Source organism: Cryptomeria japonica, chromosome 1 (genome assembly GCF_030272615.1).
Source record: "Cryptomeria japonica chromosome 1, Sugi_1.0, whole genome shotgun sequence".
Taxonomy (NCBI): Eukaryota; Viridiplantae; Streptophyta; class Pinopsida; order Cupressales; family Cupressaceae; genus Cryptomeria; species Cryptomeria japonica.
The window spans coordinates 327,907,703-327,979,791 of record NC_081405.1 but is presented as its reverse complement, the minus strand read 5'-3'; the positions used below and the strand labels follow the sequence as shown (position 1 = coordinate 327,979,791).

Here is a 72,089-nt window from a genome sequence, read left to right as displayed (position 1 = left end):
AAATTTTGACTCCGGGTACACATCTGCATTCTTGTTTTGTCCTTGTGTTTACAGCTGTTCATTGTTTAATCTCAATTCTGTAATCTTGTTGTTAGTTCATACATGCATTTTGGGATTAGGACTTGAACTTGCATCATTTTATCTTTCAATTTCAACAAAGGAATAGAAATCCTAATAGGTAGCCCATGGCTCTCTCTTTCACAAAAAGAAGTAGCCAATTGTGTGATACCTCTAGGCTCTTTCGTATTCCGTAATGTGTGTCAAAAGGTAGGATTAGGGCATGTTAACCTAGTCTCACTTTTTCCCCTACACAAAATCAAATATAGAAATTGGATGAAGAATAAGAGAATCCTCATTGATAAAAAGGAAATTTAAAAGTAAGACAAAGGAAAAAATAAAGGAAAAATCAAGAAATATGTGTCATGTAATAACTTAAGAAAAAAGAGGAAAATAACTTTAGTAATTACTTGGGTTGGATTAATAGAAACATATCTTAGAAGAATCTTATGAAAGTGAAGATGAAAAAATAATATTTGGTTAAAGGAGAACATGATTCGGTGATAAGGAATTCCAAAGAGACAATTAAAAAAAAGGTCTATATACTAAAAAGAATTGGTGAAATTGGTATAATAAGAAGAGGTTGGGGTTCAATGGTTGGATATGATGAAGTTGGATAAGGTTATTCAAAGAAACTCATGAAATATGGAACTAGGTATTTTTATGACAAAGAGGAGTAATGAAAATTCAATTAGTTTAGTCAATTCTAGGGTTGTATTGAGGAGAAAACTATAAGCTATTAATGTTCTTTGTAGAATTATGGGTTTCTTAAGAAGATAACATTGTCAAAAAATAGAAGCATCAAGGTAAAAAGAAAATCCCTTAAAGTGATCTATCGCCTATGATACAAGGTGGTACAAAGTGTTATAAAAGTTGGATATTTATGCAAGATATTTTGATTATCATACAAAGATTTGGAAAATATTCTTAATAAATACCCTCTTGATATTACAATAAAAAAGAAGATAGGAGATCTATGAAAGAGGGAATCGGTAATAGAAGATAAAATCCATATTATTCTCATTTATGCCTTCATTATAGTGCATCATTGATAAAATTTATCTACAATCCTATATTGACTTGAATGTGTTCCATGAAAAGATAAGTGAGATAAAGAAAGAAACCCATATAATAGGTAGCTAAAGAGTAGAAACATTTTTAGGTGTTTTCATGAATGAAGTGAGAAAAGGATTAGCTATAAATTGATAATCAAAGTAATAATTATTGCACATTGATCTATAAAGGATTGAATGTGCATGTTAGGATCTTTTGTATAATTAAATACATACATACGTCAATATTTAGTATGATGAAATACAACTCTTGTGGATGATTCGTTATAGCCAAATACATTATTTTGTGGAGGAGGTTTAAGGTTCCATCCCCCAAGGTATAAGACATTGGGATAATATAATTAGCATTTTAAAATTATTAGCATTTCTTGAACTAGGTGGTAAATGATATATATAGGGGCTAGGTTGGGAATATGAGGGTAAGAGACATTAATTTTTTTGTTAAATGATAAAAGTTTGGCAAGGGTTGTGAGGTTAATGGTAGGATAGGATAGAGGGTAACAATAGTGGTAAGAGAGGATCTCAAGCATGACAAGTTAAGGGTAAGGGTTAAGAGGATGGCACATAAGGGTAGGAGATAAAGTGGTTTCCTGAAAGGACATGCTCATATTTAAATGGAGAGAGAGAGAGAGAGAGAGAGAGAGAGAGAGAGAGAGAGAGAGAGAGAGAGAGAGAGAGAGAGAGAGAGAGAGAGAGAGAGAGAGAGAGAGAGTAGGCTGGATGAGTAGACATGAAAATTTAGGTGAAGGAATATTGAGTGACAAAAAAAAAAAAAGAGGTTGGGTATAAGAGAGGGATGAAGATATGAGAACTAGATTGTAAATGGAATTGAGTGTGGATTTAATATATGATATATCTTAGTGATGAGGATATTTGTCAAGGAGTGTGCAAGTAGTCTAGTTTTGATATAATGATGTTAGCACACCTATAGATTGTAACCATGCCTTTATTCATAGGGGCTTCACTTAGTGAACCTAGGTTATAGCATGTGAATTCATGGCATACTAAAGAATCCTCCTATTTTCAAAAAATATTGCCCTAAAATTTGATATAATGATGTTAGCACACATGTAGATTGTAACCATGCCTTTATTCACAAGGGATTCACCTAGTGAACCTAGGTTATAGCACGTGCATTCATGGAATACTAAAGAATCCTCCTATTTTCAAAAAATATTGCCCTAAAATCCTTTTTTGTCACCCCCTCCCAATACACTGCTTGAGTTAACTGCCCCCCTCCCAAATTTTCATGAGATATTGCATTTTTTCATGGCTCGAATTAAAAACCTCCCAATTTTCACTAGAAAGGCAATATATCAAGCTTTTTGGGGGGGAATATTAAACCCCCCAATATGAATGCATGTGATATAATATTGCCTAGGCAGTGAAGGCTTCGTGCCTTTATTACATGCATTATTTGTTCGGGTGTGTGCAAGTAGTCTAGTTATGATATAAGGAGGTTGACACACCTATAGATTGCAACCATGCCATTATTATAGACATTATTTTAGAAAAAGGTAGAATGGATAATAACAATCAAAAGAATGCTAAAAATTCAAAAGAAATAAAGGATAGAATAAGGATGGAGAATTCCTTGTAAATGAGTAAGAAAAAATATTAAAATGTAGCAAAAATAATCTTTTTCAAAAAAAAGTGTTAAAACATATAGAAAAAGAAATTAATAAGTCTACAAAAAGAGTATTAAAATATAAAGAAAAAATATTAATGGGTTTAGAAAAAGTAAACTATGGAAGAGAAGACACACAATAAAAAAGAAACTAAAGAGGGGCAACGAAAAATAACAAGGAGAATAATTTAGGCATGCGAAACAAAAGATTAGACCTAATCACATCACAGATGGGTGGAATGCTTTTATGGGTCTCCACAACATGAATTCCTCTTAGTTTTCTATGTTTTATATTGGCTTCTAGTTTTTTAATTTGATGTTTTCTTGATCCATCTATAACTGCATATATGTAGCACATTTTAATTTTTGTTGAACTTCTATATTATGTTGTTTTAAACTTATGGGTGTGGGACCCTCTTCCCACATTATCTAATGATCTGAATTATTTTGTCAATTCAGAGGACAATACCCAAAGAAGAATTTGTGGTATTGTAAACACATAACAAATCATATAAAATTTCATTTCATTAAAAATTTGTAAGAACCATACAATTCTTGACAAACTCTGTGAAAGAGAGTTGTGTGCCCTTGAATTTATCCCATTTGGGCAAACTCTGTAAAAGAGTTGTATGCCTGGAATGCATCCAATTTGGGCAAACTTTGTAAAAGAGAGGTGTGTACCTGAGCCTATACAATTTAGGCAATCTTGTGAAGGAGCGTATGCCTATAACTCTGTAACTCCATAACTCTCCAACTCCTTGCAATTGGATTCAAATTGGGCTTATTTATAAGCTTTCAAAGAAGTTGAACAACCACTACATTTATGTTTACATCGAAAGTCAAAAAGACAATCCAGTATTGAAAGGTTATTACATTTATATGAGAACAAAAATTAATTAAAGATTAAAATATTTAATTCTCTGACTTATTTATGATCATCACTCCCTTCTTGAAAGGCAATGGGCTCCATTGCTTGATCATCTTCCAAATAAAATTCTACCATGTAGCTTCCTTGTTTCGTTCTGCTGAAGACAAAGACAAGGAAGAGTTTGGCATAGTATAGGCAGTGGCTCATTGGCTGTAGATGCACATGTAGTGATAAAAAATGGCTCTGATACCACTAATTTGAATTATTTTATCAATTCAAAGGACAATACCCAAAGTAGAATTTGTGGTATTGTAAACACATTACAAATCATATAAAATTCCATTTCATTGAAAATATGTAAGAACCATACAATTTTTTTTTTGGCAAACTCTGTGAAAGAGAGTTGTGTGCCCTTGAATCTTCCCATTTGGGCAAACTCTCTAAAAGAGAGTTGTATGCCTGGAATGTATCCAATTTGGGAAAACTCTGTAAAAGAGAGTTGTATGCCTGAGCCTGTACAATTTAGGCAATCTTGTGAAGGAGTGTATGCCTATAAATTTGTAACTCCATAACTCTCCAACTTCTTGCAATTGGATTCAAATTGGGCTTCTTTATAAGCTTTCAAAGAAGCTGAACAGCCACCACATTTATGTCTTCATCGAAAGTCGAAAAGACATACTAGTATTGAAAGGTTATTACATTTATATGAGGACAAAAAATTAATTAAAGATTAAAATATTCAATACTCTGACTTATTTCTGATCATTACTCCCTTCTTGAAAGGCAATGGGCCCCATTGCTCAATCATCTTCCAAATAAAATTCTACCATGTAACTTGAAAGTGCTAGTGAGACTCTCGAGAGAATAATCGCTTCTTCTTGATTTGCTGTAGCAGCAGGAGCCTGGTTAGCTTGAGGTGTAGCAGCTATTGGTTCCTTGGTAGATGTTGTAGTAGCTCCCTCATTTCCTTCTATTGAAGATGAAGACAAGGAAGAGTTTGGCATAGTATGGGCAGCGGCTTATTGGCTATAGATGCACCTGCAGCGATCGAAAATGGCTCTGATACCATTGATATGAATTATTTTGTCAATTCAGAGGACAATACCCAAAATAGAATTTGTGGTATTTTAAACACATAACAAATCATATAAATTCCATTTCATTGAAAATATATCAGAACCATACAATTTTTTTTTGGCAAACTTTGTGAAAGAGAGTTGTGTGCCCTTGAAACTTCCCATTTGGGAAAACTCTCTAAAAGAGAGTTGTATGCCTGGAATGTATCCAATTTGGGAAAACTCTGTAAAAGAGAGTTGTATTCCTGAGCTTGTACAATTTAGGCAATCTTGTGAAGGAGCATATGCCTATAACTTTGTAACTCCATAACTCTCCAACTCCTTGCAATTAGATTTGAATTGGGCTTATTTCTAAGCTTTCAAAGAAGCTGAACAACCACCACATTTATGTCTTCATCGAAAGTTGAAAAGACAATCCATTATTGAAAGGTTATTACATTTATATGAGGACAAAAAATTAATTAAAGATTAAAATATTTAATTCTCTAACTTATTTCTGATCATCTAATCAAAAGAAATTCAAAATAATAATCAATAAATAGAAAATGAAATAAAATACAGCTCAGTATAATTGATGTTTTCCTATCACGTCATTGCTAAGTGTGTTCCTTTTTAAAAATAAGAATTAAAATAAAAATAAATCATGAGAATTTAAACACATAGATGAAAGGAAAAAAATAATTAGAATGAATAACATAGATAAATCTCAAATCTTTTACCAACCATTGAATAAGAAGTGGAGAATATTAAAAATGATGAAGCCCCTATATTAGAAATAATTAAGAATTACTAGCTAAAAAAAGAACCTAGGTGGTAGAGATATTATAGGAATATAAATATATTCTCCTTAAGAACTTTATATATAAAATCTATCAAAGAGATAAAATTAAAGAATCCCCCACATATATTATTGATTGATTGATTGTATTACAATGCTTGATATGTCTTCCATGGAGAAATTTGCTACCATATCTCAACCATTATGTGTTCATGTACTTGGAGCCATATTGAAGGAATATATCATTTCTAGTGTTCTATGTATTTACATGGGTGTACTTGGCCATTAGGGCTACACTCCCATTTTCATATTGCTTGTTCTCCCAAGGAAAATTTTATGTACCTTCATGACTATTCCGAAGCCGATAAGGTATACATACCTTACCCCCTTGTAGGATTTGAACTTGTGACCTCTCTTTCAAGAGCACAAGTTCTCCACCATTAGACCAACTCAGGTTGTACTATTTTACAAATCATTTTACTCTATTGTAAGTATATGTAAATCAAATAATTTGGAATATTTTTAAAGTAAAAAAAATTTAAAAGTAAAAAAATAGAAAAAGAATATTTTTTAAAACTATATGTAAAATATAGTTTTTAACTATATATTGAAAGAATTGTATTAGTAAACTTATTGTACTCTACATTTTTTGTTTTCAATAAAAGTGGATTATTCCACTAAACTTTTTTATTAATATTTTTTATTTTTTACACAGGATTCAAAGAGCATACCAGAGGAAAGAACCCTGGGAAGAAAACCTCTGGTCATAACTCATAAAATAAACCTATAGTATCTAACAAATCAATTTATACATCCCACCCAAAACCACATACAAAATACGGTCACAACACATATAATATCAGTTTTACATAGAGCCCATATGGCAATTTGCAAACCCATCGGATAATTTTCAAATGTAGACTCCACAACTGCTATCAATGAAAGAAGACAAAATTTTCCAAAGCCCTATACCAAATCGCATGAGCCAAAAACCTTCCTGCTAAAAAAGAAAGTATCAAAAAACCTTTGGAAAAACACTATTGTATCAAATACCATGAGATCGAACTCTCCTCCAGACTACAGACATGAATACTTGAAATGAAAGGGGAAAGCGGGAATAATTATCATCATAAATTTTACATCAACATTACTCAAGAGAATCACATAACTATTTCTGCAAACCTTCCCATACCCTAGAAGGAATTTCCTCAAAACCCACCTCTCACTGATTAGCATTTCTATCAATGGCTAAATTTGCCAAATAATCCGCAATCTTATTAACTTCTTTGTAACAATGGGATAACAATACAGATTCAAATAGTTCTAATTTTTGTAAAATGAGATCAAGTATATATTGCAAATTCCAACAATTCGATTTCTTTTTCATAACACATTGAATAATCACCATAGAATCACCTTCAATTATTAAGTCCTTAATTCCCAAAGAGATTGCCATATCCAATCCAAAAGACAAAGCATGAAATTTTGCATAATTGTTAGTTTTAAAACCAATAGCATGATACTTAGCTCGAATAAAATTTGCATTGTGATCATAAATTACCATGCCTACCTCAGCCGGCCTAGGGTTACCATGAGAGGCCTCATCAAAATTTAGTTTAAAGTGCCCCTGCGGAGGAGGTTTCCATCTAGCAGAGCATCTCTTACCAATTGCATCATTATTTTTTAAAATTGAACCATGAGAGGGTAAAACTGACAGCATCTTACAAACTCTAGTAACTCTACTATCCCAGTGTGAAAAAGAAGTAAGATTTTCCAAATTCTTATAAATAAACAACAAAACAACCTCAAAGATTGAAGACTCGATTTTTAATAGAACATCAGACACTAGACAACTTGGTTTTTTAAATATCCCATTGTTTCACTCTAGCCAAACATTCCAAATCACAATAGATGGCGATATGATCCAAAGGCATGCATAAAAAGATGAGGCAAACATAAAGGGCCAAGATCTAAAATAGGAAATGAGATCCTTACCAATAACAAAGGATATATTTAACTTCTCAAACAACCACTTCCAACATTCATAAGCACAATCACAATGTAGGAACAGGCGTGAAGAAGATTCCAGATTTTTTTTACAAAGGACACAAGGGAAAACAACAGTAATACCAAGCCTATCCAGTCTCATACCTGTAAGGACTCTATCCTGAACTGCCAACCAAGCAAAGGCTCTAGCTTTAGAAAGACAAGATGAATGCCAAAACAACTTATAAGGCCATGAGGATAAATCTTTAGCAACCATAAGAGAGTTGTAATGATCTTTAACATTGTACATACCAGAAATATTCTTTGTCCAAATAAGTTCATCCTTAGAATCAGAAAGAAATACAATTCTATCCCCTAAAATATTCTCAAAATCTAATTTCATACTTTGATCAACATCTAAGAAATCAATCGACTTCCATCTAGCTAACTTAAGGGGTCCACTAGTCACAATTTCAAAATAATCTGCTACAAAAACACCTCAAAGGGAGGAAAGAATAGTGATCAGAGGAGCCCAATCCCTAATATTCACCAGAGGTGTGTGTCCATTCCATACTTCATCCCAGAATCTAACCTTTCTACCATTATGAACGATCCATGAGAGATGAGGCAAAATAACTAATCTACATTTACAAAGGAAATTCCAAATAGCAGAACCCGAAGGCGAATTTGAGACTTTAAAAATGTACTCTCTCGGTCCATTATTTAAATATTTGGCAAACATAATCTGTGCCCATAAGGATCTAGGCTTGTCATATAATTTCCAAACCAACTTAGCACCTAAGGCTAAATTCTGATTCTCCATACTCTAAAATCTTGTTCCCCCAAGTTCCTTAGGCAAACATACCTTATCCCATGCAATTAAAGGGAGTTTCTTCTTGCCATCTTTATTATTGTTCCAAAGGAAATCTCTAAGAGTATCTTGTAAACTAACAATAACTGCTTTTGTAGACTTCAAAATAGACATGAGATATATGGGAAGGACATTCAAAACAGACTTGATGAGAACAATTTTACCCGCCCAAGTTAATAGCCATCTATGATTCCATGAGATAATTCTTTTAGAAATGACCAAAATAATCTTATCCCAAAAACCAATCTTATCCTGTTTAACAAAGAAAGGAATCCCAAGGTAAGTACATGGAAGATTTCCAGTCTCAAATCCCCAAAAGGATTGCAACCTATGCTGAACCAGTTGTGATGTATTAAGGAAGAAAATCTTTGATTTATCACCATTCACTCTTTGACCAGAAAATGATGCATAATTTTGTATTATTCCTTTAATCACTTTTGCCTCGACTGACGAAGCATGTCCAAATAACAAAGTATCATCTGCAAAGAGACAATGAGAAATACTTTGGGGAATATTTTGAATCCTTATACCTTTTCAAAGCCCCCCCACTTTAGCAGCCCTAATATCCCAACTAAAGGTTTCAGCTAGGAGAATAAACAAAAAGGGAGAAAGGGGATCTCCTTGTCTCAAACCCCTGGAGGAAGTGAAAAACCCACAGGGAGAACCATTAATTAAAACTGAGAATCTTATAGAAGAAATACATGCATGAATCCATTTGACCCAGGCTTTGGAAAAACCTAACTTCTCAAGAATAGTACATAAAGCCCCCCACTCTACTTTATCATAAGCCTTCATCATGTCTAGTTTAAGTATCATGGTCGGGGTTCTTTGGGTGGAAATAGAATGCAGCACCTCATGTGCTACAATTGCAACCTCTGTCGTCTCCCTTCCAGGAACAAAACCACCTTGCTCCAATGAAATGATCCTAGGTAGAATTTTTGCCAACCTAAGGGAAATTGCCTTCGTAAACATCTTATACAAAGTGTCACATAAAGCAATGGGACGTAAGTCAACAAAAGTCTTAGTATCCTCTTTTTTAGGAATAATTGCAATCATTATAGTATTAAGTTCTTTTAAAATAGAACTATTTCTCCTAGCTTCCTCAAGAGCCAATTAAACATTATTTCCCATAAAATCCCAACATTTTTGAAAAAATAAAGGAGTAAAACCATCTGGTCTCGGAGCTTTATCCAAATTCATGGCAAAAAAAGAACTCTTAACTTATTCTAAGGAAAAGGGAGACATCAACATCTTATTGTCTTCCAAAGCTACTAAAGGAGGAATATTAGATATAATATCATTGTTGAGATTTCCATTTTCCAAAGATAATAATGACTTAAAAAACCTAATTACCTCTAAAGCAATGTCCTCCGACTCTGTCAATAAATTCCCATTCTGACACTGAATACAAGATATCCAATTCTTACATCTTTTAATCTTAGTTGAAGAATGAAAATTTTTTGTGTTCTTGTCACCATCTGGAAGCCATAACTCTCTAGATTTCTGTCTCCAATAGATTTCCTCTCTAGCTAACACCTCCTCAAGCTATAATTTTAGTGACTTCAATTCAACAAAAACTTGTGGCACCATACCATGTTGAAGCACATGAGAATTAAGATACTCAGTCATATCTTGAATCCTTTGTTTCTCCTGAAAAATGTTCTTAAAATGTGAGATATTCTATTCCCTAATATTCAATTTCAAATAACTTAACTTCTTAGCAATCTGAAACATACGGGACCTAGAACAAAAAAGAACAAAATTCCACCATTTCATAAGGAGAGGCAAAAATGAAGAATCCCTAAACCACATGGGTTCAAATTTAAATAGAGACTTAAAAGAAGCCCTATCCTCAATAACTAAAAGGGAAATTGGAAAATGATCAGAACTCGAGACCAGTAGAATAGAGGAAAAGAATTCAAAATCTGAATCAATCCAATTCTCAGATAACAAAAACTGATCTAATCACTTAGCAATCTGAGAAAAATCCCTTCTCATGTTTGTCCATGTGAAAATCCCATTCTGAAACTTACAATAAAAAAGGCTCAAATCAAAAATGAAATCCCCGAAGTCATCCATAATCCTTTTATTAGGGACAACACCTCCTCTTTTCTCATCTAAATTAGTGATAGCATTAAAATCACCCCCGAAGATAATAAAGGAACCGTGTCTTAAGGGAGAAGAAATCCTCTTTAATTCACCCCATAACTTACTCTTTCCTTGAATTCCTGACGGAGCATAAATGTTAAAAAGCCAGAATTTAACCTTTGAAATCTTGCTTATAACTAAAGTCAACATCCAATTTGTAGTAGATGCCACTAACTATACCTCAATATTATAATTATTCCAAAGCAGTGCCAAACCTCCTGAAGCACCACAAGCAGGAGAATAAAGAAAATTCCACCTTCTCCAAGATGAAAAAACCAAATCAGCAAACTCCTTTGACAACTTTGTTTCTTGCAACATAAAAATATCACACTTAAGTAAGTCCATTTGGGACTTAATTAAGCATCTCTTGTTAGCGGCTTTTAAGCCCCTAACATTTCAAGAAATAATTCTCATTGTCCTCGAGGGGAGGCCAAAGTTCCCCTCTTCCCATTAGTCAGAGAATTTTTGCTTTCCCCAAAGAAACCTTGCAAATTATGTTTCACAGCCCCTGATCTTGTCATAGGAGGACTAGTCACAGATCTTTTACTCCTCTTTCTTTGTACACTTACATAAGTTAGGTATGTTTTCTTAGGCCTACCAAGAGAGATCAAACACCTCCCTTGCCCACCAATAGGAGAAAGGGACAAAGTCTTTTGAATTCCAACATCAATTTCCATTTGAGTCTTAAGATTATTTGGGGGCCTACCTCTCCTAGGAGAAATAACCAATGGTGAAAAAACTAGAGTTGTTTGGACAATTGGTAAACTCTTGCATGACTTTGGAGAAGCCAGGGTAATTGGATTATCTTCAAAACCCAACTCTGTTGTAGCCAAAACCGCAAAAGGATTAGCAGATGCAGAAATTGGAAGGGTCGAGTTTATACCCCCCAAATCATTCTCAATTGAACAAACAACTCTATTAGTAATACCCTCATCCGTCTAATGTGCATGATTGTTAAAAATATCATTTACTTGTTGTACCAGATTCTCATCTGGCATAATAACAAGGACAACCTCTCACAGATTACTATTCTCTAAGGAAGATTCATTAGCCATATTAATTTCAACATTCAGAGGGGAATTATTAGACACTAAATTCTTAATTTCCTGAACTAAAGAAGCATCATTAGGAAAACCTATGGCAGGTACCTGTTTAATAGTTTCCATATCAACCACTGCATTTTTATCTAGATTCACATTCTTTGAAAAATCCAAAACCTCCTTATGAGTGCATGAAGACAAATTGTCATCCTTACCCTTTATGTGATTATTTGGCATCTTAGGGCAATCTATAGTCAATGGATGATCTACTCCATTTATCGGGGGATTACCATCCATCACTATACCCCCGTTATTAGAAAATGTCTTCAGTAAAGACGAAAGTGAGACCAAACCTGAAGTCTGATCATTTGGTTTCCCAAAACTATGACACAATGGATTATTTTCAAGATTAATGTGGCCTGTTTCTACCAATTTATGTGAAGAGACATTTCCACATCCTTCAACCGAAGATCCCACCAGCAAACTATCTTTATTAAGGGATTTAGGGACAGAACCAACAACCTGCTAGTTTTTCTTAAAATCCACAAGTAACGGAGCATCCAAAAGTAAAGGAGACATAAGAAGCTCTATATCTAATCTCTCAATTGACTGGTGCCAAATACCATCATGAGACTTGATATTACAAGTACGTGGGGCAAACATTGTTAGTGTTAATAAGAACACAAATTTTTACCATAATCTCCCCCTCCACAAAGTCCATTTTAGATGTTAAAAAAGTTCCAGTAGTATTTCCAATTTTCTCAAGAACATCCGGATCCATAAATTCAAAAGGAATTTTAGGTAAACCAAACCAAGAAGGAATAAGTTTCAAACTAGATGAAGCAGGAATAAAAAAAGGTTTCCAAACCGCAATTGAAATTAAATGTTTTCCAAACCAATGATGCAAAGTTCTTAATACCTCATCTCTGAAAGAAGGAGAATCAAAGACAATAATAAAAGCATTCGTAGACAATAATTGAAAATAATGCATATCCCCCCATCTTTTCTGCAATTTATGATAAAGCTTTAACAAACTAATTTGATCACCCCAAATTTCCCAGGAAATAGCATTTGTATGCAAACAATTTGCTTTCTTATCGACAAAGGAACCCAGAAGATCGATACAAGGGATAAGAGCCTAAACCTATGATGAAGAAACCCCCGATAGAATAGGATCAGTAGGTATCTTACTTACCTTTTCCGAACTAGCTTCCTTGAGGTTCGCATTTACCTTATTTCCCACCTGCTCTGAAGAAACAAAAACCCTAGCCGTAGTCTCCTTATTTGCCAAGCCAACAACCCTAGCAAACATTCGCTGATTGCCCAGATCCAAAGACCATTCCTCGAAAAGCCCTTCAATTGGTTCTCAGAATTCCCTTGATTCGCACCATTATTAAAATGCCCTCGAGTGAATCTCCTTCCATTGTTATTCTACCTCCATGCCACACTACATCTGTTCCAAAAGAAGCCCTGAAAGTAATTTGAAACTGGCTGAAAAACCTTGTTATTTCCGACTAGGTTTACCTGTATTGTCACGTCCTTCCATCTGTCATTTGTGTAAACCCACTGCAGAACATGAGGTGGGTCTTCCTAGCCCACATCGCCCATGAACCCAAATGCCTTCTATCGACCATTTCCGATCGCACAGAGTTATTCATCATTATAATATTACCTTAAATGGAGATTATTTATTTGCAGGCTCAGATCCATTTACCCTCGCAAGCCACTCCAATCTCATTATGATGAATTCAGTTATGTTCTAAATTTTGATGAAGGCTCTTGGCAAGAATCAGAAGATCTTTACCACTGTAGTTCAGCCAGATTCGCTTTGCCACAACAAAAGGCTAGGGTTTTTTGAATCCAGATCTTTATTCAGGTATGGTTGTTGGCATTGTTGCTTTTGGTCGCTACGTATCCTTCCGTACAATTACAATTATCCAGACTATAGATCGCTTCAAGTTTGCAGGCAGAATTAATTATAGGGTTTGTAAAACTGTGATTCTGATATGCTTCCAGATAATTGCTAAGTTGGACGGAATGCTAAAACTCACGTGACATGCACCCTCATGAGCTCACTGCAAGGTTGGCTCCTTCTCACTTTACAACTAAAGCCATAGCTGGAGAAATTTCTTGAAGCGTTTCGGTGATCCGTGATCTCCAACTCTTACTCCGGCTATGGCAAGGTAAATTAACTCCTTAGCTACAACTTCTTGTGTTCTTCGCAACAGAGTAGCGATTGTACTATATTTTTATTGAGCTTTATATTATCTATTTTATAATAAACTTTGTGTTGTTTATAACAAATTTTATTATAAATAGATAATATAAAGCTCAATATTTTACGTCAAAGTTGTATTATTTATTTATTTTTTTTTTATTTTAAATTTTATGTTCTTAAATAATTATCCATTTTAAAAGTTAATTTTTGAAAAATAATTCTCCCTTTTATATCTGACATTAAATCTTAAATTTTATATTTTGCATTATATGATATATTTTACATTTTTACATTTTACAAAATATTATGTTAAATATTTTAAATTTAATTCTACATTTTAAATTGAGTTAAATATTTATTATGTTATATTATATTACATATTTAGAATCAAAATTTATATTTTATGTATCATATTTTATTAACAAATAAAAAAATTAAAATGAATAATATTAAATAATAATTTTAAATTTATTTTTAATATAAAATTTTTTATATTAATAATTTTTATATAAATTAATGAAAAATTGATACTATCGTAAAATATTGCAACTTTTTGACGAATATAATTTTTAAAATAAAATTCAACATTGTCACCAATTTTAAAATATTATAATATTTATAAAAATAATAAAACATGAATAATAAACATTTGCTTGTTGCTCAAATTTGTTATTAGCGATTATGTGGAAGGGCATGACTATTCAACGAGGCAATTTGGAACTGGGCCCACACATAAAACATCACACAGTGGTCAAAGCTTAGTGTGTGTTGTTTAAGGCTGCCCTTTTTCATTCTTCATCTCATTGTCACATTCCACTAAATAGCTATTGAGCTGATCTAAAAACTTAAAACATTCACATTTCATCAAATAGTTGGTATTATAAAGTTTGGTCTCATCATTTGATTGCATAATAATTTTGTGCAATTAACTTATCAACTAAACGACCAATCAAAATTTGTTGCATATCCTGCCAAGAATATATAAGTGCATCAAAAAGAAAGTTGTCATACATAGGCACCTCTTGCAACTAAATTCTATCACATTGGTAATGGAATTATTTGAACATTTTAACTCAGCATGTATCATTATATTCTTTAGTGTCTTCCAAGTAAAACTCATCTACATAATCAACATTTGTGTAATTAAGAGAAATGTGATTGTCATGTAAGGCTTCAATTTCATCAACTTCCCATACATGCATAAATGCATCCATTTATATTTTAATTATAAATTCATATTCATTTCAAGCCATCACTCATCTCCACATGGACAACTTCAAAATAAGGTTCAAACAATTTAGAAAATACCCCATCATGAAGATCTTTGAAAAAAAAAATCGAAACATGACCATTTCTGCAAAAGAAAACTTCATAGTCCACATTGCTTTCCATTATGTCAATATGAGGTTATGAATCTTCATGAGCATCAAATATTTTAAATCCAATATTATCATTAATGTGACTTTTAGATGAGTTTGCAACTCCATATGCACTACTACTTAATGGGCAAGTTGACCCATAAGTCAAAGACTCACCAACACACTTTACTTGCCTATCCATAAATGTTCTTGCATCCAATTATCTTCCATGGCAATAGAATCCTCATTTAAAATAGACTTATCCATTTCCATTTCATGAGCATAATTAATATAAAAGAATAAGTAATCATAATTACTATCATTTCTTATTTCATCATCTGATTGCTCTCCATATAAATCTGAAATTTTTGTCATATCAGTACATTGTGAAACTACATGGTCTATGAAAATTTCAAACTCTTTTACACTTTCAACTGATAATGGTGTTGATTCCTGATCTATACGATCATCATAATCCATAGTTGGATCAATTAAGGATGAACATATTTGTATCATTCTCATATGTTACAAATACTTTTATCTCTACTTCATGTAAACTACTCTGAACAATAGAGCAACAATCAGCTTGATCATAGGATTTCAAAACAAATTAACACATATTGACTCCTCATGTTTGAAACCATTAGGGATTTCAAATAAGCATTCACCTTTCTGATTCCTTCTATCAAACAAAACTTCAACATAAATCATAGGATCCACACTGCTTAAAATTTGCTCATAATTTCCCCAGGACTTAATGTTATTTGCATAATGAAATGACACACAAACTGGAATAGTAGAACTATATTTATTTTGAACACCATTTATGTTGTTTGATTTACATTGTTAACTTACATATGATGCTTTATGATAGCCAATACCCTCAGAAATATAACCCTTTATTATCCATTGTAGCCTCATATGCCTGATGTAATGTTGTAGGATCTTTTCTTCTTAAAAAGTAACTCATCTTCACGTCAATTGTACCCATGTAAAAAACCACAGTCATTGAATCATTTGACCTTATAGCTTCAAGGATATCTCTTAATGTCTTCACAAACCTTGAATTAAAACTAAACCAATTCACCTTTTTCTTTTCGGACTCTCATAAAATTATTTATCACTAAGGTCACATCAATCCTTTCACCAAACTGGTCAGTGAATACAACTTTGAACTCATGACATGAATTGATTGAATCTATTGACAAATCTGAAAAACAAATCTTTGGCATCATCCTTCATAGATTGAGAAAACAATTTTCATAACACTCCTAACATCTATTTCATAATATCTTATTATATCAATGAAGTCGTACATATGTTTGTTTGCTAACTCATGCCATGAATTGATTGAATCTATTGACAAATGTAAAAACCAATCTCTAGCATCATCCTTCATAGATTGAGAAAACAATTTCATAACAACACCCTTGGCATCTATTTCATAATATCTTATTAAATCAATGAAGTCTTGCATATGTTTTCTTGCTAACTTATAATTGTTTCCACTGAATTTTGATGTGTTTTCGAATATCTTGAGGAATGTAATTTGTGAAATAGTGAATATGATTGAAGTTTAATGCTCCATACCTTTCAACACAAGATTTTCTTTTCTTTGGGCATAACTGGGACTCTACCTTTTGCATTGTTACATCAGGAATTACATAGGGATGCACATAATTTTGACATGCTTTTACAAACATCTCTTCATATTTCCAACTAAATTACATAGGGATGCACATATCGAAGATAAATTTTGATATGCTTTGTAAACATCTCATCATCTTCACAACTGATCATTCACATCTCTATCTTCTTTTTACAATAAGATATCTAAGCTTTTACAATATATAACCTTATTTCTACTCTTCCTAAGATCTATCCAATGAGCTTCTTCATAAAATATGCATACTTTGTCACAATATATTGGCAGAGGTATAGAAACATACTTGTATTATTTACCTCTCTCTTAGTGCTAATATCCACCCAATAAGGGAACTGGTTTATTGCTAATACCTTTCATTGGTGGACTTCATACATAATTTTATCCCTCTTAAATATAGGAACAAATAAAATACTTGTAGGTGTATTACAACTACATTGTCAAGTTATTTCCCTCGCTGGAAGCTTTGCAAGATTAAATTTTTTTTCAACTTTTAAAGTTCCATTCGCATGAAGTCACCACCTCTCTTTATAAAGGACTAGACTTTAAATTTGTTGGAATCTCCTTAAAAATTACTTCATGTAGCATCATAAATTATCACCGATCCATTTTACACCTCATATTGTCGTGTAGTACCCCTCCTCGATCAGCCTCTTTTGTATATTTTGATTTACTCTATGACTGTTCAGTGGAACATTATTGTATATTGATTCAGTTGTTATGCGATGTTATTTCATGCTTTATTTGGACTTATGGTGTATGATTTTATGCAGTATCTCAGTGCTTATGATTAATGTTATTTTATGAATCATTATCATGGACTGACACTTTTACCTTAAATTGTGATGCGTTATTTATATGTTGTGTGTTTGCAAGTGTATTGGGATGCGAGGCGATGATTTTCCTTTACTCACTCCGGTGAGGCAAGGAACGTCACGATTCTCCTTCATCGGTGTGCATGTTGTGTCTGTATATGTATATATTGGTCTATATGCATGCGTGGTTCTTTGGTGCAGGACATTGCAAGTACTAGTACCAGGTAGGTGTGGGGTATCACCTCCACTTGGTTTCATAGGTCTAAGCATGCCTTATATGTCCAATGGGAGTGGAGAAGATAGTTGTTATACCCTAGTTTGACCTGCAGTTACACTCATGTGACTGTTGTCAATTGTTTGTCTTTCCCATCTGGCTATTATGCGAGTCATGGTGCCTTGGTTTGGTCATTTGAGAGTCATCATTTGATCATTCTTGGTTTTGCGTGTTTCTATTTATTTAAATGGTTATTTAATTAAATGGATGATGTTATCTTATGCTGGCGTAATTAGTTGATTTTTATGCTCTATGATTATTGATTTAATAAAATTAAAGAATTGCTAGATTAAATGGTTAAATGGCTTACTTATTGTGTATAGTGCATTGATATATTTTGAAGGAAATAAATAAATTGCCTAGTCATTCTTATGATAAATGATTATGTTGAAAGGAAGTATTTTTGAAAATAGAAATAAATAAAAAAGCTTTCCTTTTTACTTTTCCATTTGACCTTTTTATTTTAATTGTTGGAAAAGAATTATTTTTGGAAAAGGAGTTAATTTGATTGCTTTTTACATTTTAAAATATTTAAATATGATTGGATGGAATAACTTTCAACCTAGAAAGTTTAGGTTAGAAATTATTTTCCATATATGCCTGGAAATGCATGGGAAGAAGAAGCAGAATTTTGGAGAGAAAATTGGTAAAGCATTCTGGAAGAAGGAGCTGGAATTCAAATTGGTTCATAGGGATTGGGATTCTTCCTTCGTTTGCTTCAAGGTTGGATAATCTCTTCTTGTTTCAATTTTTATTTGAAATTTTCAGTTTGCTTCCTGTGTGTGGAAATTATGCAAATCTTCCTGTAGATGCTTGTGGAATGATTGGAATGGAAGAAAGAGTGTTTATTATTGTTGGTTTTGTGAAATCTATACCATATGTTTGCATTTAGGAAGGAAATGGTTCATTTCTCTATCTGTTGTGTGTTTGTTCTTGAAAACAAATTTCTTGTTTTACCTCTTCTTTTTGGAAAGAATGAACTAGATTTAGCTTGTTGTGTGCTTTCTAGTATCTTATTGCCCACGATTTGGGGTTCTTGTGGGGTTTTATTTCACCATTTCCTTTATTGGTAAATTTCAATTTGAAAATTGGATTTGGCACTATGTATGTGTGTGCCCATGAAATGTTCCGAAAATGAATCATTTTCATGTTTAAACAATTGTGTAGGGTGTTGATTTTAATGCCTTGGAGGCATGTATTTTATTTTATTTGTTAACCTTACCTTACCTCACCCTGTGGTGGGCTAGTCCCACTATGCGGGTCGGTAGTCTTTGCTACCCGTAGGTAGTAGTACTACCGGTCGGTAGCTACTGCTTTCGATAGTAGTAGCACTATCGATTGGTAGTCACTTCTACCGGATGGTAGCACCTGCCACCAGTCAGCAGCAACCCTACCAGTCGGTAGTGCCTACTATCAGTCGGTAGCAGTACTACTGATAGGTAGCGCCTGCGGCCCATAGCAGTAGCATTGTTGCGGGTTGGTTTGACCCCCACTTAACCACGATCCTTTATTGGTTCAAACCGATTAGTGGAATAAGTTAAATTTTAATAAATGAAATAGTGATTTTTCATGTGATTTTTATTATGTGGTTAATAAATTTATCAATGGAAATCAAGGCATGAAATAGAGAATTCAAATTGGTTATTTGGATATATTCTAGAAATGAACTAAATGTCTGTTCGGAATTCATGTTATAACTAGTTGAGTGTTTAATATGGAATTCATTCTTGATGGATTATTGATTTGGAAACTGAATTGATGTGATTGCTGGAAAACAGTGTTTTATTTAATTTTCAATCAATGATGTTGCAAGTGCTTATGATGTCATTTTTCTCAAAGATTGTCTGAGTGCAGACTTAGTGAAATTAGTTATCCTTGCAAGTGTATATTGTGTTATTTTTGGTTTGTGGTTCAGTCGTCCTGTGGTGGCATATTTGGTACCCTTGACCGAGTGATATATGTTGGCTTCGTTGTCTTAACCATGTAGGGTCTTTGCCTTATGGTTAGCCAAGAGTCAGTATGTCCTTGTTTGACCACTTATTTCTGATAGTGGTGTTATGGTTGTCTTCTTCACCATATGGTCCTCAGGGAGTGACCATGTCTGTTTAGTGTCCTTTGAGAGAGTGGCTTTCGAGCAAGGGCTACACCCAGAGTGGTTGGCAGGTTACCCCTTGAAAGTTAGATAATAAGTGATAATCTAATTAATTGATTAGGTGGGTAGTACTCAAACATTAATAAAGATAATTGTGCCTCGTGCATAGGTGAGTGCTTGTACTGAGTCTCATAATTTTGTGAGAATGCCTAGAATGGCAAACCGACCACCTTGTCTTCACGAAAGGCTAGTAGGGTCCGCATGAGACTTAGTTGGAGCCAGAGGTTTAGGAGAGGTTACCAGGACAAAGTCGGGACCTAGGGGAGCCTACCGAGGTAACCATCAAGCTATGCTATGCTACTCTCTTTGTAGGTTCACTTGTGTATTTGTGATGTTGAGTCACCTGGATTTTGTGGAGTCATATTGTGCTGTCATGGAGTCGTATTGTTTTTTCAACCATGTCATGCTTATGCTTGTTTGAGGGTCCTCAGCTATCTCCTAGCATGGTGGGGTGATTCCATTTTGGGAATTACATGGTCAGGTGGTAGTGCCACTTCCCATCGGATGTTCAGATTTGTACCTTCATGCGAGGATTGGCTTCACAGGTGTTCCTGTGGTTTGTGGCTCATGCTTCATCTCATGTTTGGATATTATTGTTATTTGGAGACCTATGTAGTCATTGTAATATTGATCTTTTGTAACCTTGTATTTCCAGTTAAGATGTATCTTTATATGTATATTGAGAATCCATGTATTGGAAGAGCAATGTAATCCTATGTTGGGATGTTTTTATCAGTTTCCTTTATGAAATGTGTACATTCTTATTGAAGAGGAATTATATTGTATCCTTTCAATCTTTTAATGATGTATCTGTATTTGTTTAAGGCTTATTGTGATCCTTGAGTTAAGGATGGATTAATTGTATTTGTGGAATTCATCTTGTGGAGTTAATTCTTCGTTGGTAACCCTTAAGGAATTCTGGTGTAATTCTTATGCTTGTGTTATCGTGCATGTTGTGTAAATGCACTTATGATGTTTATACTTTTAAAAAAAAATTGTTTCACCCTTGTGGGTTTTTCCTTCGGGGTTCCCGGTGGGGCATTACATGGCACCCCTACTTTAGCATGTCTCCCTCTTGTCTCTTATCTAGGTCCATTCAGTGCCTTAACTCCTGTTTTGATTCCATATACACCTACCAAATGAATCTCTGTAGGTGTCCTCCTCTCTAGGACTAAATCATGGTCCCTGATTGAGGAGGACCAAGGTGCTAGCGCCCTAGTCCTAGAACCAGAGTGCCCAGTACCTTGGTATCCCTCAATGGGGCCCAATTTTCAAATGGAGATGGGACCTATCTCTCATGTATGAAATGAAATTGTTGGCTTTATATGACCATTTGAGGTTAGCCTAATCAGTAAATTGACCTAGGATCTCATATATAAAGACAATAATCAATCCATTTCAATCCTAAGACTCCATCCATCATAACTATTTGACCTAAGGCATTCATGAAGTGTTCATCAAACATTTTTCAAATATCTTCAAGGCTATATATCCTTTATTCAACCATTGTGGAGAAAAATTACATCATTCATATGCAAGAATGTGTGTGTGAATAGTGTTTTGTCATGTTCATGTCATTTCATACAATATATGGGATTACATTCAAGAAATAAAGTGTCATTATCAACAATTGCAAATTTGAGGTATACATTTTTCATTATTTATTTAAGTATTTGCAATAATTCATTCAAGGTTGATTCCTAAACCAAGGTTTGACTTAGGAAAACCCTTATTCCCAACCTAATTCCCCTCTTTGGCATGTGCAAGAATAGGTGCAAAGCTACAGTCTTTAGAATTGGCTTTATTTATAGAGGCGAAGAGGCTTCCCTTTAGATGGAAAAATGTGTGGAGGACCAGAGCGACGAGCATTCTAGTCCTGAAAAATTAGAAGCTCCTTCTAGGAATAGGTCTGAATACTCTTAGATCACTCAGATCTATTTTTGTGGCTCGATACGACGACTGTATCTCACTATTTGTACATAATTACTACAATTCCAACACATTTACCCTAATTTCAGCATTTCAACAATTCAACTAAAAAGAGGGCATCACTCTCCAATCCAGTGAATCCAAGAGAATTTCTCATCCCTATCCTCGTTGATTTTTGGCTAGATCACTAGGGTTCACCCCTCTTTAATGTAATTAGTACCCAAGTAAAAACTAGTAGTTTTTACCTTAATTGCATGAAAGCCCTAATTTTTCACCATTACATTTTGGTGAACCCAACTCATTACACCCTAAATTCTAATTTATGTTCTTAGATCTGAGTGTTTATGAAATTTAAAATTCAAATTTACATTTACAAGTTTAATTTTCAATTGAGTTTAAAAAATTTAGAGGTTAAATCAACAAAAACCCTAATTTTTAATTTTTAAAACTGAGCTTGTGGATTGTCTAATTTGGATTAATTGTTTCAGATTTGATTTTGGAACATTTTCAATTTCAAATCTATATTTATAGATCTTATTTTAATCAAATTACATAAATTTAGAGGTTTATCCACAAAAACCCTAATTTATTTTGGTTAATTGGATTTGTGGGTTGCATAATTGATCACTTTCATTTTCAGATCTAATTTTAATCATTCATAATGGCACTTAATAGATCTTATTTATTTTCTATTTCACATATGATTACATTGTTATTTAATTACATTTATCATAATCATGTGTTGGATAATGGCTTTTCATTTCACATTACTTGTGTTCATTCATAGCACTTTGGCATATTGCATTTTTAGAATTTCCAAATTCCTTCCTTTCAATCAATTAGATCTCAAAGTTTTAATTTATAGTGCATGTTGTTTTATGATGATATTTTTAGGAAAATTCATTGCATATGTAGATCATATCAAAGCATTTGTAGATCGCAATCTTAGATATGTTAATGGAAAACCTAATACTTGTACCTCTTTTAGGGTATCTAATTTGAATGAAGAACAAGATAATACTTATATCATTGATATCTCTAATATAGAGCAATCGTTGAAGAGAAGCATGGCACCATATTCTTCTCATAAACATACCCTAGCGCAAGGGGGGCAAGATCAAGATATTGGTGTTTCAATCTCTCTAGATCCCCTTATTCTCCTAGAGCCTATATTAATCATCAAAAAATTTGTAGAGAAGATAATGTTATGCATTTAATTCATTATCTATCTCCCCACATAACATTAACCAAAGATGAGGCCTTAGATGATAAGGATTTTCCTTCATAACCCATCAAAGAGGATGTGCATGATGATAGAAAAGAGATCTCCCTACACAAGATATTCCTTAGATTCATCTACTTTTCCCTTTACAATTTACTCCTTCTAAATACACTTACACTACCAATTTCAAAGAGATTCATTATAATGTTCCTCATCCTTCACCATAAATAACTTCTTATTGGAGTGGCTATAACATCATATCAAAATAAGGTTTTAGAGGACAAGGACTTGAGAAATTTGAACAAGGAATTAGGATTCCCTATAAACCCTCCTACACAAGCTAATAACGAAGTTCTAGGACATTATCATGAATCCTCTATTGATGATCTCCTTAGAATTAAATATTTTAAGGATTATCTTGTAAAATATAAGACTTATCATCCATCCAAGGGTGCTTCTTCTTTAAACACTCCTTTTTGTTCATATAATCAAACTCATGACCATTATGCTAACAATTGTCTGGATTTTCAAAAAATTATAGAAGAACTAATTGATAATGGAATTATTAAAATCATAGATAATAATCATTCTTCTTCTAACAATCCTTGTTCTACATCTCAAGAAACAAAACCTAATCCCATTGATGATCAAGAGAAATTGGCCACTGGAATCTTTTGGAGATTGAAGTATGATAAGAATATTATTTTTCCTTTCATAAAATTCATTAATAAACATAAGGAAGGCAATGAATGTTGTCTTTTTCATTGTAGGTGTGCTCATTCTCTTGGAAAGTGTAAAGCATTTAAAACATTTTTCAAGACCTATATGATAGAGATCATATATCTCACACAATTGATCTTGCTCTCTTTCTTGGTGAGAAAATAATGCCTTAGCACACTATCCACCCTTTATGTTTCTCCTCACCCTATGACACATGTATTTAACTTAATTTAGGGCTCTTTTTTATAAGAGGTGATTCTTTTTCAACTACAAAATGTTTGGGGAAATAACATAGTTCATTCTTGCCTTTATCTTCTTTCTTTTTTCCTGTAGGGTTCACTATTCCCTTTAGGGGTTTCATTTTTCATACTTTGATATCTTTTCTTGTATGTAATGGTATGTCTCTTATGAGTCATTCCTCCTTAGGGGAGTTTTTGATCCTTCATTTTAATTCTCTCTTTCTCTTTGAAGATTACCTCTTCTTTCGAGTTGCATTTTACATATCTTAATGTCTTTTCTTACATTGAATATTCCTTCATGTGAGTACATTGTGCATTTTCTTATGTCTAATATCTCCTTAGAGGTTGTGTAATTATTATCATTGTCCCTACACTTGTGGGAAAATGATCTTTATCTTTCATCCTTTCTAAGGATGGACCACATTTCCTTTGTTGCATGGTTTTTTCTTATTATTTGATGTCATTCCTCGTGTGAACTTGTTATTTTCTCAAGGATTCTCTCTTATAAAAGAGGTGTATGTCCTTGGCTAAAAACTCTTTTTCATTTGGTAATGTATATCTATCATAGACTTACCCCTCACATTGGGTCAAAAGTGTGTCATCCTTCATCAAGAATCCCTTTCACCTAGCAATAAGGGGAAGGTGTACATTCTTCTTCTCCTTGCCTTCTTTTGGAAGACGCTATTTTTGTTCAAGAACTCATCTTTGAGGTATATGCCTTCTGAGAAAAGACCTATTCTCCTCCAAGGACCCTCTTTACACTTGTGGCGAGATATCTCTTTTTCAACTATCTTATCCTTACTTGACGAGAATTCCCTCTTTAGCTTGGAATTATGACATTGTTTCCTAAAGGATATCTCCTTGGTGTTGAAGGTAGGTATCCTTGTTTCTAGCTTCCTTAAGACATAAACAAAGAGCTATGTTGACATCTTAAAGGGGGAGGGGGGGGATATCACCCTCTTTATACTATATTGTACTATATTTTTCCATGTCTTAAACGAGTTGTTCATTCTCAAAGCTAGAGCAAATAGGCTCTTATACGAGATGTTCCCAAAATTAGACTTGCCCCTTGGAATTTTCATTTTTTATTACATATCTAAAATAGGTTGAAGCATGGTCGAAACTAGAGAAAAAAAACTCTTATATGAGGTGATATATACTTGAAACCAAACATCATTTTATCACACATGAGGATGACTTGAAATTAGAAAAACATAGCTATGTTATTCCTACTCTTCTCCCCAATATGGATCACCTATACAAACACATCTAGAATGTGTATCCATGTCCTCTCTCATTATTCTCATGGATCATGCATAAAAACACATCTAGAATGTGTATCCATGCTTCTCTCTTTTCTTCTCATGAGCTCATAGCTTTGAACATTATTGGTGGCTCGTGGATGATGCATGCCCTTTCTCTTTTATGTGATCACTTGTGTTCTTAAGATGACATTTTTCAAGAATGATATTATTTGTTGAGACATTTTGACATTGAGGTCTTGTTTTTGGTCTTTATCTTTTGTCTTTTGTGTTTTGTCTTTTTGGTATTTTTTCCTTTGTTTTTTTTTATTTTGTCTTGTTTTGTGTGCCCTTGCATACATTTGAGTGAGTTAAGATCCAAAATTGGGGGATTAGTTCCTCAAAATTAGTGATATCTTATACTCCTTATGACTGTGCTCTGTATTCCTCATTTTTTATCTCTTTTTTCTACTTTACCACAAGTATTTGCATAAGCTCATACTCCCATTAAAGTGGAAGCTAAATGTAGCATCATAGATTGTCATTCAGATAATTTACACCTCATATTGGTGCCCCTACTATAGCATCTCTCCCTCTCATCTCCTATCTGTGACCGTTCAGTGCCTTAACTCTAGTTATGATGCCATATAAACCTACCAAAAGACTCTCTGGAGAGGTGTTATTTGCTCTAGGACTAAATCATGGTCCATGATTGAGGAGGACCAGGGCACTCAATGGGGCCCAATTTTGAAATGAATGATGGGACCTATCTCTTTGGTGGGAAATGAATTTGGTGTTTCTATATGACCGTTGGACGTCAGCCTAATCGGCAAATTGACCTAGGATCTCATATATAAAGATATTAATCAATTCATTCAATCATAAGACTCCATCTATCACAATTATTTGACCTAAGACATTTGTGAAGTGTTCATCAAGCATTTTTAGAGATCTTCAAGGCTACATATCCTTCATTCAACCATTGTATAGCAAACTTACATCATTCATATGCAAACTTGTGTGTGTGATTAGGGTTTTCTCATTTTCATGTCATTTCATACAACATATGTGATTACATTCAAGATGAAAAGCATCATTACTAACAATTGCATATCTGAGGTATACCTTTCCATTATTTATTTTAGTATTCGCAATATTTCATTCAAGGTTAATTCCTAAATGAGGATTTGGCTTAGGCAAACCCCTATTCCCAACCCATTTCCCTTCTCTAGTGTGTGCAACAATAGGTGCAAAGTTGTGATCTTCAGAATTGGCTTTATTTACAAAGATGAGCAGGTTCCCCTTTGGATGGCAAGAAGTGTAGAGGGCTAGAGAAACATGAATTCTGGTCTTGACAAATTAGGAGCTCCTTCTAGGAATGGGTCTAAATACTCTTATATCATGCAGATCTAGGTTCATGGCCTGATTTGATGACTGTAGCTCACTATTTGCACATAATGACTTCAATTCCAACACATTTACCCTAATTTCAGCATTTCAATTCAACTTAAAAGAGGGCATCAATATCCAATCCAATGAATCCAAGTAAATTTCCCAGCCCTATCCTTGCTAATTTGTGGCTAGATCCCTTGGGTTCACACCTTTGTAATGTAATTGGTACCCAACTAGAAATTAGCGATTTTTACCTTAGTTGGGTGAAAGCCCTAATTTTTCACCATTACATTTCCATTATGGGTTATTTCCATCAACATAACCACTTCATCAATTTTTCAACTATGCTGCAACAAATGCTCTCGAAGTCTGAAAACCTCCAATATCTAAATTAAAAGTCTTAGATCTTTCAAATTTTATGATCCTTTACAAATAGATATGTCATTGTCTCCCAAATAGAGTTGTCAATATGTTGGTTTCAAAATCATAGATGATTAAATCCTAGAATTTTGTCACTTTCTCATGCTTAGATTTTATGCAATATTTTCCCAACAAATAGGAGATTAATCATAGGTCCATTCCCCTATAATTTAGGTTTTGTGTGGCATAGGTGGGTAACCCCCAATTTGACATCATTTGCTTTGTACATGGGTACCTAACATGTCCTAGTTGTTGGGACTCATATATTGCATTGTCATATTAGACTTGCATCATATGTACAATATTTTTTCTCCCTAAGTTGCACTTAAGGGGGGTGTTGAAGTAAATAGTTCATTCTATTTACATTTACTAAAGTGTAGCTTAGGTAAAAGACACTTTATTAGTTGTAATGTATATTTCTTATGTGAATCAATATTAGTATCATAGTAGTTGTACCTGCTCTACCTACCTTCACATATCATTGGTGCTCTCATATATGCTCTTGTCTTTATAAGCATATATTTTGTACATTATTATTTATTTCAATCTCAATATATTTTATTTGGTGATTTGTTTGTCTCTTTATGTGAAGGTTTTTGTAGCTCATGATCCCATCTCATGAGAATTGTTCCAACAAAGATATATACAAATATGTAATCATGAAATATTCTCAGCAACAAAGGCTTGATTAGGTGCTTATCTCACAACTAGAGAAAGGGAGAAAATCCCAACGAGAGAATACTCCTCTCAAAAAGAGAAAAAGAAATGAAAAAGAGTATATGTGACTAAGCATGAAGGACTTCAAATTTACCCCCAAGCATTCAATTGTTCATTTGTTAATATATGTACAATCAATATTCGTCCCATAGGAGTGAAAATAAGAGATGGTGCAGCCCCGTATGATGAAGAATCTCCAATGTCAAAGGTGAATTCCCAAAGATGAATGTTGAAGATTATCCAAGAGTGACAAACAACATTCCTCCCCTTAGGAAGAAAACATTCCAATGTCCAAGGTAGAAGAAACTTCAGAAAAGAAGATATAATGAATAGTCTCATGATGTACATGTAATAGAAGACTACTCAACTATCCACATGTTTGAATCATGATATGCCAAATCAACTAAAGAAAATCCAAACAACTATGATGATACCTAATGAACAATATTTGAAGGAAATGATGAAGATGAGATGTTAGAAAAGCTCAAGCTACCATCAAGGAGGAATGAAATATCCTTAAGAATTTCCCTAATGTCTAGAGTGTGACGTATTGAATAACCCTACAATATCTAGCAAATAAACATCCCACAATGTAGAAAGTGGAAGGTAACCATCAACCTGTTGAACTAAATCAATTGAATCCATGCATGATCCAACCCCAATTTGATCAAGAACAATAGAAGATGATGAATATTGAGATGGTGTCTCAATGTGAAGAGTGAGAATTGAGAGATAAACCTCTGATTAATCAAGGCATGAAAGACTTGTGATATACTCAAGAATCTCAAAAAAACCATGATCATAAGGTATGTACAATCTACTTGTGAAAGGAGAATGAGACAATTTGCTGCAAGATCCTCCTGAAATGGAGAGATATGAGGGTCTCCATAGATCTCCCAAAGGTGTGTCCAAAGTGTGTTGGGATAATCAATGTTCAATAAAGTACACAGTGTCATCATCAAAACTAGAATCAATCACTCCTAAAATATGGTCATTAATAATATCTTAAGCATTCTTACTCTTCTCTAAGATTGGTTGAGGGATGATTCCATATAGATAAGTCAAAAAATCAAGCCACCTAAAAAGTTTCAAGATGCTTATTGGCCAAGACTCATAATTCCCTTTGTTAGGCTCTCATAATAGAAGGTTGAATAGAAAAACTCATGATACCTAATGTAAATTATAGAAAAATAAACCTAAGATATGTGTATAGGACTCCACCAACTTTCCAACACCTACTTGTTTATGCAAAATGAATTTTGGAAGTGCAAGATATGGCCACAGAAGTACAAAATTGAAGATCTGACTACATAAGCTTTTTGTATAAAATTGGAGTAGAATCTAGAAAAATGACTAGCATCGCTAGATTGGTGTCAGAACTAGCTTTGTGACAGTATCTTATTGACATGATTTTGACTCTATATGACCAAGGTATGTCCAAAAAACCACGAGCAGGTCAGAAAACAAATAGGGTCCAAAAATGGAACATTTCCAAAATATTCCCTATTGTCAAAGATAAGTGTTGGTCTTTTTTTACAGAATATGCCAAAATAATTCTTTGCCAATTTAAGGGGTTACGCTAGATTTAGCAAAAGTACTATCATATTTATGTAAAAAGTGCCAAAAAAGCTAATGATGTCACTAAGACTGCTATTGCAGGTTGAAGCTAATGCATGCATACATGTTTGCATGAACAGGTACAACCTTACACAAAATAAAATTCACTCTAGCAAATTGACCATTTTTAAAAAAAATTTATTGCGATGGAGGTTGATGCAAGTGGTACAAACCCATATAGAAATTTGTACTCCTATTTTTTTACCTCAAAGTTGACTTTTTTAATTTTGATGATTTAAGAGTCAATCTTAGGGTTTTTGGGTGTTTTGAGTGTGATGGTGACATCTGTTTCACTCCAAAGTGTCCATATTTTTTGTTGGCCCCTAGATTTTTATTTTTATTTTCTACGCTCTCAACCAAATTGACCCAAAAATTCAATTGCTTGAATTTTCAAGAACTGATAGCCAATATATAGGTTTTTTCAACACTATGAATGTGATGGCAACCTCCATTTGAGTCCAATGTGCACAAAAAAAATCTCTCAAGGCTAGATTCCTCAAGAATATGGACAAGAACTTAGCAAATCTATTTTGATTCGATGTAAGAGTAAAGATTGAGCTCTCATACCATGTAAAAGATGATGATTGAACTTCAAGAATCATCTACAAGCAAAACACCTATCACACACAAGAGATTAAGCAAGAATAATTTGCTTAACACAACTTGAGAATTTTGTATTGATTACACAAAAAGACATGATTACAATGAATGAGCGAGTCCTTATAAAATGATGAATGAAAGCTTAGATGAAAAACTTTAATGAAAGATTAAATTAGCTAGCACCAATTGTCACAATCATAATGAATGAGATAATTTATGCTATTATTAGCCTATTTAAATAAAAAGAAAAAGTATTTAAGTTTAAGTGAATAAAGTAATTAAATCACCTAAATAACGAATAATTAAATAAAGTGTCCTAATTACTCCAACAATAGTCTCTAGGATGCAAAAATAATAACTAAACACACCTTCTTAAGTTGGGTATAATTAATTTTATATGTCACCAAAGTCTTGTTACTTATGCGACCACTTTTTACCTTGATCATCATGTTGAGCTAGAAGGGATGCTAAGGAAAATCATTTTGTTAAGATGTATAATAATAAATGCTTTCTATAATTCGGTAGAACTATAATGGGAGACTTAAAAAGTTATTGCCTAAGATTTTTGAAAGTGTCATAACCTGATTTTTATAAATTTAATTACTATTAAATAATTGGACATGGTTAAATATTTAAAATTAAACCCTGATATGTGGTCTATGATTTATTCAAAAATCTTAGTTCTTGCAAATGAGTAAATGGAACTTTTCTTGTTTTAATTTAATTTTTATTAGATATTATGCTTTAACGTAAAATGCAATGGAAAGTGACTTAATTATTATGTATAACTTGTACTCCAATGATTTTTTTGGGGGGGTCTATAGTATTATTTATTTGTTGACATATTAATGTTTTTCTCGAGTTATGAGTTTTTGCAAGGTGTCAAAGATGAACATGTGTTCTAAGTAGAGGTTTCTTAGCAATCTGGAAATGGTTGTTGTGATGGGATTTGCACACACACACTTAGATAATCATGAATGCATAATTTGAAAGAAAGACTTTGTTTGGTAAAACAAATATATTTATATAGTTTAATTGTAGATAGTGGTATATGTATAAATATTTTTGCCCTTGTGTGAAATGATGAATAAACAAAATGTTATATGAATGGACAAATTTGTTTGAAAAATAATTTCTATTATAGATATAATTAAAATGTACTTATTAGTACTTGTCATATGCAATACTATTGCATTCACTGAAACCAAGTAATCAATTAGTTTGCACCAATCAAAAGTGATTATTATTTTTCTTTCAAAAAAAATTTGGTTTTTGTAAAGTTGAAATTTATATTTTTTAATTTAAATATTATAAAAATTATTTATCTACACTGTGATTGATTTAAAAAAATTCGTGTTATAGGAGCAAATTTTTAGGAATAATATATTTTTTAGGTTTTTTTAGGGATTTCTTTGTATTTTAAAAATTGAAATTTTTATTTTGAATATTTTTTTATTTTTTATTATTTATAATATTGTAAATAAAATATTTTTCCTAAATAAACATATAAATTTTAATAATTCTTTTTAATCTCAAAATATAGATAATAAAAATAATTAATAATTTCATTTAGTTTAAATAAATTAAATGAAAAAATAAATATAAATATTTCTATTAAATAATCTAATTATTATATGTAATCTTTATAATTATATGTTATATATATATATATATATATATATATATATATATATATATATATATATATATATATATATATATATATATATATATATATATATATATATATATATATATATATATATATATATATATATATATATATATATATATATATATATATATTGATTATAAAGAGAATGACAAAATACATATCCACCATAAAGGTAAAAAAAATGAAGAGACAAAGTAAAGTAGCTGCCTCCAACCCTATGAGATGTTATAGATATACAGATTATAAGTCAGATATATGCCAGATAAACATATACATGTCAAATATTCATAATGAGCCCATCTGATAAACTATATACATGACAAAAGGTCTCTCAAATAACTAAGTATAAGCCCAAAAAGAGATACAACTAACTAAAGAGAACCACTGAGGGGCTAGTGATCCTTACATGCTATCCAACCCAGCGACCCCTCCATCCATACAATCCTCATGTCATCTCCCATGTGAGACAACTAAGCCACCTATTGCCACACCACATCTATATTTCCTTGGATTTCATCCATGAGTGCATCAAGAGCTTTGAAAAATGGGGTGTTCTCCCTACTAGTTCTCCCCTAGGTGTAGCCATGGGAGAGCTCATAAATAAAAACCTTGGTGTGGCCATCTTGAAGAAATCTTTAAGTTTTTTTTTTCTAGCTACATCACAATACTGACCTATGAGACAATAGTATAGTATGTAAGTGTACGAAAAGACTCAATACGAACTCTAACCATACCTTAAAATTTGTCATCATTCCTAATTTTCCATATATACCAAAGAATGTCACATGAAAGAATAAACCAAAAGAGATTACTATCCTTCTTAGCACCATAGATGTAACCAAAAACAATTTCCAAAATATTAACAAAGAGAGGAATTAGAGAAACCAAACATCAACCAAATTTTTGTAGCAATAATGCAATCAAAGAATATGTGTCTTGCTATCTTAGGCACTTTGCAAACACTGCATATATCTTCATTATGTTGCTCAAGTCTAATAGGTAGCCTATTAAGCATAAAAATCCACTTAAAACATTTATTCTTGGGAGCAATGGGACTGTGCCACATCCTGTTGAGAATCTCATGCCATTGAGATAGAAAAATCAAAATGCCAAATAGAATTGATATGAAGCAAAATATTGTCATTATGCATCATAGCAGTGTAAACAAATTTAGCTTTAACATTACATAATAGAGTACCATCCATCCAAGTATAAGTAAGGAACCTGCCATTAATATCCATACATGTTTTATGGAGATGCAAAAAATGACAAGCATCACAGATCGTATTATAGGTTCTTCTATTGGATGCAGGTAAATCAAATTTACTAGAGAGCTCAGCTCAGGAGAGAAGATTATCATTAGTAATTATATCCTTAAAACAAAAAATACCTTTGTTAGCCCACCTTTTGGTCGAGCAACCTTGAGTGAGTGCAAGGGGCTTAGATTTATGGAAGAGGTTCCACCAAAGTGGTCATTCTCCACAAATGAAATCGTTACTTCTGACCCTACTATTAGAAATTTGGCCCCTAATGTATTCCCAAGCTTTCTAGATGGATTTGAAGACAAGGTAGCCCACTGTAGAGATGGGAAAGCTCCCAGTAACTAAATCACAAAGGGGGAGATATTTCCATGATTTGGACTCATTAGGCATCATCATACTGATAGTACTCCTAATGAGCACTTTCTAGAGCTCATTCCCCTATAGGGCATAAAAAATCCACTTCGCAACCAGGGAAATACCTTGGATCCCAAGATCCTTCAACCCCAACCCACCACTTTACTTCTCCATGCAATACTATTCCCATTTGATAGAGTGCATCTTCCTATTGCCTTTCCCAATAGACCATAAGAACCTCCTTATTATTTTCTAAATCTCATTAACTTGGTAATTATTGAACATCCACACCAAGGCATAGTATATGTTGTAGGATGACAAAATCTTTTGGCAAACTTGAAGCCTCCGAGAAAGAGAGAGATAATGTTTATCCCACTTGTTCAACTTGCTCTCAGTATTTTTTCTAACCCACAACCACATATCTTTCAAGCAAGGGGAAATAGATAAGGGGATCCCTAAGTACCTCACTTGCTTTTTTGGTCCTCCCCATTGGTATCCATAGTGGTATAACTAGTCAGGTAGGTGTTCTTCCCACCCTAACAAAGTGGATTTAGACTGTGAGATTCTGACACCAGAGGCCTCACCAAAGAATCTGAGCTTAGTGGCCAGGGAGTCCATATTGTTCTTAGACAACTCAAGGAAAAAAGTTTTATCATCTACAAATTGAATATCAAGCAGGTCAAAACTGTCTGGGAGGGTAATGCTTCTAATTTTGGGTGAGAGGTTGCCCTCTCTTAGCAAATATAAAAGTGCATCCAAGGCAATAATGAATAGGGTAGGAGCTAGAGGGCATCCTTGTCTAATGGACCTACCAAGTTTAAAGGCTTGTGAGATGGAACCATTAACTTCTATCTGAGCAGAGCCATCCTTGAGGAGGACCTGAACAAACTGGCAAAATTCCTTGGGGAGACGAAAGGCTTCAAGAATCATGGTGATGACTCCCCATTTCACTCTATTATATACTTTCTCAAAGTCTAGTAAGAACATAGCAACCTTTTGATTGGTCACCTTAACCCATTCCATGACCTCCTAGTTAGTGATAATATTTTCAAGGATGTATCTACCTTTAGTGAAACTAGTTTGCATGGAGAAAATGAACTTAGGAAAAATACCTTCAAGTTTGAGGGACAAAACATTTTCTAGAATCTTGTATGTAACATTCAAAAGGGTAATAGGACACCAATTCTTAATTAGATATTTGTCCCCATCTTTGGGGATTAGTTTAATGATACCCTTATTGATGTCAATGCCTAGAGATCCTTGCACTAGAGCTTCTTCATAAATTTCTAGAAGATCATCACTAATCCAATTAATATTAGCCTTGTAGAACTCAATGGGAAGTCTATTAGGTTCAGGGGCCTTACCATCCTTAATTGTCTTGATGGCCCTTTCTCATCCATTGTGATGGGTCTTTTAAGCTTCTGGCTATCCTCATTGGATATATGCTTAGGGATAATATTTTTGTACCTCTCCCTAGCTTCATAAGAGGAGGGGGAGTCTTTAGAAGAAAATAGATTTTGATAGAAAAGCAAGAATTCATTCTTCATATCATCCACATTAGAAATATCTTTACCATCAACCCATAGCCTGTCAATTTTCTCTCTACACTATTTTTGTTTAAGGATATTAAAAATAAATTTAGATCTTTTGTCTCCATGTTGCAACCATTGGACCCTGGCTTTGGTCATTGCTTCAACCACCTTAGTGTGATGGGGCCTCCTCAATTTATCTCTTTCTTGAGCCACAAACTAGGAGAGTTTTAAGTTTTTGGGGTCCTTTTGGACAAGCTCTTCAGCAATATGTAGGTTGTTCAAGAGGATCCTCTCTGAGTATTTGAGGTATTTTTCTATATTCTTGACAACAATTTTCAATAGACATTGCCAACTACTAATATTTTATTCCACCTTATAGTATGGGAGTGTGAGCCATTATTCCACTTGTTGATATGTCTGATAATGAAGACAATAGAAAGAACATCCTGGTCATCCAACATCTTAGTGTTCAACATAAATTTCTCATAACTAGAAACTTTGGATGGTGCGCTATCCCTCAGACAAATGTGAGCAATAATTGGGTGGTGGTTAGAAAGAGAGACTAGCCACACCACCACAAAAACTGCCTTGACCATCAGGCATAAAGGAGAAGTCCATATCAGCATAAAACCCGTCAAGTCTATGATAGATCCTATTGTGGCCTTTTTGATAACTGCCCCAGGTGAACCAAATCCCCTTATATTCTTGTCTCAAGGCCTCGAGAGGGTCAAAGAGCCTCCTCATGCTCTTCATCCTGTCCCAATGAAGCCTCTCACCTCCTTTCCAATCCGAGCCAACTCCACCCATTTTGTCTTCTTGATTCTCAATCATATTAAAGTACCCCCCCCCCCACAATCTAAGGAATATCAGGAAGGGTGCATAACCACCTCCATAGATCTTCCCCCTCTCTCTATAGTCATTAGGCACATATATTGAGAAGATTCCAATAGTAGAATTGCCAATCTTGAGAGATACCCAAGCCACTTTATTACATGGAGAGTGACCAGAACTAAGTATGGAATCCCTCCATTTACCATTGATTAAAAGTGCAGTACCTCCTTTCCCTTTATCATGCTTGGTGAAATCTAGAATATCATCTCTCCAAAAGAAGTATAGATTCACTTCTAGTGTGAAGTTGATTGCTTTAACCTCTTGCAACATCACAAAATCAACATCTCTATGCTGACTAAGTAATCTCTTGATGATGTGCTTCCTATCAAGGGATTCAATTCCCCGAATGTTCCAAGATATGAATTTCATCATGCACAAAGGATCTTACTTGGACTCCTTGGTAGTCTTGAAACTACTAAAACATTTGGGGAAGTCAGTCTTCCCATCAAGCTTCTTGGGAAGGGGAGAGATCTTATTCTTGGAACCTCTAGGTCTTCCTCTCTTCCTCCTAGGATGGGAATTGGGATCATTACCATCCATTTCCTCAATCTCCCCCCCTTCAGTCTCACCATCATACATTGAATCCTCACCATGGTCAAAATCCCCACTTGTGGCTGAGATGTTGGAGGCTATTTTAGTCTCCACCTCAGACTCGCAGATTCCATTGGTGACACCTTCTCCACCTGCACTACATCAGAGATGCCTAGGTTGGACAAGGTAGGAATATTATTAGGGTTGGCTTTGCCAACAAAGGGGTCAGCAGTTTTGATCTCAAAGAAAGAAGAGTTTGCATCAGAGATGATATTAGTCACTAAAGAGATAAGTGTTGTATCATCAAGGGGTTGGGTGGGGAGGGGAATTCCCTCTTCCCCATAGGGATCCAAAGTCACATGGTTTTCAACTGAATTTGTGGTCAATGGTGGAGTTTCAAACAGAATGTCAAATTTATTAGAGACCTTAATAGACTCTGGATCACTAGGGGGGTAGAACTCCCAACCCCACCGAACTCATTTGTGGCATGATCTAAGCCCTCAAATTCAAGAGTAATGGATTTAACCAAAGAGTTCTTTTTATTTTTACCAACAAATTTAATCTCAGGTGGAGTATCAAAACCATTGTCATCCATGGGCGTCGAGGTAGAATCCTTACACTAGCAAATAAGTATTGAATTGCCACCACTATTTCTTATAGTTTTCCTAATCTTCTCTAGGGCCAATCGTTGTGCATTCTTCTTTCTATTCTTATTAGATTTATGTACAACAAGCTTAAAGCCATCTTTTTGAGGCTCCTTAAGTTGGGAAATGGCTTCAGAGACCACAGAGTGTAGAAGGGGGTTGGTGTTGAATGCTCCAAACTTCACATTATTGTCAAGCATGAGAAGCTATTTTGGAGGCTCAGACATAGCCTTATTAACCGCATCCCTCAAAGAATCAAGTTTGGCAATCAACGACTAGGAATTTGTAGGCTTAGTCACTGATTGGAGGGTCTTTGTTGCTCCAGTCTAGAGCCACATTATCATCATTAGGGTTTTTTAAAACCCCTCCTAGATGAGAGAATAGGGAAATTTCTTCTAATATGCCCTTCTCTTCTACATAGGAAGCACACATTAATCATGCCTAGGGTTTCAATAAGTCAGGAGATGGGCTCATCATCGAGTTTAATATTAATGAATCTAGGTATATCACGACCAGGATTAATAGAAACCAAAACTCTGGCATCCAAGTGAGGACAAAGTTGGGGGAATTATCCATCCTTATGACCCTGACAATAGGTTCAACAATCTATGGTATAAACTTCCACAAGATGGGTGGAATATTCTTAATTTGAATCAACCTAGGGCATGATAATGCCAAAATTTCTTCACTAATTGCATCATGAGTCCACTATAGGGCTCAAAAAGTGCATTTACCTATGACCCAATACTATTTTTTGATAATCTCTAGCTGATATTTGTGATCTTTGAAAAAATAATAAACAAGCCTTTTTGTATCATACAACATAATGAAATATGAAAACTGAGTTTTTTATTCCACACATTTTTAAACCAACCATCTAAAAAATATTGAGAAGGGCATTTATCAACATCCACTGCCTCAAAAAAAGATTGCAATATCTTTTAACTTATTTTTTCCATGTTTATGGATTTCGTCATTAATTCATTAGGCATGATAGACAAAGTCGGGAAGGGAGGGCTAGGGCATTTATCTCTTCTTCTGCCACTACCATCGCTCTCTGACTCAAAAGAGCTTACCAGAATAAATTTGGCTTCATCAGGGATATGGATGGTTGATTAAATCACAGCCTCCTTAAAGGACTTAGCATTAACAGTCTCATCTTCAACCCATGAGGCATCCAACCACTCAGCCATAATTGTCGACCCGTCTAAAGCATCTCCCATTAGAGTAGTGCATATACAATAAGGCACAAGATGTGCAAGATCCCAAGTATACAATGCATATGAGCACTTTATCTCAGTGTGTTTGCATAAAAAAAATGCTACAATGATCAGAAGAGACAAAGGACGAGAAATAAGATAGAACAACCAAAGACAAAACATCCTACTCAAAGAAAGAGATCCCAGGACCTGAAACATCCAAGATGTTCACCATAGTGCTGAAAAGCAAAAAACTAAATAAAATATACTTGGAGCAGAATCTAGAAAAAAAAACTCATATGAATGGAAAGAACATAGAACAAGCTTTCAAATGATATAAAGTTTTCAAAAAATAGAGTTCAGATGCTCAAGTTATGTTTCCCAAAGTGCAAAAAAGAACCTATGGCTTTGACAGCAAAAAATGCCATCAAAAAAGAAAAACCAGAAGTTTAAATCTCTAGATCTAGATAGAGCTCAAAAAAATCTTTCCAACAATATAAGGTTTTTGACAAAGCGCCTCTGTATGACCAAGTTACGGCCAACAGAAGAAAAAAAACCTCTTGTAGGGCATAAAGAGGGTAAAAAAAAAAAATTTGACGAAAATTTTCTGATGCATTTGTAGATACAACCGTACGGATTTCTATGCCTCAAAAAATATGTCAATAAAAATTCATGCCCTAGATGCCTCCCCGAATACACAGATCTGAGAAACAAGGCCCAAAATCTCTCATGAAGAGAACAGGGGCATGCAAATCTGGAGCTCTGATACCATATTGGAGCTGAGGAAATATCAACTCTACAACTCCCAAAGATCACCTGCATGTAAACCTATCATAGAAAGAGAGAAGCAAAAAAGCTATGGAGGCCAAAATTCAAAGATCCAGAAAAGAGGAGTCATATTGATTGTGCAACAAGAATACAATTCAATAATTATAGTTATGAAAATACAAAGAGAGAATCCTTATAAAAGGATACTAGAAACCCTAAAGGAGAAAACCCTAAGGATATAAAAGATTTGTAAGTTTAGCTTAAGCATAGAGTATAATAGACTAATAATTATATAAATAATTATTAGCTAATAAAGGATTATTCTAACAGAAAATATCTCTTGATTTTATTTCTTTTATTAGGATATTGTAACATTTTTAAGTTTTTAAAATCATCAAAAAAAAATATTGAAAGAGAAAGATTTTATTGAATTATAATTTTTCTTTTTCTTTTAGGAGTTAATTTTTCATTAAATTTAAAACTTATTTTAATTATTTATGTTTTTATAATAATTAAAAATTATTATAATTAATTTAATCTATAATTATTTGTCTTAGTCATAGGCAATACTATTGCATTCAGTGAAGTTGCTTTATTCAATTAGTTTGCACCATTCAAAACTGATTATTATTATTTCTTAAAAGAAAAACTTGGTTTTTGGAAAGTTAATATTTATTTATTTACATTTAAGATATTGTCAAAATTATTTATCTACACTATGATTGGTTAAAAAAAATCGGTGTTATAGGAGCACATTTTTAGGGATGATAGATGTTTTAGGTTTTTTGGGGTTTCTTTGTATTTTAAAAACTGAAATATCTATTTTAAAAAGGTTTTCTCATTTTTTATCATTTATGATAATGTAAATAAAAAAAAATTCTAAATAAACATATAAATTATAATAATTATTTTTAATCTCAAAATATTGATAATAAAACCAATTATAAGGATTTCATTTAGTTTAAATGAAATTAAATGAAAAATTAAATACAAATATTTCTATTAAAAAAATAAACCTAATTATTATATGTATTCTTTATATTTTAATTTTATATTATTTTTTAAATCATTCTATTTTTTAATACTTTCTAAAAATCATAAATTTTTTAATCATTTAAATAAATACAAAATAATTTAATTACTTTTAGTCATAAATTTAAATATTTTATATTAAGTTATTTAAAAAATATCTATTTTCACTTTTATAGTTATATTATCTTCTATCTTCTATCAACGTTTATGGGCCTATATCAATGTTGGGTAAACAGCATCTCTGGTTCTCACTATCTCATGTGCTGCAAGGATTGGATGGACATAAAATCTTACTAGGCAGTGACTTTAATGCCTCATTAGGAATTGCGGATAAAATGGGTGGGGTTGATCCTTCTCCAAAGGTCACGCAAGATTTTAGAAGTTTTTTGGATGGTAATGAACTACTTGATTGTGTACCTGGTAATGGCAGAATTTCATGGTCAAACAGGAGGAAAGGATTGCAGTTTGTTGGGGCCAGATTAGATAGATTTTTGGTCAACTCTCTTGGTTGGTAGAACATGGGGCTGTCAGTCTTCTATATTGTCTATCACAGGATCAAACCACTTTGCGGTGCCAGTGGAAATTCAATTAGACCCCACAACTTTCAGGCCTAGACCATATTTCAAAATAGAAAAGATGTGGTTCGGGGATCCTACTTTTTTATCATTGTTACAATTATGGTGGTCACAATCCCCTTTTCATGCAAAATCTTGGATGTTTCAACTATCCAAAAAGTTGACATTCCTAAAAGGACAGATTAGAGATTGGAACAAATTTTCTTTTGGGAACATTTTCAAGTAGAAATCAGAAATACAGATTCAATTGGATGAGATTGGAGAATATATTTTACTTCATGGGATCACACCTAACATCTATAATAAACAAAAGGACATGACCTCACAATTAGAAGAAGTGTTGTTCTAAGAAGAGATATATTGGCGACAAAGGTCTAGGGAATTGTGGCTCCATGAGGGAGATAGGAATACCACTTTCTTCCACACATCCACCAAAGTTAAAAGACATAAAAATTCTATTTTTCAAATTAAGGATGCTAATGGGAATCTCCTCACAAAGGCTAATGATATTCAGATGGAAGTAGTAAGTTTCTTTAGTAATCTCCTCTCAGCACCAGCAGATCAAGATCCACTGCAACAGCCAGATATTATAAACTATATTCCTAGCATTGTTTCAACTCAGGACAATCAGGATCTCATGGCTCTTTTCTCATTAAATGAGATAAGGTCTGCAATTTTTGCAATGGATCCAGACAAATCCCTAGGGCCGGATGGTTTTAGACCATTTTTTCTTTCAAAAGTGCTAGCATTTTATGGGTCCTGACGTACTCAGAGCGGTGGAAGAATCTAGGATTCATTCGAGTATGTTCAAACAATTTAACAATGTGGTTATCACTCTCATCCCAAAGTGCCAACATCCTTCCTCTTTTTTGGACTTTAGACCGATTTCCATTTGTAACATTATCTACAAGATTTTCACAAAATCCATGTCAATTCGTCTGGGTAAAACTATTCCAAAAATTATTTTAGAATAGCGGGGTGGTTTTGTTCCAGGCAAAGAAACAGTTGAAGGGGCGTTGGTCGCGCGTGAAGTGTTACACTCAATTAAAAAAGAAGGCTTATCGGCTATGATTCTTAAACTTGATATCATGAAGGCCTATGACAGGGTAAACTAGAGATTTCTGGGTCTTGTACTCAATAAGATGGGGTTCCATAGGAAGTGGATTAAATGGATCATGTCATGCATTTCAAGGGCTAAATTTTCTATGATGATCAATGGTACTCCTTGTGGTTATTTGCCTTCTTCACAAGGGATCAAACAAGGGTCATCATATTAGTAGAGGGCCTCAGTAGGCTAATTGATCTCAAAAGGAGGTTGGGTTTATGGGAGGGTATTTGCTTAAGGCAGTCACAACTAGCAATTTCTCATACACTTTTTGCTGGCGACTCCCTTCTTTTTGGGAAAGGTTGTATTAAAGAGGCTAGAGTTATTCAAGAAACTCTAGTGGAATACTGTGAAGCCTCGGGTCATAAACTTAACACTGTTAAATCTAAGATTTTCTTCTTTAATATGGATGTGAAATCTTACAGGGTCATTCGGGGTATATTTGGTTTCACGATGGCCCAAGTCCCATGTAAATATCTAGGCATTCCTTTCTTTCAAGGTAACAATAAACCAATCTTCTAGGAGGGTGTTTTGTCATCTATCAAAGATAGAATAGCCTCTTGGAAAGTGAGGTGGCTATCATTTGTAGGTAGAATACTCTTGGTTAAACCAGTCCTTAGCTCTATCCCTAACTACATCATGATGGTTCTTTTAGACCCTAAGGGAGTGATGAAGAATATTACAAAATGTCTCAAATATTTCATATGGAAGGACAACATGGATGATAAGAAGAAGGTCCCACTTGTCTCATGGCATAACCTTTGTAAACCCAAAGAGAGGGGGGGCCTGGGTTTTCATAGAATCTTGGAAAGGAACCTCAGCGTAGGAGCCAAGTTGTCTTGGAAACTTTATGAATCCCTAAACAACCTATGGGCTAAATTATTAGGATTAAGTACCTTGACTCAAAGGATACCGAGAGAATTTTTACAATCCGCAATCCCCCCTCTAGTTTTGTGATGAGGAACTTCATTGTTAGAGCAAATCGGTCATCCTCCCTCATCTTTTGTGGGTCATCAATTCGGGTGATAAGGCATTATTTTGGTCTGATTCCTGGAATGGTCTTCCTCAGCTCTTTAATAATGTCAACCTTCAAAGTGCTAGGGAAGTTTTGGAGCAGCATTGGGGACAGAAAGTATCAAATTATTTTATTTTGGATGGAAATGTAGCCAAATAAAAAGATTGTTTGACGCTTCCTATTCCTATCTCAGAACAGGTGGAGTTAAGCAATATTTTTAAGAAAAGGTATGTTTCTTTTAATGGTCTTAGGGACAAATTAATCTGGTTCAAGAGAAAAAGTGGTAAATATTCAGTTAAGGAAGGACATAGATCTTTGGTTTCAAATGGTAGCCCCATGAGTCCTTTGTTCCAATTTGCATGGTACAATGCAGTTTTACCAAAAGTGGGCACCTTCCTTTGGCTGGCAATTCAAGATAGAATCTTAGCCATTAGTAGGCTCAAAAATCTTGGCATTGCAGATTCTTTCCCCTATTTTCTATGTTCAAAGGTTATTGAGGATACCAATCATTTGATGGCGGGCTGCGATTTTGCCCAAGACATCTGGAGAGGGATTCTAGGTAAACTGAACTGGCATGGGTCAATTCCATGTGAATTAAAGATGATACTCCTTCAATGGCCCAATCTTCATCAAGATTCCTTTTTCTCAGCCATTTGGAGAGTCATTCTAGCTGCAATTGCGTGGTGTGTCTAGTGGGAACGCAACAAAAGGATTTTCAGAAAAGAGTATAACTCTATAGATCATGTGTGTCTTCTACTTGAAAAATATGTGTCTGAAATGGTTAATTCTTATGTCTCCAGAGTTAAAACTTTATTATCCACTTTTTCTTCTTTTGATAATCTTATCCTCAATAACTAGAAATATATTTCCATTCCTTTCAAAGGGGTGTTCATTGGCAAGACACCCAAGTCTCAGGTCAGAAAGGATGTAAAGTGGTTTCCCTCGGACCAAGATTATGTTAAGCTCAACTTCAACGGGGCATCGAAGTGAAATCCTAGTAGATCGGGAGCTGTATTTGTACCAAGATAGGCAAATTTGAGCATTATTGAAGTAGCCTATTATAGATTACCAGATGGAACAAATAACCTTGCTGAGGCTAGGGCTCTCCTATGTGGAGTTAAGATGGTAGCCCGATTAGGAATTTTTAACATCCACATTGAAGGGGATTCACAGTTAATAACATCTTCCCTTATCTCCAAAAAAGTGGTAAATTGGGATCTACAATATGTTTTGCAGGAAGTTTGGAAGATGCTACCACGATTTAAATTTTTTAAAATTTCTCACTGCTTTTGTGAGGCCAATAGATTAGCAGATTGGCTGGCGAATAAGGGGGTTGAGGTGGAGTTGGTGATTGGAGTAAGGAACACATATGTGTCAATCATCATGAAGTTCATGATTTCCTAAGAAATGGAGTCCTTTCCTGCCAGCACACTGATCCAGGTGGCATACAAAAGGGAATTTATAGAAAATGACAAGAGTCTAAGTTCTAAAGTTGAATACAAAGGCCCAATAGGTTGGCTATCTTCTATATACTTTTTTTGGGTCCTCCTGTTGTTATCTCTGCATAAAGAGCACAGAGAGAAAGGTTCCCTATTATTTTTCTATTTTACTGTGAGTATGGGATGCGCAATAGTTGTGCATGAAGGTGCAGGGGTTGGTCATCACCTACCCATGGATCATCAGTAGGAGGCTAGAGATGCACTCTTATATTGCCTCCAATTGGGTGTGACTTCTCTCAAGGCCTCTGTTACTACCATTGATCTCATTGAACTTGGTGTAAGGGAGCTTGAGAACAACCAAGTTTTCAATTCAGGTTGTGGCTCAGCATTATCTACAAAAGGTACAGTCGAAATGGAAGCAAGCATAATGGATAGTTCCAGAAACAAGTGTGGAGTAGCTTTTGGCCTTTCTACTATTAAAAATCCCATCTCCCTTGCCAGGCTTGTGATGGAAAAGTCTCCACATGCCTACATTGCTTTCTCTGGAGCTGAAGAGTTTGCAAGAGAGTAGGGTGTTGAAATTGTGGATACAAACTACTTCATTACTGTAGAAAACAAAGAGCGATAGAAATAGGTAAAGGAGATGAAAAACATATAGTTTTGACTACCGTCTCTAGTCCTAGAAAAAGTTTTTGGGAGTGGTGTTACATATGAAAATGGGGCCCAAACATCTTGCAAAAGTGGATGATTTCCTCTTGTGTACGTTAGGGTTTCTTGGGTAGGGCCATTAGCAGGTTTAATTCAAAGAGCACAATGGTTGAGAAAGGCAAGAGCCAAAGAGAAGAGGTCGTGACTAGGGAGTACACCATTAATTGACACAAGTGTCTTCATGGCTATACTTTTAAGCAAATGGCTCCAAAGGTCATTAAGGAAATCAAGAAGTTTGCCTAGAAGGCTATGGGAACAACTGATGTGAGAGTTGATGTGAATTTGAAGAAGGTCATGTGAAGTAGGGGTATTAGGAGCGTACCAAGGAGTGTTAGGGTTCAAATCTCCAAGAAGTGTAATCCTAAAGAGGATGCCAAGGAGGAGTTCTACTCACCTGTCATTGTAGCACAGGTGCCTCCAGAGAGGCTGACGGGTTTGGGGACAAAAGTTATTGATGAGGAGGACTGATCTTTGTATAACATGAGATATTATAATGTTTTGGGAAAGTTTGTTTCTACAGTTCCATAGGAGTATTAATGTCTTGGAATATTGAGTTTTGTAGGATTTTTTTCTCTTAGATGATTTTTTTGGAGCTTAACTAGCTCTTGCTATATATTATATCGATTTGAATGGCTTATTTATTGAAAAAAAAAAAAGTGGATGTTTTCCTAACTCAGAAATGAATGGGGTACCTATCAATCTTTATCAGGAAAAAACTGTTGGATGTGTTGCAGTGGTTCTTGAGGGACGTTGTGCATCAGCTACTTCTATTGGAGGCCTGATAAACAAAAGGTCAGGTAGATTTGGTGACTCTCCAATCATTGGTGCAGGTACATATGCCAATGAAATATGTGTTGTTTCAGCCACAGGTGAAGGTGAAGCCATAATAAGAGCAACAATTGCAAGAGATGTGGCAACCCTTATGGAATACAAGGGTTTATCCTTTTAGGACTTTGTTGATTATGTAATCAATAAGCGATTTAAAGATGGTAAAGGTGGACTGATTTCCGTATCAAGCAATGGAGAAGCTATTACAGGCTTTAATTGGTGCAGGAGCACCTAGGACTTAGGTTAGTAGTTTTCTCAATCTTGGCTTGTACTGACACTAGCCAAGTTAGTTAGTGAATAAGGACTCCAAGAGGGCCCAAGAGTTAGTGTTTTGATTCAATGTAGGCCTAGGATGAGTTCAATCTTATTAGGTTTGCATTTTTGTGTAAATAGTGGGTTTGAGTAGGTAAATGACCTTCTTGATGGTAAAAAGTGTCAAAAATTGTTATAGGCATTAGGGAGGGTTAAATTAGTCTTAAACATGTTTGAAAATTCATGTGTGATGACTTGGAATAGGTCTTATAGGTTGAGAAGACCAAAAAGTGAAAAAGTGCAAAGTTGCAAAAAGCTATCATGACAACTTTTGAAAGTTGTCATGACAAATTTTGTCCTATATTGGTTAGTGATGGAGTTAGGGATTGTCCAAAATCCTTAGATGACTCCACATATGGGAAAATCTATAAGTACCCTCTCTTGCATAGTTACCAAGGTTGGAGTTTTGTGTTTGTAAGATCAACAATCTGAAACTAATCATTTTCGGACTGTTTATCATCATTTTGGCTTGTTTTACTTATTTTGTGAATACAAATGGATTGAATCCATTGATCTAGAAATGGATTGAGTTTCTTTAGTGTGTTATAGTCTTGTTGGCTCCATTTCAATCTTGGTAGATAGTTTACATTAGTGTTTTCTTGTTTTGGTTTACAAACAACCAGTTTTGGCTTGTATATAGCAGTTTTATGCAAAATGGTTGCCCCATGAATTCCACATGTACTACCATCATGGCTTGTTGGGACATGAAGGGAAACCACCTTTATAGTGTACATATGTAGGGACAAGTGCTTGAGATGAGTTTCAATATGACTGTCACCTTGTTCTAGGTGAGTCAAGGAGCAACCCAGCTAGAGGAAACAAGGTGAAAATGATGTACAAACTACAGGGGTGGATGCCAAATCACCATCTAAGATTTTGGAGGGGTCCATGAAGTTGGGACAGTGTTACCAATTCTAGGAGAATCCTTGACAAATTCATTTGATTCCCAGATACCAACTTGATCAGTCACTGCCGCCTAGAAGGCTTAGACACCCTTCAAAACCCTCATTTTGGGGTTAGCATATTGTACGGTGGAGTAAGGAACCAAAACCACGAAAATCACTTAAGTTTAGATGATTCATTGAAGAAAAACCAAACTTTCTAGGGGGTCTTTTGGATCATTTTCCTCCAAGCCCTAGAAACCGGATTTTGGAGGCCTAATTGGGGCTATTTCCTTGTAGCCCTTTTCTAGGCAAAATATTGAAATTGGTAAGAAAGCCAATGGTTGCAAACCTCAAATGGACCCTAAATGCATTTGAAACATATTAGAAGACACCTCCACACCTCTGCATCAACTCATGATAGTAGGAGGTCAATTTGACAAATAGAAGCCAAGACAACCATAAAGAGCACATGGGAAGCATTGTAAATTGGTAGGGTTTTTGGCTAAAACACTTGAAGCAAACACCTTGGAATGGTCAAGAATCAAGCCCTAGAAGATACTGTGAAGGACTTGGAGGTCTAGAGAGAAACTAGGCTTGGTGAGTTGGTGGAATTGAGCAACACCAACTAGGTGAAGTGTTGAGCAAACTAGGTGAACCCCATCAAATTGGTATCAGAGCCTATAAGATTTGGGCTAGGTGAGTAGATGTCCTCAGTGTTGGCATTATACACTCTAGTGAGAATTGAAGGTGTTTTCATTGAAGGAAACTTATTGGCAACCTTCAGGCAACCACCTGGCATTCATCTGGTACAGACACCGACACCGACAGACACCTTACTGGTAGTGACAACAATGTATACCGGCATCCTAACCGATAAGAATAAAGCTTTGTTTATTGTATTTAATTGTAATAGACTCATATATGTATGAGATCTTGTAAATCACTTTGAGAGGATGGAGTAAGATAAGGAATGAGCAAATAACGAGGAAGATATATGTGAATGTATAAGGTAGATTCTGTATAAGGTTTATGGTTATAGTGCGAGATTAAACTGGTACTAAAATTGGCAGAGCAGATGCTAAATTGAAGCAATACATTGTATTGGATTTTCATAATCCATTTTGTAAGTTAGTGAGACTTCCATTTTGTAGATTGAGCAATGAGCTCTAAGCAGTTGGCCTTCCTGCATGTGCAGGCCCCTCTTGTAAGTAATATCCATGCATTGGCCAGTGAGTGAATATTGTGGGTCACAAATCCCACCAAGGTTTTTCCCACACTAGGTTTCCTCATTAAACATCTTGTGTTATGGTGTGTTTTCTATGTTGTCTTTACTATTCCTATTTATTGCATTAATTCTTGTTTACCGATACACTATTTTGGAATGCAAAATACTTAATAAGGTTAAATATTCTGACAACTGGTTAGATACTAATTCACCCCCCACTCTCAGTATCTTTGGGACTATCATTAATCCTAACAATTGGTATTAGAGCCTGGTCCTCTATTTTCAAAAGCCTAACAACTTGAGGAAGATTCTTACACTAGTATAGATGGAGAACTTAAGAAATCAATTGGAAGGAGCTCTTGCAGATTATGATAAAGAGAAAGTGAAGAATATGAAACTCGAAGATGATCTAAGGATTGCACAAGAATTCATTCAAGGACTTCAGCAGAACTACACTATTGCCTGGAATAAAAGAAAAGAACTTCATGAGAAGATGTAGAAAGATGATGATGAAAAGGAAACTCTTAGTGAGCTTGTGAACAAGTTGAGGCAAGAAAACAGTAACATGAAGAATGAGATACAAGATATGACTATGAGGTTTTGTAAAGACACTGAAGATAGAAAGAAGAATGAAGATGACTTGACTAGGAGACTCAATGATGCTGGAAATGAAAATCTAAGACTCAGTCATGAAAATGATATGTTAAAGATAGATTTGATTCACATGCAACATGATATATCTGAGCTTGTGAGACAAAAGGGAGTTTTGGAAAATGAATTGGCTACTGCAAATCAACATAAAGAGAAATTCAAGAAAAGTTCAGAAGAACTTGATGAGATGCTGAAAACTCAGAAATCTAATGGAGATACTAATGGACTTGGATTTGAAGTTGGTGAAAGTTCTAGTATTGCAAACAATCATGATCATAGTAAAACGGTAAGACAACCTAATGCTTATAAATTCAATGGGAAATGTTTTAACTGTAAGAAGTATGGTCATAGAGAAAATCAGTGTAGATTTAGAAACAATCAAAACATTAATACACCCACTGGTCAATGTTCCAAATGCAACAAAGTTGGTCATAATTTTGTAAATTGCATAATGAATGTAAGATGTTATGTTTGTGGAAGATTTGGGCACTTATCTAATCAATGTAAAACACAAACCGGCATAGGATATGAAAAGGCTATTCAGAAGAATAATGTGAATTGTTATGCTTGTAACAAGATTGGACATATTGCAAAATTTTGTAGAAGCAAGACTTCACCGACAAATAATAAAGGACCTAGTTTGAAAGGCAAAGAGAAGGTTGATGAGGTAAAGCAAGAATTTTCAAAATAGTGGATTAGAAAGAGAGATCAAAATGTTGATGAGACTATTCCTTAAATGGTAGAACAGAGTATTACTCCTCAGGCAGGAGATTCTTCATCCAACTAAGAAGTAACCCTTGGGGGTATTGTAGCAAGTTGAATATCATGCAGTGTACCCTCGGTTGATGGTGTGAAGGTGAATCTCTTCACTACCAGAAGATGTGTTAAGTTTCACTTAACCGGCGAGCATTTATTGCAATTTTTTGAGGAAAAGACATTATATAACATTGATTTTCCCTCTTTTGGTAGTAAGAATTGTCCTTAGCAAAGTTCATGGGGAATTCTTTTGGCTATATTCTATTTGCAAAATCACTAAGGAAGCAGTTAGGGCAGTGACTGTTTTACCCTCCACCGGTAACAGGCTAGATAAGACTAAGAAGTTTCCTAATAACATAGTGATGACATTAACAGGAGAAACCTATGATAGTAGATCCCTGAGAGTAAATCATGTTAAGGATGAGAATGTCAGATTCATAAGCATGATCCTAGGTTATAAAACCACACATGCAAACTGACCGAACTTGGTTTCCAATCTATGTATCAAAAGTGCATATGATATGGTGAACAATGATGCAAAGATAAATGTATGTGAGTGGTTAAAGGATGAATTGATAGATAATCTGAAAAAGATAAAAGGAGATAGGAAAGGAACATTTCATTTTGGCAATCTTTTGGTATGTCTAATGTTATATCTCACAAAAGAGGTTCCCGCTATTGGTAAGAAAGACTTTGGTTATGATATACTGGTAGGAAAACAATTGTTAGAAATATTCATCGGCATGGGAACTTACAAAGATAACAACATAATAGAGTACTTCAAAGCCTTTAAAGAAAAAATGAAAACAAGAGAGAGATTACCACAAAGTATTGTAGACAAATATGACAAGGAAATATGTTTTGTAATAAAAAAGGATGAAATATGGATGGAGGTAGTTCTTCCTAGAACTATATGGGTAAATGAAAGTGCAGAAGAAACAACAGACAAGTGGGACATTTTCTTTGTTGATAAAGAAAAATAGGAAGAGCTGAACAGACCTAAAAAAACTTTCAAGGTTTATCAGAAGGACAGAGATAAAGGAAAAGGTAAATTTGGTGGATTACCAAACATAAAAGTGACTGACAACCTACCACCACATTTAGTTACTCCATCAATATAGACTAATAGCATACCAGCTACTGAGAATGTGGATACACCACATGAGGATACTAACCCTGAGTCAGAAATTTTGTTTACCATGAACATTGATACTCAGGAAGTGAACATAGTAGTGGACAAGGATAGCACTAAGGTGAAAAATAATACTGCTAACACTGAAAACATTGAGCAATTGGCTGAAAATATTGAGGTTGGAATACAAGTAGAGAAAATAGTACATATAGAGAAACCTTTGGATAGTGAAACAAATACTAGTAATATAGATGCTGGCATGGAGAAACCGACAGAGTAAAAAATACTAGCAGATGAGCAGACAGTTGAGCACTCTGAGAAACCCACTGAGAAACCTTTAGAGATGGAAAAACTCACTGAGGGTGAGGTACATGTTGAGAAACTGGGAGATACACAAGTACACATTGAGGTAGTGAAACCGGTAATCATAGAGAAGTCCAAACCATTGCTAGTGGAAATACAAACTCTGACTGATCCACCGATGGTTGAGACAAGCAATTGATTACTAGTACTGCAAGCACTGAGATAGTAAAGGTAGTTGGCCAAACATTTGGTACTTCACTAAGCGAATTTAGACCTACAAATGTGATTGAAGTACTTTTGGACTCAATAAAGAAGATAATAGATTGTAATGCATTGGCCTATAAGGCAATTGATGAAACAATTCCTATTCTTAAGTTGATTGCACCCAAATGCAATTTAGATCAAGTAAAGGATTCTTTAGGTCAGTTAGAGACATTGTCTAAATATATTACTAGCAATATACTGATAGTTGATCAAATAAATGAGGAAACATTCAAAGAGAAAATGGAGAAGGAAAAAGAAAAATTCTTTGAGGAAACAATAAACAAGTGCACGAAACACATCAATACACTTTTACCGACACTAAATAAAACAATTTTGGAGTATAAGGAACTATACAAAGATACTTGCAAGACAAATATGTTGACATTTGACATTGATAAGGAAATTAGCAAAGTTCAAAAGGAGATAGATGATATAGCTGATAATATCACTGGTTCATCTGAACCTATATCAGTTATTGAGAAAGAAATTGCTAGATTTGAAGAAAAATTGGAGAAGTTAGAAAAAGAGAAGGAAATGATTAAAGGAAAAGCTAGAGAGATTAAGTGAAAACTCAATCCTAAGTTAGATAACCTTATCTCTCTAAGGCATTAATTCAAGGTCAAAAGTCATTGGAGGAGCATATGCATCATCTCACCGGTACAATTCAGAGAATTGAGGCAGCTATGAAGGATAGTAATAGGTTTATTCAGAGTTTAAACTTGGTTTTAGCAGACATATTTTAGATTGTAACTAATCGGTTACAGGCTTCAGCTGAAATTCTGCACTCATTTGACAATTGACAACCTTTGTCATTGATGTCAAATGGGGAGTAGTAGACAGAGAAAAATGACTTCATTTAGGGATCATCTACTCAAGGGGAGCACACATTTTTGGTACAATTTTGGACTTCACTTTTTGAACAGGTTTTTTGGATTTTTCTCATGAGTGTTGCCATTAATGCCAAAGGGGGAGATTGTTGGCATTATACACTCTAGTGAGAACTGAAGGTGTTGTCATTGATGGCAACTTACCGGCAACCTTCAAGCAACCACCTGATATTCATTTGGTACAGACACCGACAGGCACCGACACTAGCAGTGACAACAATGTATATTGACATCCCAGACGACAAGAATAAAGCTTTGTTTATTGTATTTAATTGTAAATATCTTTTTGTAAAGTCGACATGACATATTGTAATAGACTCATATATGTATGAGATCTTGTAAATCACTTTGAGAGGATGGAGTAAGATAAGGAATGAGTGAATAAAGAGGAAGATATATGCGAATGTATAAGGCAGATTTTGTATAAGGTTTATGGTTATAGTGCGAGCTTAAACTAGTACTGAACCTGGCATAACAAATGTTGAATTGAAGCAGAACATTGTATTGGATTTTCATAATCCATTTTGTAAGTCAGTGAGACTTCCATTTTGTAGATTGAGCAGTGAGCTCTAGGTAGTTGGCCTTCCTGCATGTGCAGGCCCCTCTTGTAAGTAATATCCATTCATTGGCCAGTGAGTGAATATTGTAAGTCACAAATCCCATCGAGGTTTTTCCCACACTAGGTTTCCTCGTTAAACATCTTGTGTTATGGTGTGTTTTTTATGTTGTCTTTACTATTCCTATTTACTCCATTAATTCTTGTTTATCGATACACTATTTTGGAATGCAAAATACTTAATAAGGTTAAATATTCTGACAACCAGTTAGATACTGATTCACCCCCCCCACCTCTCAGTATCTTTGGGACTATCATTAATCCTAACACTCAGTGGAATCTATAGGAGATAACAGTATGGTGACCAATGCAGAGTTGGCAAAGAAAGTGGATGATCAGGAGGAAGAGAATAGACTCTTGAAGGAGAAGTTGATTGAATTGGAGAGTAAGCTTGGTGAGGTTGAAACCAAGGCAGATGAAGTATTGGTAAAGGTTGAAGGAATAGAAGGGAAGGGTAAAGAAGTGTCAGAGTTAGAAAACAAAGTGCATGAACCTGATCCTGTGATGGAAAAAGAACCTTTCCTAAAGGCATTGAAGGCCTTAAGTGGTAGATCACTAGAAGGATTACCATTATTCACTGGTAAGATGGAGGCAGAAGTGGTCCTAGAGTGGATAGATGGCATGGAGAACCATTTTGAATGTGAAGGCATAACTGAAGCCCAGAGAGTCAAGGTAGCCAAGTCAAGGATGAGAGGATATGCTCTCACATGGTGGAAATTTGTGCAAGATGAAAGGAATAAATTGGGAAAAGCACCCATCTCTTCTTGGAAAGGGATGTCATTCAAAATCAAATAAGTCTATCTCCCTAATGACTATGAAGTGCAAATTCATAGGAAAAGACAAAACTTAAGACAAAAAGACCTTGATGTTAGTAGCTATACAGAGGAGTTCCAAAAACTTAGCCTTAGATCCCATGTGATGGAAGAAGAGAGTCTCAAGGTTGCTAGGTACCTAAATGGTCTATGGTGGAACATCCAAGAAGAAATCAGTTTAATGAGCCCAAAGACAGTCCATCAAACCTATCAACTTGCCCTTAAGGTGGAAGAGAAATTGAAAAGAAAGCATGACTCAAGAAGCAATAGGGGCAAAGGTAAAGGAAAAGACAATAGAGGCCATAGGGGAGGCTTTGGAGGAAGAAGTTTTGAACAAAGAACACAAGGAGAGTCTAAAGTCACTGAGCAGCAAGATAGTGGCACTAATAAAGGAGGATTCTATAGAGGAAGGGAATCAAACAACAGTTTTAGAGGAAGATCTAGTGGACAAGGTAGAGGTTCCTCATACTTTGCAACAATGAAGTGTTACCATTGTAACCGACTTGGTCATCCAGTATATAGGTGTCGAGAGAAGGGGTCATCATCACAAGGTAGTGATAGGAAAGTGAACTATCTTCAAGAAGAGTCTTCAAGTAGCAAGACTTCAAAGGTTGCCTTAGAATCAAAGGTAGGTGACAACTTGATGATAAGGAGAACTTAGATCAAAGAACCGGTTAGAGAAGAGCCAAGCCAAAGAAGGTCCTTATTTAGAATCAAATGCAAGATTATGGACAAAGTGTGCAAAGTGATCATTGATTCAGGGTCTACAGACAACATTGTGTTAGAAGAGGCAGTGAGTAAGCTCAAATTGCAAAGGATACCTCACAACAACCCTTATAGAGTCACTTGGTTGAACAAAGGCCAACATGTCCTAGTTAATGAGCAAGCATGGGTGGATTTTACCATCGGGAGGTATAAGGACAAGGTGTTATGTGATTTCCTACCCATGGATGCATGCCATCTTCTATTAGGAAGACCATGGCAATTTGATAGACAAGCTATCCATGATGGAGACAAGAATGCATACTCATTCAAGAAAGATGGAGTCACATTCAAGATTCAGTCTATCCTTGAGGAAAGAGAAAAGAGGGCAGCAGGTCCTAATGTTCTTTTGGTGAGTGAAAAATAGTTCTTGAAGACACTTGAGGAAGGTGAAGGTATAGGGTTTGCACTAGTAATGAAGCCCAAAGAGGAAGACAAGAAAGAGAAGCCATATTTTCCAATAGAGGTGCAAGATTTGTTGAAGAAATTCAAAGGCATAGTAAGTGATGCATAGCCAGCCACCTTACCTCCTAAAAGAACCATAAGCCATCAAATAGACTTCATTCCCAGAGCATCCTTACCCATTAAGGCAGCTTATAAAATGACTCCCCAACAAAATGTTGAAATTGCCAAGCAAATCCAAGAGCTCTTAGACCATGGCCTAATTAGGAAAAGCATTAGCCCTTGTGTTGTACCTACCGTGTTAGCACCAAAGAAAGGTGGTACTTGGAGATTGTGTATAGATTCTAGAGCCATAAATAGGATCACCATCAGATATAGGTTCCCTATTCCTAGAATACAAGACCTAATGGATTGTTTAGGGGAAGCCAAGTACTTTACCAAGATTGACCTTAAAAGTGGATATCACCAAATTAGGATTAAGGAGGGTGATGAATGGAAAACAGCATTTAAGACTACTAATGGTCTTTATGAGTGGCTTGTAATGCCATTTGGTTTATCCAATGCTCCAAGAACCTTCATCAAACTCATGAATGAGGTGTTGAAGGACTTCATAGGTAGATGTGTGGTGGTATATCTAGTTGATATTCTCATTTTTAGTAAGGATAGGGCAGATCACATTAATCTTTTGCAAGATGTATTACAAAGATTGTATGATGAAAAGCTAACCATGAATTTGGAGAAGTGTGAATTTGTTACGCAGGAGTTGGTTTACCTTGGGTTTGTGTTATCTCAACGAAACCTCAAGATGGATCCCAACAAGGTTGAAGCCATAGTAAATTGGCTTACTCTTAAGTCAGCAACAAAGGTGAGAAGCTTCCATGGACTAGCTCGGTACTACAAGAAGTTCATTAGGCAATTCAGTGCTATATGTGCACCAATGTTAGACACCATTAGAGGTGGAATGAAGGCAAAGTTTCAGTGGAGTGAACAAGCAAACAAAGGTTTTGAAACCTTGAAGGAGAAGATAGCTACTCAACTGGTGCTAGTGTTGCCTAGTTTTGAGAAACTTTTCATAGTAGAATGTGATGCAAGAAATTTTGCAGTAGGTGTTGTCCTAAGCCAAGAAGAAAGACCAATAGCTTTCCATAGTGAGAAGCTAAGTGATTCCAAGGGGAAATACTCCTCTTATTATCTTGAGTTATATGCTTTAGTGCAGGCTTTGAGGAAGTGGAGACACTATCTCCTCCCTTAAGAATTTGTAGTCTATACAGACAACCAAGCATTGAGCTTTCTGAACTCCCAAGACAAACTTATTCATAAACACATGAAATGGGTGGAGTACATGTAGGCCTACACATTCACCATTAAGCACAAGAAAGGGTAGTTAAACTAGGTTGTTGATGCACTAAGTAGAAGACTTTTGACAATCCAAGAAATCCAATTGAGGAGCATAGGTATTGACAATTTTAGAGACTTATACCCAAAGGATGAAGACTTCTCAAATGCCTACAAGGTGTGTAAGGAGTATCAAAATCACTTCCATAGTGAGTATTCTGATTTTACTTTGCAGAATGGACTATTGTTTAAAGGTGGGCAGCTTTGTGTGCCTAGAGGCTCAATGAGAGAAAATCTCATATAAGAGAAGCATAATGGAAACCTTAGTGGACATTTTGGAGTCAATAAGACTCAAGAGTTGGTTTAGAGGTATTACTATTGGCCAAGGATGAATCAAGATGTGAAAAAGTATGTGGAGACTTGCATAGTTTTCTAAAAGGCCAAGGGTACTTCTACAAATGTCGGTTTATACCAACCTCTTCCCATACCAAATAGACCTTGGGAATGCATTAGTATGGAATTTGTAGTAGGTTTTCCAAGGACAAAGCAGGGATATGACAACATTTATGTCATTGTGGATGGATTTAGTAAAATGGCTCACTTTGTGCCTTGCAAGACTACTCATGATGCATGCCAAATAGCTCAATTGTTCTTCAAAGAGGTAGTGAGGATACATGGTTTACCCATGAGCATTGTTTCAGATAGGGACTCAAAGTTCATGAGTCATTTTTGGAAGACACTTTGGCAAAATCTTGGCACCAACCTCTCTTTTGGATTAGCCTACCATCCTCAAATAGATGGGTAGACTGAAGTGGTGAATAGAAGCTTGGGAAACTTATTAAGGTTCCTTACTAAGGAATATGGTCAGACATGGGATCAAGTACTCTCACAAGTTGAATATGCATATAATGACACCATGAATAGGACTACCAGCAAGAGCCCTTTTGAAGTGGTTTATGGCGTGCACCTAAGAGGTATTTTGGAGTTGAGAGACTTAGGTCATGCAACAACAAGAAGTGGATATGTAGAAGACTTTGCTCAATCAATGAAGGAGGTCCAAGAATCAGTCAAGAAAGAATTGATAGAGAACACAAGAAAAATCAAACAAAAAGTTAGTGAAAGAAGGAAGAATCTACAATTTCAAGTGGGAGATCTTGTCATGCTGCACCTAAAAAAATCAAGGCTATAGGAAGGAGTACCTAACAAGTTGCAAATGAGAAGGATAGGTTCATGTACCATTCCAGCTAGGTATGGAGAAAATGCATACAAAGTGGATCTACCTAGTGACATAGGATTGTCACTGGTTTTCAACATAGCAGACTTAGTTGCCTACAAGGGACCAATTCAAGGTTCAGATTGTAGTCACTCAGAGGTTTCAGATGATGTGAATAACCTTCAGTTACCAGCCAAACCAAATCCAAAGGCCAAGAAGGTGTTGAGTGCAAGGATCACCAAGAAGACAAGACATCAAAACCTATTTGGAGCACCTAATCAAATGGCAGGGTATGGATGATGCTAAAGCTACATGGGTGTTGGAGACAAAGTTTAAGAAGATAGGCATTGATCAGAATCTAATTCCCAAGGAGGTGACATGATTTTCTTTTGTTTGGGAGAATGGTGTAGGAGCACCTAGGACTTAGGCTAGTAGTTTTCTCAATTTTGGCTTGTACTGACCCTAGCCAAGTTAGTTAGTGAATAATGACTCTAGGAGGGTCCAAGAGTTAGTGTTTTGAGTCAATGTAGGCCTAGGTTGAGTTCATTCTTCTTAGGTTTGCATTTTTGTGTAAATAGTGGGTTTGAGTAGGTAAATGACCTTCTTGATGGTCAAAAAGTTAAAAATTGGTATAGGCATTAGGGAGGGTTAAATTAGTCTTAGACATGTTTGAAAAGTCATGTGTGATGACTTGGAATAGGTCCTATAGGTTGAGAAGACCAAAAAGTGAAAAAGTGCAAAGTTGTAAAAAGTTGTCATGACAACTTTTATCCTAAATTGGTTAGCGATGGAGTTAGGGATTGTCCAATGCCCTAAGATGAATCCAAATATGGGAAAAGCTATAATTACCCTCTCTTTCATGGTTACCAAGGTTGGATTTTTGTGTTTGTAAGATCAACAATCTGAAACTAATCATTTTCGGATTGTTTATCATCATTTTGGCTTGTTTTACTTATTTTATGAATACAAATGGATTCAATCCATTGATCTAGAAATGGATTGAGTTTCTTTAGTGTGTTATAGTTTTTTTGGTTCCATTTCAAGCTTTTTAGATAGTTTACATTAGTGTTTTCTTGTTTGGTTTACAAACAGCCAGTTTTGGCTTGTATATAGTAGTTTTATGCAAAATGGTTGTCCCATAAATTCCACACGTGCTACCATCACGGCTTGTTGGTACATGAAGGGAAACCACCTGTATAGTGTACATATGTAGGGACAAGTTATGGAGATGATTTTCAATATGACTATCACCTTATTCTAGGTGAGTCTAGGAGCAACCAAGCTAGAGGGAACAAGGTGAAAATGATGTACAAACTATAGGGGTGGATGCCAAATTACCATCTAATCTTTTGGAGGGGTCCATGAAGTTGGAACAAAGTTACCAATGCCAAGAGAAGCCTTGACAAATTCATTTGATGCCCAAACACCAACTTGATCAGTCACTGCCGGCTAGAAGGCCTAGAAACCCTTCAAAACCCTCATTTTGGGGTTAGCATATTGTACGGTGGAGTAAGGAGCCAAAACCACAAAAATAACTTGAGGCTAGATGATTCATTGAAGAAAAACCAAACTTTCTAGGGGGTCTTTTGGATCATTTTCCTCCAAGCCCTAGAAAACTAGATTTTGGAGGCCTAATTGGGGCTCTTTCCTTATAGCCCTTTTCTAGGCAAAATATTAAAATCAGTAAGAAAGCCAATGGTTGCAAACCTCAAATGGACCCTAAATGCATTTGAAACATATTAGAAGACACCTCCACACCTCTGCATCAACTCATGATAGTAGGAGGTCAATTTGACAAATTGAAGCCAAGACAGCCATAAAGAGCACATGGGAAGCATTGTAAATTGGTAGGGTTCCTAGCTAAAACACTTGAAGCAAACACCTTGAAATGGTCAAGAATAAAGCCCTAGAAGAGATTGAGAAGGACTTGGAGGTCTAGAGAGCAACTAGGCCTAGTGAGTTGGTGTAACTGAGCAACAACAACTAGGTGAACCCCATCATTAATACCATGGGTATGTTTAGAGCTTGTGCAATAAAGGCTGGATACTATGAAATAGGCATTTGGGACTAAGATGTTCTACTTTTCCATTTTATTGATTGTATTTTTGTATAATCTTTGTTACAGTTTTGTTTATCATAGGCAAGGAAAGGGGGGTTTTCTTCCCTGCTTCTTTCCCCCTTGAGCCCCTTTGAAGCAGTGTAAAATTTATTTTTTATAAAATATAATGGCTTAGCCATTTTTGCCAAAAAAAAAACAAAAATTATACTATAATTAATATAAAACTATTATGATATTGTAATATTGTAATCAATATTAAATTATTATTAAGATATTATTATACTTTTTATATTTCTATTAATATCTTCACCATATCTTTATATTATTATTATATTAGATTGACTTAATTACGAAGTTAACTATTAATATGATGGAGATAGATAGAATTGATTCATAGTTAAATTGAGAGTGAGTGGTAGCTAAAAGTAGAAAATAAATATTTTATTTTTTTTCGCTTTTGATGCATTTAAGTGTGACACGTCAAATTTAATGCTTCTAGTTTTTATGAGCATGGTAATAATCAATAACAAATTATTATTAAGATATTATTATATTTTTATATTTTTATTAAACTTTTTCATTAAAGCAAAAAACTCTATTAAGACTAGTTGCTATTATTATATTGTCATATCTTTATATTATTACTATAATATTAGATAGACATAATTATGAAATTAACTATTAGTATGATGGAGATAGATAGAATTGATTAATAGTTAAACTCAAAGTGAATGATAGTTGAGAGGATAAAATAACTAAAATATTTTTGTTTCATTTTCATGCATTTAAGCATTCACAAACACACCAAATTTAATTCTTCTAGTTTTTATTAACACGTATTTGTGCATCCATTATGTGAGTGTAATACGCCTTCGGCATAATTAATATTACATAAATATAAAAAATAATATAGTATTATACTACAAATTACTAATTATATTTGAGATTAATTTAATTATTATAATTATAATTATATTAATTTTTAAAATTAAATTAAGATTATGCTTTTAAGAAAAATATATATTTTCACTATAAAATTTGTATTATATTATAATTAATATGTCGAAGCATTCCCTATATGAAGTGAACTGCCTACTTATTGAAATCAACATTTTAAAATTGGGGAGAAGAATGAAGACTATAGAATTAATGGCTTAAATTTATATTAATTTTTTTTAAAAGAGATCTTTTAGAATAAAAATGAAAAATATACATTTTAATATTATTTATTAGAAATTAGTTTTTCATTAAGTTTAAAATTTATTTTAACTATTTGTGTTTTTTTATAATGATTAAAAATTGTTATAATTTAATCTATAATTATCTGTTTTATTAAAAAAATTATTATGATAGAATAATTATATTTTAAACTAAAGTCTTTCTTTTCTTCCCATTTTCTTTTAATATTATCTTCTTTTATTAGATATTCTATTATTTATTTATTTATTCTAGTTCTTCCACTTCTTTTTTTAAGGGTTGATTTTTTATTAAGTTAAAATTGTATTCTAATTATTTGTGTTCTTTAATGGAATTACAACTAATAATTTAAAGATATTAGAATTCATACATTTTGGCTTATTTAAATTTTATTTATTATACAATAATTATATTTGAATTTTATTCTAATTTATATAATAAAATAAATTTCAAATTAACACCTAAATTAAATGTTTAGAACAAGAGATAAAGAAAGAGTAACTAACTTTTGATTACTCATTTCATGCCAACAATTTAAGAATATCATATGTCCTCAGGGAGTTATGTTGATGGTAGCATATCATTTGATTATTATCTCCATCTCCATCTCTCTCCTTTATCTATATCTCCTTACCTCTCCCTATATTTCTCTCTTTTATCCTTCTATCCTTCCCACTCTATCTATCTTTCTATCTCTCCCTCTCTCTATCCATCTCTCTCTCCTTCTCACTCCCTCTTTTTATATCTTTCTACTTCTATATCATCTCTCTCCCTCTCCCCCCTTCTCTATTTTTTTTGTATATCTTTCTACTTCTTTATATCTATCTCTATATGTCTTTTACTCATGCACATTTTGTCTTACTCCTTCCTTATATTTATATCTATATCTCTCTCACTCACACAAACACACACTCCAACCTATTTCTCTCTCCCTATTTCTATTCTATCTCACTATCTCTAGATATTATATGTACACTCCTCTTCCTTCATCTCTCTCTCTCTCTCCATATCCCTCTCTTCCTCTCCATATATCACTTCCTATATCTTTATCGTTCTATCTCTCTATCTCCCCCTCTCTTATTTTCACCATATTTCTATCTCTATTTCTTCCTCTCCCAATTTTTCTCTCCTACCATCTCTCCTTCTTGCTCATCCCCTCTATATTTTACAAGTTATATTTACTCTTTATATCCTTTCTATCCCTTTAGCTATCTCTTTATATCCTTATAAATCACTTATCTCCCTCTTTCTATCTTATCTCTCCCTATCTCCCCACACTCCCCCTTTTTATGTTTCTCTACTTCTACTCTCTAATGCATATACAAACACTACATGTTTCTTCCTCTCTCTCTCTCTCTATATATATCTCTCCATATCTACTGTTACCCCTCTTTATCTCTATCTCTCTCTAAATTCTAAACCTTTATCTCTCTATTACTTGTCTTTGTCATCTCCTTTCTCTCACTCTTGCTCCCTCTCTCTCATTCGCTCCATATCTCTTGCACAATATATATTTTTCTATATTTCTCTTCATCTCTCTTCGGCTTGTCTATCTATATCTTTATATGCATATCTCTCTCTTTCTCTATACCCCTCTATCTATATATATTTTCCTCTATCTATATCAATTCCCTGACTCTCTCTCTCTCTTTGGGCCATCCCTCCCTTTATCCTACCCTCCTCTCTATTTCTCCCCATCTCTCCCACCCTCATTCCCTCCCTATCCCCCTATTTATCTCTTTATGTATACCTCTCTCCCTTTTTCTTCTTGTATATCTCTATATCTCTCTCTTTATCTTCCAATATATATATGTCCTGTATTCCTCTCACCCTCTCTTCGACTCTATTTGTCCATTTATTTATCTCTCTTCCTCTTCCCCTCTCTATCTCCTCTCTATCTTTATCTCCTCCTCTCCCTTTCTCTATCTTTTTTTCCCTCCTCTTTTTCTCTATCTTCATCTCCTCATTCTCCCTCTTTTTGGACCTCTATATGCATATCTCTTTTTGTCTCTATATCTATCTCTCCCTGTCACTTCTCTCATCTATCCCTCTATCTCTATCTCTCTCTATCACCATATCTCTCCCTCTCTCTATATCACTTCTATCTCTATCTTTATCTTTCTATATCTTCATCACTCTCCAACTATTTAATTTTCTCTTCCATATCTATATATTCATCTCCCCTCTCTCTTTGTCTCTCTTATATCTCTCTCCTTCTCTCCATCTTCCTCTCCTCATTCTCCATCTCTATCTTTGACTCCATCTATATCTTCATCATTCTTCTATATCTCTCTCTCTCTCTATATATATATATATATCTTTACCAATCTCTCTCTCACTCTTACCCCTCTATATATCGCTCTTTCTAGCCATATCTCAACCTCACTCTTGCGCTCACCCTATTGCAAAGATAATATGAGCCTGTTACTAATAAAACTTGATTATCTTCTCAATTCAACAGATTCATTTTAGTTATGATTGAATCCTTGTAAGTGGATGCATAGTTTATTTTAAGCTATCACCTCTCAATTAAGTCCTTTGTTGTACAAACAACATCATGACCACAAATTGACCTCATGCACTACACAAATTTATCCAAAAAATAGACCAAGTTTTCTCCAATTGACCTTCCACACCTCTTTGGCATACCCATTGCACACCAAAGTGTGATTGCTAGTTTATATTATTTTAATAAAATAAGAGTTGTAGTTAATATTACATAAATATGATTATTCTAATATAATTTTAAATAACAAGGATTCAAAATTATAATTAAAAAAAATTCAAATATTTTTATTACAATATTATGATGGCGAGTACTTGCCACTATGTGGCACTTGTTAATACTTGTCTTAGGCAATACTATTGCATTCACTCTTTAATCAATTAGGTTGCACCAATCAAAAGTGATTATTATTTTTGCTTAAAAAAAAAACTTGTTTTTGTAAAGTTGAGATATATATTTTTTAATTTAAGATATAATAAAAATTATTTATCTACACTGTGATTGGTTAAAAAATTTGGCATTATATAAGCAAATTAATGATAGATTTTTTAGGTTTTTTTATATTTCTTTGTATTTTAAAAAATGGACCACTTATTAAAATCAATAGTTCAAAATTGAGGAGAAGAATGCAAGATTGTATAAATAGAAATAAGTAGGTTGTTCACTTCATATAACAATGTCTTTGGCATAAAAATATACATTTTAATATTATTTATTAAAAAAAGAATATTTATAAAAAATTTCTATATTTTATTATTATCTACTTTTAGTCAAAATATATTTTAATATTATTTCTTTTATTAGAATATTCTATCTTTTTTAAGTTTCTTAAAAAATAAAAGCAAAAATATTGAAAAAGAAAGAACCAACTTTATTTAATTCTAATTTGTCTTTTTTCTTCTTTACTTCCTTAAGTTTAAAATTATTTATCTTTTTATAATAATTAAAAATTATTATAATTATTTATCTTATTAAAATTTTAAAAAATGATAGAATAATTATATTTAAATTAAAATCTTTCTTTTATGACTATTTCCTTTTGAAATGTTGTCTAATATTATCTTTTTTATTAAATATTCTATTTTTATTATTTATTCTAATTCTTCCACTTTTTTTCAAGGATTAATTGATTTATTAAGTTAAAATTGTGTTTTAAGTATTTATTTATTTTAATGGAATTACAAATAATGATTAAAAAATATTAGAATTTATACATTTTCTCTTATCAAAAATTTATTATTATAGAATAATTATATTTAAATTTTAATATAATTTATATAGTAACATAAATTTCAACATAACACCTAAATTAAATGTGAAACTAATTTTTGATTACTCATTTCATGCCAATAATTAAAGGATAACATGGCCTTGGGGAGTTATGGTGATGTTAGCACGTCATTTGATTATTATCTCCATCTCCATCTCTCTCCCTTATCAATATCTCCTTACCTCTCCCTATATATCTCTCTTTCCCCCTTCTATCCTTCTCACTCTATCTATCTCTCTAGGTCTCCGTCTCTCTCTCTCTCTCCCTTTTTTTCTCTTTTTATATCTCTCTACTTTTATATCATATCTCTCCCTCTCCCCTCTCTCTATCTATTTGTATATCTTTCTCCCTCTTTATATCTATCTCCATATCTCTTTTACTCACGCACACATTCCCTCTTTCTCCTTCCTTATCTCTATATCTATATCTCTCTCACTCACACAAACACACACTTCATCCTACTTCTCCCTCCCTATCTCCATTCTATCTCACTATCTCTAGATCTTATACACTCCTCTTCCTTCATCTCTCTCACTCTCTCTATATCCCTCTCCACCTCGCCATATGTCACTTCATATATCTTTATATTTCTATCTCTCTATCTCCCCCTCTCTAATTTTGTAGTACCCCTCCCTTGATCAGACAATTTTTGATACTTATTTTGGCCATGGTTGACTTTTTAGTGGTTTTTGTGGATACACTATGTGGTGATGTTTTATTCAAATATTATGTTATGATGAACTATGCTTTGATGTGTGATTCAATTAATATTGGTTATGCATTATTTCCTTATGGATGATTAGATGTTAACTTCATTTATGTGTTATTAACCATGGACTCACACATTTATCTTATGTATGAGTTGTATTATGTATCTGTCTTCATGCTTGTGTGGAGTTTGTATGGGGTGTGAGGAGATGATTTTTCATCACCTTCTTCAGTGAGACACGGACCATCATGATTCTCCTTCATTGGTGTGTCTATCATGTTTGAATATGAATATATATATATATATATATATATATATATTGTTGGGAAAAGTGGTGTCTCAACCTTGCATTTATGCGAGGTTACTATTTATAGTAAATTTTCATTTGAGCATGAAATGGTGCGAAACTCTCCCTGAAGCTTCTGGTTGGCTAGATAAGCATTCCGGTAAAGTTGCGTCGCAAGGTCACAGCTAGTTTTGAAGATATTAAAGTTTTCATCTTGGAGGGGTGCGATAAAATGTTTAAACTTAATTTTGGGGGCTTTAGAGGCTCTGAAATGCCCTAAAAAGTGGCTGTAACCAACATAGAAAGCTATGAGGTGATAGAGCACTTCGCGAGCTTTCTGGCGCTTCAAACGGTTCGTCAATCGGACACCCAGTTCTCAAGTTATGGCCTCCGGAAGTTTGTACTCCTGAAATAGGAAAAATAATTTGTGTTAGATACATAAATGAGCTGTAAAAGGGAGCGACACATGTTGATGTGTGCTTTAACATGTCATAGGGCATCTAGAAGGGAGATAAGGTCGGCTACACCTTATTGGGTGGTTTTAGCCCATGGTTTTGTAATACCATTTGATGGTTTCTTGTATTGTATCTCCTATTTATGAGGTGTGTGAGATAGAGGTTGGGTGTAAGAGTCTTATGGCTATTGAGTTGCCTCTGAATCTCTGATTAGTGGTACTCCTACGAAGAGCTTGCTCTACAAGTATGTTCTAATCTATTTTTGATTGCTGAATAAAATATTGAGCTGCTTTTGGAGTGTGGGGTTTTTCTCCCGAAAGGGTTTTCCCCACGTAAATCACTGTGTTGTGGTATGAATGCTATTATATCTATTTCTATTTTCTGTAACTGTTGTAATGATCTGAAAATTTTTTGCATTACCCTCCTCTCAAGGTTAGTGTAGGAAGTTGTTTCCGCTACTTAACTTCCTTACAAGTGGTATCAGAGCCTGATCACCTTTGGTTTCAATTGTGGGTAGTTGAGTTTTTTGAACTAATCCAGATTTGAGTGGGAGCTTGTGCAGAAGACACTTTTTGATCTTGTTATAGGAATATTCAGATGGCGAGTTCGTCAGGAAGAATAGAGATGGAGAAATTTAATGGAAGTAATTTTGAGATGTGGAAGCTGAAGATGGAAGATCTGCTAATAGATCGAGATCTTTAGGATGCTATTGATGCGAATGTCCAAAGGCCCTCAGATCCTACTGCGGCAGCTCAATATGATGTTATGGACTGAAAAGCCAAGGGTCTAATCAGACTGTGCCTAGCAGACTCTATTCTAATCAATGTCCATGAAGAAAACTCTGCAAAGAAGCTATGGACTAAGCTTGGTGAGATGTATCAAGCGAAATCTTTATTAAATCAAATTTTCTTAAGAAAGAAATTGTATTCCTTGAAGATGGAAGAGGGTGGAAGAATTGCAGACCACCTGGAAGCATTCAATATGTTGGTGGCTCAATTAGTATCCGTCGGTGTTAAGATGGACGAGGAGGAGAAATGTCAGATCTTGCTTTGTTCTTTGCCTGATTCGTGGGATTCTCTTGTTATGGCTATCGGTAGTACTTCTATTGTTTTGAAATCTGAAGACATGGTGGGTGCCCTACTCGGTGAAGAGATGCGAAGGAAGGTATCCATCAGTTCAAAGGAAGCCCTAACTGTTTGTGGAAGACCTAAGGAGAAAGGCAAGAAGAATGAGAAGCGTGACAAGTCCAAATCCAAAGGGAGATCGAAATCTCCTGAAAAGTCCAAAGTCATTTGCTAGAACTGCGGTAAACCGGGTCACATCCGTAAGGACTGCAAAGAAGAAAAGAAGAAGAAGAAAAAGAAAAAGTTCGATTCTGATTCTGAGTCTGACAAGGAAGATGGCGATGCATTTATTGCGGCTTTGGCGACTCATGCAAGTAATGATGCCTGGCTAATTAACTCAGGTGCATCTTTTCATATGACTTCCAATAGAGATTGGTTTTCTGAATATGAAGGATTTAATGGAGGTAAGGTGTACTTGGGTGATGATTCACCTCTAGACATTGTTGGTCGAGGTAAAGTTAGAATCAGGTTTTCTGATGGTAGAATAAAAAGGATTAATGGTGTACTGCATATCCCTAGATTAAAACGAAATCTATTATCTATGAGCAAACTGATAGATGCGAGTGTGCAGGTAGTCTTTTCTGAAGCAGGATGTAAGATGATTAAGGGTGCTATGGTAGTTGCTAGAGGTATCAGGTTTGGCACTTTGTATAAGCTTGAAGCATACACTGTTGAGTGTAATAGCACTTCTATAAAAAGTAAATCTGTGGATACTTCACTGGAAGATTTGAAGGTTTCACCTTTAGCAGATGGAAATGGTTTTTGGGTACCTAAGGGTGCTCTTTCGTCTGAAGCAAAGTTACCTGCAGAGAAGACTATGTTATGGCACCAGAGACTTGGCCACATTGGAGAAAAGGGTCTAAGGACCTTGAAAAATAAAAACCTTGTTGAAGGTTTGAATGATTGTAATCTTGACTTTGATTTCTATGAGCATTGCATTTATGGAAAACAAAACCGTGTTCAGTTTTACTCGAGTTCTCATAAAACTTGTGGTGTTTTGGATCTTATCCATTCTGATGTGTTTGGTCTAGTAGATGTCTCTTCGATTGGAAAATCCACATATTATGTTTCATTTATTGATGATTTTAGTAGAAGGACATGGGTACATTTTCTAAAGAGTAAATCTGAAGTTTTTAGTCATTTTAAAGAATTTAAAGCAATGGTTGAGTTGGAGACTGGAAAGAAAATAAAATGTTTGAGAACTGATAATGGCAGTGAGTTTTGCTCTAATGATTTTGATAGATTCTATAAAGACTGTGGAATTAACAGGTAGAAGACAACTCCGTATTCTCCATAGCAGAATGGAGTTGCAGAAAGAATGAACAAGTCACTGATGGAGAAGGCTAGGAGTATGTTGAGTGGTGCTGGTCTCGAACAAAAGTTTTGGGTTGAAGCTATTACCACTGCTTGCTACCTAATTAATAGGTCTCCTACATCAGCTCTTGTTGATAAAACGCCTATGGAAGCATGGTCAGGTCACAAGCCTTCATTGAGACATCTTAGAGTTTTTGGTTGCGAGGCATATGCACATGTGCCAAAGGAGAAGCGAACAAAGTTGGAGAACAAGGCTGTGAAATGTATCTTCATCGGGTATAGTTATGGTGTGAAAGGATACAAGCTTTGGGACCCTGTTGCACAAAAGGTAATTCACAGTAGAAGTGTTATTTTTAGAGAAATTAAGTCTCCTTCTGTTACATTGCAGCCAGAACAGACTAAAAAAGAAGATGTGATTCAACTTCCTTCTACACCTGAAAGAGTTGAATCGAGACCCCTAGATAGGCAAGAAGTTGAGGAGAGCTCATCTAGCTATGAATCTTTAGAAGAGGAGGAAGAACCTCCAACTCAGCTTGTTCGAAGGTCTACAAGACATAGACAACCACCTGAAAGGTATTCACCTAATGATTGGAAATTAGAAGAGATAGGGTGAACAAAAAGCTATGGCTAGGCCAGAGTAAGTATGTGAATTCAGTGTTACAGAGGTTCAACATGCAGAATTGTAGACCATTGAGTGTTCCTTTTATAGTTGGAATGAAACTATCTATTTTAGATTGTCCTACATCCCCATTGAAGATGGAAGACATGAGTAGAGTGCCTTACCAGAGTGCAGTTGGAAGCTTGATGTATGCTATGGTCTGTACTAGACCAGACATTGCCCAAGCAGTGGGAGTACTTTCTAGATATATGTCTAATCCTGGTAGAGTTCATTGGGATGCAGTCAAAAGAGTCTTCAGATATTTGAAGGGTACTTCAGAGTATTCTTTGTGTTATCATGGTAATTCAGTTGGAGACATGACTTCCCTTGATATCCATGGTTAATTGGATTCAGATTGGCCAGGTGATATTGATAGTAGAGGATCCACCAGTGCTTATGTGTTTACTTTATTTGGTGGTGCAATTAGTTGGATGAGTAAGGGACAGGCTGTGGTTGCTTTATCCACCACTGAAGCAGAGTATATGGCAGCTACTCATGCTTGTAAAGAAGCCATTTGGCTTAAGAGACTGTGTTCGGATATTGGAATGAAACAAGGTACAGTGACAGCTTACTGTGATAGTCAGAGTGCAATTAGCCTAGCTAAGAACCCGACATTTCATGCCCGGACCAAACATATTGATGTTCATTATCATTTTGTTAGAGATATGGTCAAAGATGGTAGGGTGAAGCTGGTTAAGGTGGAAACTTTGATGAATGTTGAAGATACTTTAACTAAGGTTGTGAGCACAGAGAAGTTTAGATGGTGTTCAGAGTCTATGGGCCTTATGGCCCCTAGCAATTGATTCATTGTGTTGACATTCCCTTCCGCTCCTGCAAGGTGTTCGACAAGTGGGAGATTTGTTGGGAAAAATGGTGTCTCAACCTTGCATTTATGCGAGGTTACTATTTATAGTAAGTTTTCATTTGAGCACGAAATGGTACGAAACTCTCCCTGAAGCTTCTGGTTGGCTAGATAAGCATTCCGGTAAAGTTGCGTCACAAGGTCACAGCTAGTTTTGAAGATATTAAAGTTTTCATCTTGGAGGGGTGCGATAAAATGTTTAAACTTAATTTTGGGGGCTTTAGAGGCTCTGAAACGCCCTAAAAAGTGGCTGTAACTAGTATAGCAGGTTACGAGGTGATAGAGCACTTCGCGAGCTTTCTGACGCTTCAAACGGTTTGTCAATCGGACACTCGGTTCTCAAGTTATGGCCTCCGGAAGTTTGTACTCCTGAAATAGGAAAAATAATTTGTATCGGATACATAAATGAGCTATAAAAGGGACTGACACATGTTGATGTGTGCTTTAACATGTCATAGGGCATCTAGAAGGGAGATAAGGTCAGCTACACCTTATTGGGTGGTTTTAGCCCATGGTTTTGTAATACCGTTTAACGGTTTCTTGTATTGTATCTCCTATTTATGAGGTGTGTGAGATAGAGGTTGGGTGTAAGAGTCTTATGGCTATTGAGTTGCCTCTAAATCTCTAATTAGTGGTACTCCTACGAAGAGCTTGCTCTGCAAGTATGTTGTAATCTATTTTTGATTGCTGAATAAAATATTGAGCTGCTTTTGGAGTGTGGGGTTTTTCTCCCGAAAGGGTTTTCCCCACGTAAATCACTGTGTTGTGGTATGAATGCTATTATATCTATTTCTATTTTCTGTAACTGTTGTAACGATCTAAAAAAATTTTGCATTACCCTCCTCTCAAGGTTAGTGTAGGAAGTTGTTTCCGCTACTTAACTTCCTTACATATATATGTCTATGTGTGTGTGTGTGTGTGGGGTTCAGTGATGCAAGAATTGCAGGTACAAGGTACTGACTTCACGTAGTTCCATAGGTCTAAGCGTACCTAATTAATCCGATGGAAGTGGAGGAGATAGTCTTAAGGCCCTAAATATCATCCCTAGCCTTGCTCGATAGTGAGCATTGTCAGTCTTATGTCATCCTTCCCAATGTTGATATATGGTTCATGTCTTTACTTTGTTTAGTTGAGTTTGTGTGTTATGCATTTTGTGACTTTAATTATCTTTTTAGTGTATTTTATATGAAATTAATTATTAATACCTTAGGGTAATAAATGATTAATGAATTATATTAAAGATTAATTAATATGGGACCCTTATATGTTAAAATAAATAAATCAGTCATATTAGTTTGATTATTATTTTTATTTTATTTTTTTCAATAAAAGTGGGCAAGCCACTAAACTTTATTATTATATTTCATAATTTTTACAATGGGTTCAAATGACATACCGACAAGAAAGAACCCACAAGAAAACCTCTAGTTATAGCCTTGAATAGAAAACTAAAACTACCCTTACAAAATCTGTTACATATCCAGAAAACCCACCCACCCCATACAACTAAAAGTATACAAAGAGGTCCCATAGGGCATGTCTAGATACAAAGCCAACTAGCTGCAAAATAAAGAGTTGGATAACAAAATTATCTCCTTGAGAAGATCATGTAGAAACACCAAAGAGCCCATAAACTCATGCCAATTGGGGAGCATTGGCTAGTTACAAAATAAATAGTTGGATATCTAAGAGAAACTCCTCAAGAAGATCATAAAGGGGTACCAAGGAGTCAAATCTCCAGCATGTCAAAACTGAATAAAGCCAAAATTATCCATATGTACATCAAAAAACCATACCACAACTCCAAGATATAGTAATCAGACATATAAAAACCAAGAACTAGTGCTTTCAACCGGAGGATCATGAGCTGCATCCGGAGGAGGAACAACCCTTAGAGGAAATTCTAATTGAGTAGGAGCAGAGAACAAGAAACTCAAAGAAAGTAGCGAATGCAAAGCCTCAAAAACAACCCAGGATTTATCCACAAACTGATTAGGAACCTGATCTAGAAGAAAATCCATAGAAGCCCATGTATCATCCATGGTATCACATATCAGCCCCATTCTTAGTTCAAACAACAATTGACCAAACTAGCGATTACCCAAGAGCTCATGGCAAGAAAGAAAACCACCATAATAAAAAGACCCCACATCAAAATGATAATCATCCAAGGCAGAAAAAACCATATCCCGATTACATTTGGATGGAAAAATGAACGTGGAAACTAGGAGGCAGACCAAATCAACATCAAGTAAAACATCATAACAGATTGTAACAAACTGAGACAAGAACTTAGAATAAGAGATATTAGGGCAAATTTCCAACCAACGACACCCCAAAAGCTTGTGGAATTCGAAAGCCACCTCAGGAGAAAACATTTTAAAAATCTTACCAAGCTTTTCAAAATTATCCACATTATCTTCCTCCCAAACCCCA

General features: G+C 34.7%; 2 pseudogenes; both read left to right on the top strand.

The window, feature by feature from the left end:
• Window positions 1–44,301: 44,301 nt before the first annotated feature.
• Window positions 44,302–59,284, top strand: LOC131857398 (probable isoaspartyl peptidase/L-asparaginase 2; annotated as a pseudogene).
• Window positions 44,937–45,299, top strand: LOC131856080 (large ribosomal subunit protein eL31-like; annotated as a pseudogene).
• Window positions 59,285–72,089: the final 12,805 nt, after the last annotated feature.